The sequence below is a fragment of the Boleophthalmus pectinirostris genome, unplaced genomic scaffold (assembly GCF_026225935.1).
Source record: "Boleophthalmus pectinirostris isolate CB_2022bp ecotype Guang Dong unplaced genomic scaffold, ASM2622593v1 HiC_scaffold_14, whole genome shotgun sequence".
Taxonomy (NCBI): Eukaryota; Metazoa; Chordata; class Actinopteri; order Gobiiformes; family Gobiidae; genus Boleophthalmus; species Boleophthalmus pectinirostris.
Window position 1 is genome coordinate 9,624,636 of NW_026571047.1, and position 72,089 is coordinate 9,696,724.

The following is a 72,089-nucleotide window of genomic DNA, read 5'->3' on the forward strand; positions in this document are numbered from 1 at the left end:
TGCCACAGAGACAGGCTAGTACACAAAAATATCTACTCAAGAATAAGGTGACTAGACGTCCCTATTTACTTGGGACAGTCCCAGTTTTGAGCCTGTGTCCCCTGTCCCAGCAGATTTTTCCAAAACCAGTGATTTGTCCCAATTTTATACAAGAAATGTCCCATGTGTCCCTATTTTTGACAAATTTTATAATTGCCAACAGTAAAAAGAGGCATAAATGATCATTTATTTAAGTAAAATACATAAAACGATACTTAAAACTCCTTAATTATGCACTCGTTTCACAATTGTATTATTACCAACCACCCCAAACCGGGGGTGTCCCAGTTTTTAATTGTGAAAATCTGGTGACGCTACTCCAGAAATACGGCCTTGTATTTACTGATACGTTTGTTTGTTTTTTACTGTTAGACTTTTATTTTCTGTATTCTAAGAATAGTGGCATAGTGATGATCACTTCAGTTAGTTGTAGCTCACCTTTAAAAATCCGTGGATCTCGTGGGCTGTGCGTTTGCGTCACCGCGTGTCATAAAGAGGATCATCCCGTGCGCGCGTACAACTCGCTCACTCACATAGTGGGACAGCCCGCAGACCGTGAAGCGTGCAGAGCGGCTCAGACGAGGATTACCTGGATACTACTGGCAGGCCACTTTATTATTTAAAAGTCGCGTTAAAGTTGCTGAAGCGGAATTTGAATGGAACTATTTGTCTGAACGACAGCCATGGCGCACCGGCTTTTTCACATTGTGCAAATACTGGTGATTTTGGAGTGCGGTTGGAGTAAAGTGGCACCGCTGGAGGAGGTTGGTGAGATAGTGCGTCCAAGTGAAGATGATTCACCGCAAGTAGAAAGCGCCAAACGAGACATGGTTTCAGTGAATATGTTCAAAGTGTACGAGAAGTACAGTAAGGACCCGCAGAGTCACAGCCAGCGGGATGGAAACACTGTGAGGAGTTTCAAAGCGGTCCCAGGTAAGTTTTCATTCATGTGTACGTATCAAGGTTTCGGTTTTCTCTCGTGTAGCCTACTTTTAAGCACATACACACGAATATTAGTTTCGTATAACACAAGATTTATCATTTACTACACTGAAACTGAATTCCAATTCACCATAACCAAATTATGTATGGTGAACGTAATACCAAAATTAAGGAGGGGGGGTCTTTATTCTTATCTACAAGGACTGTAAACTGTTACACTTGTTGTTAAACTGTAACACTTATTGTGTGAGGCAAATCATATCATACTGGTCACTAACACACTTACAGGCTATCACAGTAATAATAAATGTATTTGTAGAAGTAGTTTGTTATAGTAGTGAGGTCCAGTAAAGTGATTTTCTGCTTGTAATTTACTTTTACGTCAACATTTAGCCCACCAGTTTGATACCGGTTTTTAAGCCAAATGTTCATTGCTTATTTTTTCCTGAGGTTGTGGTGAAGTTAGGTATCATCATTTGTTTTAAAAAATAGTTATCAGTATTATAATAAAGAATAATAATAAGGAAACTATAGCTAATAAAATGCCAAGTGATCAATCCACCTAAACAAAACTGTCCTGTCATAAAATGTCATTGAACCAGTGTCCACCCAACAGCTGCTGAGTCCATCTCCAGTCACCCTAACTGGTCCATAGTGAGCATCTTCACCTCTGTGCCTTGTCACTATGAGATTTAGTGAAGTGGGAGACTGACGCCCCAAAGTGTGCTAGTTCACCGGTAGCAGCAGCAGCCTAGGTGTCAGACAAGAGACTATTATCACACCCAGACACCGGCTGTGCAGAGAAAAAGCCTCAGAGGAGCTCTTTCTGCACTAAGCACTTCCATATGCTGTGGACCCACTGGACAGATCCACTGTTTGTCTTTCAGGCTGCGGTGGAAGTGTGGGAGACAAGGTTGAACTTGAAGATTACAGCGATATAGGATGAGGTTTTGGTCATGCGTGAGGCAGCACTTAACCGGGCTGCCTTTAATTCTTTCCATGCTGTTGCTAGTGTCAGTCACAAGTGTGGGGAAAGATTTATTAGACTGTGATTCATGTCAGTCAGTTTGATGGGTGGAAAAAAGAGGGGAGGAAGGGGGCAACCTCTTCATTGTTCATTTCAGAGAGAATCCACCTTGAGGGCTTCAGATCATCTGTTAAACCAAACATCTGTATGGCCAAACCACTAAACGCATCAGTGCAACTCTGTCAAGTCACGAAAAGCTTGGTCCTTTGAATCTCATATTCTTGGTGCAATTATAGGATCATTCTTCAAAACACTGAGGATGTTTTGAAGCTTAGTATACTCCAGTGTGGGTTGCAGCATATTCAAATTTTTCCTCATAAATCTTACTTGGATTTAATGTCTTCTGGAATATATAATTGTTGTAACAGTTTGTATCTTGATTGAACGATAGCTCAATTTGGCATTTTGGTGCTTTTGTATGGTTTTGGTGTAAATTTAAGAAATAAGATCACAAATCACAATTCAAATTCCATGATTGAATAACAAGAAATATAGTTAACATTTGTCTTTTTTCACAGTTATGTCTCAAGGCAAAGAAATCTTCCTGTTCAATCTATCCTCCATCCCGGACTCCGAGCTCATCCTCTTGGCCTCTTTTCACTTCCTCCACAAGCGACCCCGGCAGCAGCAGCAGCAGCGAATGTGGCGCTTCCGAAGGCCTCGACACACATCTGAATCGCATCCTATCCATCAATCTCCGAGACTCCTCTTCCACGGATCGTCCTCAAACTCTGATTTTGCAATGCCACTGGGAAACATAACTCTTGGCTCGTTTAAGAAAGGATCTTGGCAAACTAGAGACATCACAGCAGTGTTGAAACATGCTAGGGATGTCAGGAAGCTTGTGATCTTTGCAGATTTTGACATGGGATATGCTCAAACACAACCTCGGGGTGCTTCTAACCAAGAACGTTTGTCTTCAAATAACGTACCCTACATTATGGTGTATGCAGATGACCAAGCAATTGATGAGCCAAACAGCGTTGCTTTGTCACTTCAGCGATATGGTCCAGCTTCTGTTGGTGATGATTCGGCAACAGCATCCAGGATTAGAAGAGAGCTTAACCTCCAGATCCAAACTAATGACATCCCAGAAGTCCAGTACAACAGTTTTAAAAATCATGAACTGTGGCATAACACATATTTTCCAGCCAAAGCTAAAACTGAGGTCAAACCTAGTAAAAAGCAAGGACAGGAGAATAGCGAGGGTCTAAGCAAGCCCCAGGTGCTGAGCTTTGATGAAAGGACGATGAAGAAGGCCAGGAGAAGACAGTGGAGTGAGCCCAGAGTTTGCTCAAGACGTTACCTAAGGGTGGACTTTGCGGACATTGGCTGGAGTGAGTGGGTTTTGGCTCCAAAGTCATTTGATGCTTATTACTGTGCTGGCACCTGCGGATTTCCCATTCCCAAGGTGAGAAACTTAAGATAGTATTTAAAAAATATATACCTGCTAATGCATTAGTTGCCAACATGTTGGCATTATTATTTTACTTTACTTAACATATTTCTTTCTGTTCATTTTATTTCACAACAATCACAACAGCAGAGGCCTTGCTGGTCTTGACAAAATTGTTGATTCAAGCAAAAAATCTTTAATAAAAATTTGTTTGTGTTGCTTTTGCAGGTGGTGCGTCCATCCAATCACGCCACCATCCAGAGCATTGTGAGAGCTGTAGGAATCATTCCTGGTGTTCCTGAGCCTTGTTGTGTTCCAGAAAAAATGAGCCCTCTAAGCGTACTTTTCCTCGACCCAAACCGGAACATGGTGCTCAAAGTTTACCCCGGCATGTCAGTGGATACTTGCGCTTGTCGGTAGGGCCACATGGGCTACTAGAACTATAGAAATGACTGGAATAAGGGTATACCAGCCGAAACCTCAAAGGATAACATGAACCTTTGGACATGAGTTTATTTCTCGGACATGCCCTATGGTGACTTCTATCCCTGTGCCAACTATTCACAGTTGTGTTTCATTAAGCAATTCTTCAATATCTCTTCAAAAGTGCACTTACAGTACTGTGAGTATGCAATGATCCGGAAGTCTTGGAACAGATTAGGTGGATAAGGCACACTTAAATAAGCTTCTTAGCATACTTTCCTGCCTCTTTTACACTGGGAGAGTTTTTTTCTTCTCTTCATTTGACTTGATTGCTTCTTTTAATCCAGGACTTTGCCTGCGCCATATAATTGGAAACACATTTGAACAACACTTGCCTAATTTAATGTTGCTGTTTGTAGTTTCAAATGGTTAGTACAAAGCCAATGCCAAGTTAATAACCTCTAAAATTATATTATACTGTAAAAATAATGCTTAAATGTCTACTTTGTTTTCTTATGTAGATTTATTGTCACCCCTCACACATAGTAGTCTGTGATTACAGAGGACACTTTGTTAGTAGAGCCTTTTTTTGTACTTGATTGTTTGAATCAGTTGTGTCACAAGCACATTTTAAGACAGTGTAGTGCTGCCCCCTACTGTCTATTTGGGGAATATGCAATGACATTGAAAGCATAATTGTGTTTATATATATCACTTTTCTCCATAGCAAATCTATTTGTGTTTAATTAAGGTTGTATGCATCAGTAGGTTAAATTTCACTAGATTTCACAAAACAGAGATCACTAGCAATGTTTATATGAAGTGTAGGCATATACTGTGAATGTAGGACCATTACTATGTGAGAATTTATTTTCAAACCAAGTTTAAATAACTTTTGTTCATATTTGAAAGTTTCAATCAATGTTTATTACATTTAAGATATGCAGAAACTAATAAGGTGTGTAATTTCAAAGGTTGCAAGTTTGAGTACATGTTTTTGTGGATGCAATTACATTTATTTAATAAAGCCTAACCCAGTAACTTTGGGCATTTTGGCCTTATTTATCAAGGGGAATTAAAGCACATTAGTCACATACACTCACATTTGGAAATCATAGTCATTCAGCGAGGACTTGCAAAGCCTGAAGAATCAAACACACCATCTTATAGCTGAGATGTTAACATTAACTACTCTGCCTTTTCAATTCAACATTTATAGTTTCCATATTGATTGGTTAACTCATTTCCGATACTTGGTACAGAGTGAACATATTCCAAGAAAAAATATTACAGATATCCAATAATAAAAACATCACAGAGTGACTGGAATTCAGGCCAGTGACACTAAACATTCTCTGGACCTCTAGAGTTTTGGCTAAAAATGTACAACTCAATCGATGAAAAGCTATTGCTTATGAATTATTTTTATATTTAGGGTGTATGGCATCTATATGTTTCTATATGTTTTTAATAATAAGAGATAGTTCAGATTTAGTATTAAAAAATATTGGACATGCTTTCATGAATAACAGATTTCCTTAAGGAATCTTGAATCTTGAATAATAAACACATTCAGAGTTGTGTCAGTCATCAAAAATTATGTTTTATTTCTGCTACTCCTGCGCTAACAATATCATTCTGAGCTGGGAAAAGAAGATGTCTGCATCATAATGATCCCACAGTTTGTAGTGCCTCCCTCATTATCACTGTCAGTGTTTACAAAGACTTCATTAGCAACTCACCCTTTATTGATAAACGGCCTAAAGAGGGTGATAAGCCTGGCTGAGCTACTATTTTGGTTGACACAAGTCCCTCTGTTTATACTAGGAGCATGGGAGCGGACATGACTGTGATCCTTGCAGTGATGCATTTTCAAACTGTGCCATTACAAAGTCACTTTTAATGTGTTTGGAAGAAGGTAACAGCTGCTAAAGATCGGAAGGTGAAGAGAGTTTTCGTTGAAAATGCTGAACATCAGGACATTCCTGCTCCAGTTCTGTTTGAGCCTTGTGGTTTCTAGCGGCTCCTGCAAGCCCTTAATCAGTGATGTTCAAACAGAAGACAATGAGGGACTTTACTCTCAGCTGACACAAGAGGAAGACACAAAAAACAGGATGGCAAATCTTTTGGGGACAATGAAAGAGGACTTTTTGCGGAAACTCAACCTGTCAGATGTTCCTCAAGAGGAAAACAAGATCACTCCTCCTCAGTTTATGATGGAGCTCTACAACAAGTATGCCTCGGACAGCTCAGTCATCCCTCAGTCTGATGTGATAAGGAGCTTCACAGTGCAAGGTATTACTTTACAACAACACAATGTATTTGTATGATAAATTCTGTGTATGAAAGAATTTACTTCGACCTTAGCCTTTCAGTATGTGTAAAATAGCCAGTATCCATTTAAAATTCCTTCCACCAATTCTTTGAGCTATGTTTTTTTTTAACATGCCCTTTGTTGTCTGTTCTGTAGATATATCACTGAGAGGGATTAATGGTACCAAGCACAAACAAAGGCTGATGTTCAACATCACCATCCCCAGCTATGAAAAGATCACAGCAGCTGAATTACAGCTCTTTTTTCAGGCACAGACAAGGTCAAAAGACTGTTTCCATGGCACTGTTAAAGTCTATGAACTGGACACTACACAACTTCTGGTGGGTAAAGAGGTGACCTGTTTGCACAGCAAGTGGGAAACATTTGATATCACTACATTTATTAAAAGCTGGATTAGGTCAGGCAATGAGGTCTGTGGGTTTGATGTGGTGGTGGACACAAAAGACTGTAAGACTTCTGACAATCATAAAAATACAGATGGATGTTTCAGTATGTCACTTAGTGACAGCACTTCTGCAGCTTTGATAGTCTTTTCAGATGACCTTGGAAGCAGAAGAAGAGAGGCAAAGAAAGAACTGAAAGAGATGATCATTCATGAGGAGGAAAGCATCCTCCATTCTGACACTGTTGTAGAAGAAAATAAATTATCCAATGAAATTATTGAGGCTCACCATCCAAGAAGGAAAAAACGAAAGGCGGAGAGGGAGTACTGTCGTCGCACCTCACTCAAAGTCAACTTTAAAGAAATTGGATGGGACAGTTGGATTGTTGCTCCTCCAGAATATGATGCATTTGAATGTCGGGGTCTGTGCTACCATCCTCTGACAGATGAGTCATCCCCATCTAAGCACGCACTAATCCAAGCAATAATGAACATCAGGAACCCTAAAAAGGCCAATATGGCATGTTGTGTTCCTATTAAACTGGACCCAATCACAGTTATGTATCAGGAGAATGGACGCCTCACTATAAGGTATTTGTATGAAGAAATGAAGGTGGCAGAGTGTGGCTGCAGATAGTTTCAAAGAGAGTTAACTCTGATGTTGGTCAAATCTATGCAGTAATATTGTATATATTTAAAATGTTATTAATGTATTTAGAAGTTATGTACAGTAAAATGTCAAGTTACATAATTGTATTGTATGGATAGTAAAACTTGTTTCTGCATTGATGCATATCATAATTAAATTAACCATGCCAATATGTAACAAGTCAGCTAAATAAATATTATTTTTGTTAAATGGTATATTATTTTATTCACGCTCCTCAACTAACTTGATTGGAAGCATTTTGGTGTTAATGGTAATAGCTTCAACACACAGCTAGAGGGAGACAGTATACTGTGTACAAGAGTAGCCTAACTCCCTTGACGTAAAGGCGCTCAGTTTCACACACTAACCTCATTTCACCCAATTTAATGTGAAATTATTACTGTACATTATTATAATAATTATTATTTTACATTTTACATTATTGTAGATTCATGTATTATATGACATCAGGTTGTTTGGCTTGTCTTTTTTCAGCCAAAAGTACTTGTTTTCTTGTTTGCTATGAATGTATTTGGTAATATTTAAAGGTGAAATTTCCATGCATGTGGTAAATATTTAATATTTTGAATTATAATGCCCTTATTGATTCAAATGTTGAATGAGAGCACTTACCGGTCAGTGGTTGAATGTTGACTGTTGACAGAATAACATCAGGTGAATACCAGTGTTCATGTCCCATCTAAAGAAAAGAGAATATAACTGATGCTTCATTTAACTACTGTCAATACTGTCAAACAGCTTTGGCTACTGAAGATTTGATATATTTATGTATGTTGACTGTGTGTGTGTGTGTGTGTGTGTGTATATATATATATATATATATATATATATATATATATATATATATATATATATATATATATATATATATATATATATATATATATATATAGTTAGCAATATATTGTGAACATTTTATATATCTGACTACCCATGCATTTGTGATTATATATATATATATCAGTTGAAATTGATTTCTGTTTTTGTCTTTCCTAAAATTTACATTTAGGGCTATTAGGAAATACTATATAATTTAAATAATGAACAATCTAACTATATGATCTAATTAATTTCTGTTTAAAAATAACATAATCACACATTTGTTTGTGCCTCTTGAATGCATTTAAGTGAAAATAATTATAATTAATTAAATCATTAAAGTTAATATAAAGGTAATTTAAAGGTAAATTTATCCTTGGAAAGACCATGATTTTGGTTTCACACTATAGAATACAAAATATACAGTTTGGATACAAAACAAATCTTGATTGACTCAAGTATCCTTGTATGTTCAAAAATACCCAAGTTAAAAAAGGCAGGCATATTTTTGTCCACAAACACCTTTGTTACTACACCTACTTGGCTAGGTTGATTCCTCAAGAAACACTCGGGATAATGCGATTACAGGTTTATGATGGAGCAAATCCTCTTATGTGTATGTTAACAGAAACCAAGCAGCCAAAACAGTGCCATTTGACTAAGAACGTCTTCACAGACGGAGGTTCTGCTTCCACAGCACCTTTTCTCTTTTACACAGGCTGTCAATATGTCAAAGGTTGTCTTTTTTATAGTTTCGTTGGTATTTTTGGGAAATGTTTTCTTTACCCAGGCCACATTTTCTTCCAGCCTCATGGTGGATATGGCAAAAATTGTCATAGACAATTATTGCACCCCAGAGAAGTTGCTTGGAATGAAGGAGGCAATTGGAGCAGCCAGCAGCAACACAGAGATCCTGAACATCCCAGATGCAGAATCCTTGGCTCGGGTACTCAGCGCTGGAGTTCAAGGCACAGTAAGTGACACGCGCCTGGAGGTTACCTATGAGCCAAACTATGTTCCTGCAGTTCCACAAGCGATGCCTCCACTTCCACCAGAGCAGCTTGTGGCAGTCCTCCAGAGCTCCATCAAGCTTGACATCCTAGAAAGTAACATTGGCTACCTGAGGATTGATCACATCCTTGGTGAAGAGGTGGCTGACAAGATTGGCCCACTACTACTTGAGTTGGTCTGGAATAAAATATTGCCTACATCAGCTCTAATCTTTGATCTGCGTTACACTAGCAGCGGAGATGTCTCAGGACTTCCCTACATTGTGTCCTATTTTACCCAAGCTGAGCCCCCAATTCACATTGACAGTGTCTATGACCGGCCGTCAGACACCACCACCAAGCTCATGACCCTGTCCACACTGCTTGGAGAAAGATATGGTACAACCAAACCTCTCATTATCCTCACAAGTAAAAACACTAAGGGCATCGCTGAAGATGTTGCCTATTGTCTCAAGAACCTAAAGAGAGCCACCCTTGTGGGCGAGAAGACTGCTGGGGGTTCAGTGAAGATTGATAAGATCAAAGTTGGAGACACAGACTTTTATGTTACAGTGCCAACAGCTAAATCCATTAATCCCATGACTGGCTCCACTTGGGAAGTTGTTGGTGTTAGTCCTGATGTTGAAGTTAATGCTGAGGATGCTCTGGCAGCTGCCATCAAGATTGTCCAATTTCGGGCCCAAGTGCCAGCTATTATTGAAGGTGCAGCAGTTCTCATTGCTAACAACTATGCCTTTGAAGATATTGGAGCTGCTGTAGCAGCTAAGTTAAACGGGCTACTGGCAAGTGGAGCCTTTAACCTGGTTGTGTCAAAGACAGACTTGGAAACAAAACTGTCTGCTGTTTTGGAGTTTCTTTCAGGAGGAAAGAGTCTAAAAACGTCCAGCAACACTCCTGCACTGCCACCAGTGGTAATTCTTGTTATAATTCAGTGGAAATAAACTGTAAGATTGTCTTCTGTCAAATTAATTAACTGATGTTTTTATTTCTAGAATTACTCACCAGAAATGTACATTGATCTAATTAAAGTCTCCTTCCAAACCAATATCTTTGAAAACAACATTGGCTATCTTCGATTTGACATGTTTGGTGACTTTGAGGAGGTCAAGCCCATCGCCCAAATTATTGTTGAACACGTATGGAACAAAGTTGTCAACACGGATGCTATGATCGTTGATCTTAGGTAGGTAATCCAATTTTACAATAGTTTGTAATGCTGTTTCCATTTTATGAACACAAATCACTAAAGCTGTGAAAGCGACTAAATATAGTCTAGCAGACATGTTGGGTGTGCTACTGCAATATACATTTGTAAGTAATGTTTGTTAAACTCAAACATCAACTCAACTTGAACTCACAAAAATGTCCTTTGCAGGAACAACATTGGTGGCCCTACTACAGCAATTTCTGGGTTTTGCTCCTACTTCTTTGATGGTGACAAGCAGATTGTGTTGGACAAGCTGTATGATAGAACCACTGGCGCCACTACCGAGCTTCTCACCCTTTCTGAACTCACTGGTATTTATGTCATTCTAATCTTTATCTTACAGTCACTGTTGACTTATTTTCCATCTCATGTTTTTCACCTTATCTTCCAAACCTTTCAGGCACGAGGTATGGGCCCCAAAAAAGCTTAATAATTTTGACGAGCCGAGCAACAGCAGGTGCTGCAGAGGAGTTTGTCTATATCATGAAGAAACTTGGTCGTGCCATGATCGTTGGAGAGACCACTTCTGGATCATCCCACCCAGCCAAGACCTTCCCAATCGGAGAGAGTGGCATTTTCCTCAGCATCCCTACAGTGCATTCAGACACTGCTGCTGGACCAGCCTGGGAGGGGGCAGGCATTGCTCCACACATCCCCGTCGCAGCCAGTGGAGCTCTCGACGCAGCCCTGGGGATTCTCAACAAGCAGGTTGCCGGCCAGAAATAAAGCAAACCAACATTCACACAGGCACATTTATACTGGCATCCAAATAGTTTCAGGAATTAGACTTTAGAAATTAACATTACATTAGTTACACTGAGTCTTTCATAATGGCATACAGATAGAAATAGAAAAGACATTTTACTAACTACAGTTTAAACACATCGAACCTAAGTTTAATGTTGCTATTATTACAACTTCAAAAGACACTTACTAGAAAGAAATGTGCAGTTGTGTCTGTTTTTATTGACTTTTCAAAATGCATTAACTTTTGTGTATCAATTGGTGGAAAATAAAAAAATTGATGTTATAACAAATGGTGTCTAATTTCAGAGCAAATACTATATTAGTTTACCAACACCAATGAAATGTTGGAAATGTATTGTCAAGAAGGTGTGTGCTTGCTTTAAGGTGAGACATTTCTATATACATTTAGGGCTGTTTCCTTTTAGTTAGGCTAAGTGTTGAAAAGATACAAATAAAGAAAAGCCAAAAATATATGCTTTAGCATTATTAGAAGCCAATAACAAATGTAACCAGAATGTCCTGATCTTTTTCCCCCATTCCCAATTTTTAAACAAAATAGGCTTTTTAATTCAATATTTAGGCTATAATGAGTTCACATGGCTCACAAACCCTTTAAACATCAGGCAGCTTGAAGGAGGGAGGTGCAAAATGGGATGTTGACCCATTTTTTCGTCCTTCTCTCCTCCTCATGTTGAAATATGACACCTGGTCCATTTCAGGCAAGTCTGTCCCCCAGGCCCTCAGTTCCTCCAGCGCCAAAGCAGCTCTGCTGTACACAGCTTCTTTTTACTTTCCCTGAACAAAACCAGCATCGACATTTTGGATGACACGCAACTTAAGTGATCATTTTAGTTTACCTTTCTGGTAACTGGATTTGTTTCGTCTAGGTCATTTGGAACAACCTTTTTTATTGCATTAACCCATGTTATAGTCACCTCGTATATCGTCAGCACTCACTGATGTGGGTTGTCATGTTTGCGAGTTGAACTCTCCCACAAAGACAAAGTGGAAGCATCGCCTGCATCCTTTGTCTCCATCCGCGTCACATCAGCAGTGAGGTCACTTTTTGGAGACTTTTTCTTTTTGCTGCTTTGCGTACCCTCAGACGGACAAGCATGGCGAGACGCGTGCTGTTGCGTGTACCATTTCTTTTGGCGATTTTGGGATTATTTTTACTCAATTCTTCATCTGCAAGTGCCGAGCCGGAGTTGCCTGAAGAAGAGGAGGAGGAGGAAGTGGAAAGTTCATGTCAGGGAGCGTTTGACCTCTATTTTGTGCTGGATAAGTAAGTTGAATGTTAGCTTATTCACTTAAAGCCGGCTCCATAAATAAGCAACGAAAAGAATTGTAGCTAAATCAAACTAGTCTATTTTACCTTGTCCACACATAACTTAATTTCTGACAGTTTGTCTTACAATTCATCCGTTGTCCTTGTAGTTTTAATCTTATTATTCGAGAAAAAGGACATAATTTGACGTGCTAATGGCGCCTATTTTCACTTCAGAGGTGTTTCAGGTTTGCCGCTGCTGGCCGCGAGCGCATACTTTCGCGGGTGCGTTTGTGCGTCATCACGTTCAAGAGTGCATCCTACAGTTTGCTGAATAAGCGAAAGAGAATTTTATTATTATGCACTGTTTTATTTCAAACTCTGAGCTAATTTGATACACATTTTATTTCATACCGTAAAGGGACATTAACTCTCCTTGGTGACTTGTAGGCTACACTCTTTCATTCACTCTTGCACGCCCACATAGGAAAAATGCTGTGGTTTAAGCATTTTTTTTGCCCTGACCTTCAGACTCTGGATAAAATAAAATCCTAGGGAAACACAGGAATGGAGGTACTGGCTCTCCATGCTGCAAAATTGCTATTCACTTTAAATCTATTCGTTTAAATGGGAATATAATTACTGCCATCTCCACTGAGGTAAATCAGCGGACAATCTGTTTACTGCATAATAAGAGCCTTCACTGTGAGCAAAACACAAGTTAATTACAACCTGGCTTACAAACTGTATTTGCAGCCAGACATTTGCTGAATTGGATCTTTAAGTTAATGGGGAGGAGGTGCAAGCTTGGACAGGAAGTACGGAAAATGTGCTCAAGTGATTTATTGATTTTTTTTTAATACTGGTCCTTACAATGATCAAAGACAAAGAGAGAAATGATTCCAAATGGTGCATGCATATGTCATAGTAAAAGTTCAAATCATGTGAAATTCTTGTCCTATCTTGAACATGTTTCCTGGTGTTCCAACCGGACAAGCCACAGTTGTTCTCCAGATGTTGAGCTGCATTTGGCTTACACCGTGCTGTAAACACTGACACATGCTTCAAATAATGAAACATCCCCTTTTTTAAAAAACGTTAGCTGCCATTGAGCTATTGTTAACTTGTCTGTGCGCTCACTTAGGGGGTGACTAATAAGGACTAGCCAACCGTAGACTTCATACAGGAGGAAGCTCATTACAGATCTCCTATAGCCCACCTACCTGTGTTTTTTATAGAGATGTTATGTGTCCTGGACTCCACATTATGAGAAAAGGAAATTTCAAAACCTTTTAAAAAGATAAAGATGAAGAAAAAAAAAAAAACTAACTAAAGCCTTCTTGATAGTGAATATAACACTCATTGCTCTGCCTGGAATGTTCCACAGTATGACATTAAACAGCTCCAACTTACATTTATTCAATTACAGGTGGTTCTATAGCTCAAACATATGTAGAAAAACATGCATTCTGACTGTGAGCAGGGTTTCCTCTCCACAGATCTGACCTGTAACTTGGTTTGGTTTAGATTCCTTGAAGACAGAAAGGTTTATTACCGTACAATTATTTCAGTTAATCACTACAATCCTACTGGATAGTCTTCTGCATTTGCTGAAAGTAGTAATTTTAGTAAGTGCTATGTAATACAGCAGGCCACTTTGTCTAAAAGAGAGTAATTTATTAGCCAGCGCTGTATTGATTAATGGTGTCACATGCTAATCTGGTTATTGACATTTTACTTGGAAAAATTACCTTAAAGGGACTATCCATCCAAACAGTCAATGGCTAGCTTCTTCCTTTTGGTTCAAAATGATGTAACCATTACCACGGGTAGTGACGTAATCTGGTGCTTATTCTGTCTAGTCAACACTTCACAGCTCTTCCCAACCCTCTTTGTGGCTTTAAGACCATGGAATCTATGATGAAAATGGTGGAATTGTCATCTGTTTTAGCTCAATGTTATGTAAAGTCTATTTGGTTTGCAGATGGGATAGCTGTACCGTGAATAGGGAAAATGTTAAGAGTGGACCAGCAAAGAAGACACTAGTCAGTTTGCTCGTAAAGTCAAGTCCAGAAGGTTTTTATTGAAGTGAAGAGCACATTAGTCCAAACATGTGAGAAAGGATGACTCAGACATCGGAAGGGGTTAATGGCATAGAGCTATGATCATTTTGAAAGGGTACTACAAACTTATCAATGGCTACCTTCTGAATACTGCCTTAAAACATTATACAAAATGTATTTCATTTCTAAAAGATCCATGGTGGTAATTCAAAGACAGAGTAATAGTGACATGTGTGCAGTATGTTTCTTTCTGGAGGTGGAAAGTCAATTGCATGTTTCCACAGAAAGAGAAAATTAAAACAATTAATTGGAACATTCTCCATGGAGATAGTCAGGTTTTTATAGGCCACACTACGGAAGATTATAGCCAAAAGAACAACATTTCCATGGAGACAGGCAGGAGGTGGCCCTCATCCAGGCCAAATAAGTCAGGTGTGGATAGGCAAACCCGCTCACAGTAAGTTTTTTCAATGTAATTAAAACAACAAAATGAAAAACATTCTTCTATTTTAGCCTATTTTAAACAAAAGTTACATGTTATGGCTTTACGTAATTTGAGAAATATATAGAAAAAACATGCATTCTTACTGTTAATCTGGCCTGTAACTTGACCAGGTTGCATCACCTATGTATCTCCATACAGCTTATTGCCATAATGTGGAACATTATAGGCAAAGCAGTATCATCTCTAAAGAAATAACATCTCCATGGAGACAAGCAAGTGGCAGACTCTTCACCAGAAAAGTTACATAGTATATGTTTAAGGAGAATAATTGATAATGCATTTGTCTCTGGTAAACAACACTAATTGGATCTGGAGTTAGGTTGTTTTAACATACATTTTAACAGAATTTTAACAGAATTTTGCTTGCATACATTATCTTGTGGTAGCTTTCCACCGTGCCCTAGATTCATCTGTTCATTTTGGTTTGCAAAGTCTGAATTCTCGTGGCATACACTGTGGTTCCCTGGATGTATGCCTTTAAGCCCCATGCTGCTGCATATGGACATAGAAGGATGTGGATCTGCTGACTCAGGACAGGCGTGTCACTGCATGCTGTTTTATTTGGAAGCAAATGCTAGACCTTAAGTCCCGTTCATATGGACCATATGTAGTGAGGGTGAAGACAAACAGGTGACATGGTAATTTAGACTTTGTAATAACAATGCTGTCAGAATGTAAATGGAAGCTGTGCAGTTCTGTTCTGACAGCCTTCTCAATCTTGAACATGTATTTATACAAGTTAAGTCTCTATAGATTGAGGTTCAAAATGGCTTTCTTATATTCAATTTATGGAAATGTAGTGGGTCAGTTAACATGCTATGTAAACCAATTTGATGGATTTGTTCTGTCTGAAACGCCAGTGGTTGGATTGCATCTTGTTCAATATTTAGCAGTATTTTAGTTTAGTTTAGATTTATCGGTTTATTTTAACTGGGACCATGTGTAAACTCATTCATCTAAAAAAAAAAAAAAGAAATGTTTTACACCAGATTGACCTAGTTTCAATCTGCAGTCCCCAGGCAGGCTAACAAACAAATAGAAGTATCCAAACCATTATCAAACCATGCACTCTCCCATTCTTGCAATTGAAAATAGTCCACATTTCCACATTCAACATTTAAAATTCCTCAAATAGTGTAAAATTATTGTAGTACGAGTTAAACCCATATGTCCAAATATGGATGACCACAGCATGTATTTCTCTTATTGCATCATAATGATGATGATGATGCATGAATAATAATGACGAATCAGTTGTCACTATATTTTGTCCATTGCTTGTTCTTTGGCGTTGTCTTTTGAGGAAATCTGTATTCCTCAAAAGACAAAAACAAGACAGGTCGCCACTAATCCAAACCTCATGGCTCCTTTGGAAAGTGTATTTACGGTAAAAGGGATGGAAAAGTTGGGGTCATTTGTTACAAAGTGCACATTCCAGTCTTCTGCACTAGTTACTAACATTGCGTCAAACAATTCCTCAATTTTCTGAACAAACTTTGCATTAGCTCAGCAATCAGGCAGTAAAGACTTCAGACTTCTGTCATAGCTGTAAAAGTAGGTTAGTGGTTTTAAACAAACAAGGCCTTGTGCCCAGTCAGTTAAATTGGCATGCCACCATTGGCTGCAGGCTCTGGGTGGTGAGGGTAGAACCAGCTAAAGGGGCAGACAGTTTTCCTTTATTTTCCTTTTTAATGTTTTAAACCATGAGAACTGCACTGAGGCGTGCTAATACATACAAGACCGGAGTAGCTTTTTCCCACATAGCGTCATAGCAATGTCCTCGGTTGAAGAAAAGCATGCTGGGTAATTGATGCTATGCTGGTTGATATGTTTAACAGAGGGCTGTATGGTTTTGTTTTCAGTTTTAATGTAGAAATAACATATCTGATGTATGGTATGATCTACTGCTATGTTTAAAGTGTTGACAAAGAAGTAGGGTCCTTTGGGATTCCTGCCAGGCTCTCACAATGTAAAAATTTTAAACTTGATTTCAATCTAAAGAATAGACTCGATACCAATACTCAATACCAATTCCGATACCACAATGAAAATGAAAAACTCTTTATTTAGACAATAGAATGAGACTTTCAACAGTATTTCATAGTACTTTCTTTTATATTGCAATGTGGAATATATATCTGTCATCATTCTAAAGGTATTCAGGAAATCACCAAGGGACCCTTCACCAATTCTTGAGCCATATTTTTAGTTAAGAGTAGCTGGAGTATTTCTATTTATGTGCATACTGTAGGTCTCTAGGTTAAACAGTAGGACAGTGAAGTAGGGCTTTAACACCTTATCAACCTCATTAGTCCATTATTGAGATAATTGTCATGTAATTTCCAAAAATGCCATGATACAGCATAGAATGACAGAAAAACACGTTGACCTACATTTCCGTTTTTTTTAATGGACCTTGGATTTTGTATTACAACATGACATTACAAGATGGAACAGAGTGTTTTCAGTTTGAGAGAAGAACTCAGCATAAAAATGCAGGGTTTGTTTGTTAAATGTGCGTGAATGAAACACAACTCCAGGTAAGTTTGTGATGAGGAAACATCATAACAAATCAGAAAATAGCGTAATATGATCATAATGAAAGCTAGCTAAATGAATAGAAATGAAGAGAATAGACAAAAGGATGAATGGATCTAGGAAACTGCATATATCTCTTGTAGACAGGTGAAGCAAAGACCACCAAAACATTCCCGCACCAATTTCCAAGAATCTGTACGACCAAACTGTCATAACAACTCAGTGTGTCATCGTTACCATCCATTTTCTTCACTCACATTCATCGTGACCTTTTGGTAGATCCATTCATTTCTGCCATATTCAGCAGAAAGACAAATGCATAGAGATGTTTTTGGTTCTTTAGGCCCTCCCAGACCCAGTGGGACTGAAATTCCTGTCTCCTCCTGCAACGGTCTGTTTAGCATCACAGAACTGCGCAATGCTAATGATCCACATCGCTTCCCATTGTTGACAGCTTCTTGGACTGAAGTCTACAGGGTTTGTCTCTTGCTTAAATATGAGCTACTCTGGGCTAATGATAGAACATCTACATTAGTTAGCAAAAGAAATTCAACTCTGTTCTTTTGGAACCTGCCTGGGTGACTGAAGCATTACTCAGATATCTACAGTAGTTTGAAGTAAAATTTGAAATGAATTAAAACAGTGCATATCATCAAGTGTGCCTTATGGTTATAAAGGAGACACAAGCCCCAGGGTCTAAAAATGGCCGCCCATTCAAGTCAATGGGCCGAGCTCAATTGCACATGACTCCAAATTAGCCTAACCCGGCTAGGTACTTTTGGTTGCTCCGAGCCGATTGAGCATACCCAGTAGTGCTCTTTTCTCCCATGGGCACACACGAATGCACATGAGCGCAGTCTTGTGTATCATTGATTGCTTTGACCAATCAGAGTGAGAGGAGCTAGACTGAAGGATTTTGAGCAAGAAAAAAGTTGAGGATCTAAAATAGATAAAAATCGCCACAAAATCCGCCATTTTTGAAAGTTGTAGGGGCCCTGTCATCCGAACACAAGCAGTTCATGTTTACATTGCACGCTATGAGAAAAATCCTTTCTCGGCCGGAGAGATTTTTTCCGCTGTAGTACCAGTGAGTGACCACTACGGCAACTGGAGGCAGCTACAAGCTAGCAATACCCTATCCAATTATTTTAATAGATCCTTGAGTAGACAATAGACAATGCCTGTTCCCAGAAGACATTCTTGCGTAGGAGCAAAGAGATAGGAACACAATTGTATATATGGAAAGGTGAAATGTCCCAATTTTCTAGCTAACTGCTGAAACATTTTTAGAGGAATGAGATGTTTGATTGTATTGTTGATCTTCCATTTCTGTTTGGGCTTGGTTACTAGATGACCAGTCCAATCACAGGGCAGCATTGTGGTTTGCGTGAAATCCACAGGCAAAGCACTCACACCACAAGAAACAATGGTAAAATATGTACTTCAGCCAATTTCAACAGAAATATAGGCTGTATTCTTTTTGAAGGCAATATTACTTTGTGCATTTGTGGAAGGGAAAGATGCCTATGCTTTTCACTCAACTGGACCTGTTCTTCTTTATTTTTACTGTTGCGATTCTTCAGGCAATGAGTTTAAAATATTTGTGTGAACATTTCATCTATTCACGATCTCTTTCTGTAAATCATTTTAGATTAGGGTTGCCAAAAGTATTGAAAACCAGATATTAATTGATACTAAAACTAGCATCGAAACTAGATATGAATTTGAGTTGTACTGATACTAAAAAGTCACATTCACAAGACAGAAATTAACCTTTTTGACTAGCTTTAGAATGCTCTAGAGCTGTATCCGAACAAGCATGAGTTCGTATGCACATGCATCTCTGTGACCAACCTGGATGGCTGAGGGATTACACAGATAAAACTACACAGTAATATAAAAGAAAGTACTGTGCTTTAATCTTGAAAATCACATTATATTGTCTAAAGAAAGAGTGTTTTTAATTAGTACCCTGGTATCGGATTTAGTATTGTGTATCAAGTTTATTTGTTAGTATCGAAATGGAGTTTGAAATTTGACTATCTTGACAACACAACTCCAGATTGAGAATATGCAGAACAGCTAGAATCAGCAGTGCTGCACATATCAGCCTGACTTAGTTACCATGTTTTCCCTCAGAATAAATTATTTATCCAAGCTAGTTTTGTTTAACTTGCAGTAACTCACTCTGAACCACACACACAGACTGAAATGACCCCTGCTCATGTCTGGTGACGTTCAGAATATTGTGGCTTGACAGAATTGACCTCGTTGTTTGATCAAATCTTCAGGTTGTTTCTTCTGGCAGAGGAAATGTATATAAAAGCCAGAGCATTATCTCACTTCCAGCCCTAAGCAATACAGTCTGCATGATAAGCTAACTCCCAGATCTCTTTGTTTGGTTACTTTCATCCTTCCAACGGGAACATCGCCAGCCATGTGTTCTTTGTTCGTGTTCTAAGATAATCTGTCCATTTGAGAAAACACTTACTCAAGTTTGACCATTTTGCGGTGACATAAATATACTCCTCAAGCGACTTCACTTTTGCGTCATCTGGGTCATTCAGTACATTTTAGTAATCCTCTAGTAAAAGTTCGCCATCCTCTCCAGAGCTACTTTGTAAATACCAGGGCTAAGGTGTCCAAAGTTATTAATCAAACATAATCATACATTTTAAAGGTTCTATATTACACAAAATTTCCTCTTGTGAGCCTCTTGTCATGTTGTAATGTTGTTTCAGCCTCAAAAACATACATGGAGGTGTGATTCATTCACATATGCTTGAGAAACCCTTTATTATTAGTCTGTCTACATCTCCAAAGTGGTAGTTTTCAAGTGAATAGCTAACTTTAACCTTTAGATCAGTAGAGATTCCAAGAGATTCTGGGGTCCACCACCTATTCCGACATCCCTTCATTACGACTCTAATTAGACATCCCGGTATTATGACATGCCTCTATTTAGACTTCTCGGTTTTCTGACACTTTTTAGTATGGCTATTCTGACACGTCATATTCTGATTTCCTATATGGACGTAGTAGACGAAGTATTCTCCGATCAAGCGCTTTGCACGGGCCCAAGCATCTTATAATATATGGGACCGCAAAGTATAATAGGCTATCACATTAACATTATTCATGTTGGAAAAGCGGAATGTTTGAAAAATAGTAAAGTGCCACTACTCCGACAATGAAAAAAAAAGTCAAAATATGCTTGGGACACTTGAAAAATAATGTTTATGCCACGACAGTTAGACAGACTATCCAAATGATACTAATGACAGTGTATGGAGTTTAAAAACACAGTGAACAGTGCATTTCCTGTATTACCATGTGACATCTTAAGGTGGAATGGGGAGTTTCCAGTTTGAAAGAAGAACTAAGATCCAACAGCACATCGCCATCCATGTGTTCTTTGTTCGTGCTCTGAAATAATCTGTCCATTTGAGAAAACACTAACTCAAGTTTGACCATTTTGCAATGACATAACACACCAGATTCAAACAGTTCCTTGGCATGTCTTCACCCATCACCTCTCCATTCTTTTGCCCTCAGAATTCCGCTGTATTTCAATTCAAACAACCCAGACTGTTAAAATGAGATCAAAGCACCAACAAAAAACAAAAAAAAACAGAATATGTACCACATAAAAGGTTAGCATGACAAATCGCTGAATAGAATGCCCCACTTCCTTTGGCTAGTGCTGTTTGGACAGGTGAGCAAAAGTGCAAGCTAGGCCTTGGTCCCACGATTGCAGCCGCCACAGACAATCATACCGTTCCAACGTAAACATTAGCCTAAACGAAGGCTAGCTAGCAAGAACCAAAAAGGCAAAGAGTCCTCAAATTCACCCCGGTTTTAAATAAATAGGCCAAAGTTATTCCCGCACCTCAAGTTTGACTTATGTTTACCCGCCCCTCTGTTGCTGTAATGGAACAATTCGCTCAAGAACTTGGCTTCAGTCCTTTGGTCAGGGGTGAGTGCTGTGCATCTGCAATTCTCATGTGGCTAATTTTGTTAGCACTGCACATTCAACTAGACACCTCTCCTCCTTCTTTTCCTCAAGGTTTTTTTTTTTTTTTCAAATTATCTTAAAGATCCTATATTAAGCAGTATTGTCTCTTATGAGCTTTTAGTCATGTTATAATGCTGTTACCATCTCAGAAACATTGTTGTTGTTTGAGTAACCCTGAAGCTATCCAAATGATTTTAGTGGAGATGTATGGAGTTTAAAGGTCCTATATTACGCAAAATTGAGTCTTGTGAGCTTAAGTCATGTTATAATATTTTCACCTGATCAAAAACATCACTGGAATTGTGTTTTGTTTCATTCACATATGTTTGAGTAACCCTTTATTAGTAATCTGTCTGCATCTCCAAAGCTCCAAATGCTCTGAGAAGATGTAGTTTTCAAGCTACTTTTTACCTTTTGTTCTGTAGATTGCATAATTTCAGCCCTGAAATTGCCAAACGATTATAGTGAAGTTGTATGGAGTTTAAAAACACAGTGGAGCACTTCCTGTATGACATGACATCACAAAGTGGAACAGGGTGTTTTCAGTTTGAGAAAAGAACAAAGCCTAAATATGCAGGGTTTGTGTGTTAAACGTGTTAATGAAACAAATGACAACTCCAGGTATGTTTATGGCAAAACAACATTATAACATAGATCATAAAAAAGCTTATATGGACTCTTTAAGCTTGTGAGGTCTTCTCTGTTTTCTTAGCTCAATTTTAAAGTCTTGGTGGCCAGGAACAGGTCAGGACATAAGATTGAGGAAACATTTCTTCTTGCCGGACACATAGCCAACTTTGATAGCATCCTGGCAATGTAAAAGTAGCTATCATCCAAGTCATTAATCTTTCTGAGATGTTGAAAATTGGCTGTATTTGTAACATTTTTGCTTGAATTGTTGGACTGTTTTGTTTATTACCGATTCAGAGACTTGGGGAAGCTCAGCAAAAACATCTGCAAAAGTTATTGTGTTTTTAAAGGCTAGTAAGGTTTGTTGAATCTTTACACGAAACTCAATAAACGTATCAAATGAAATCAGCAGTGTCAGCAGTTCTATGAGTTCATGTTTAAGTTTGTTTTTATGTAAGAGCTCCACGATGGTCTGGCAGAAAATAAAGGATATTGGGAAAGTCCCTGGTATGCCCTGAATGACTGACCACCAGGCTTGGCCAAGAAAATTTCTGCTAAACAATGACACATAACATCAAGTGGGATAACCTCAGTGATACTTGCTCAAGATGAAAAAATATGAAAGTTGTTTTGTTGGAAATACATTGTTTAAAGGCTTTTTTGGTGGTGGGTCTCCATGGAGATGTTATTGCTTTGTCTGGAATGTTTCACAGTATGGTATTTCTACTTCACAAAGACAAAAGCAGATCAAGTGACAGGTCAGATCTGTGGAGAGGCAACCCCACTCACATTCAGAATGCCTCTTTTTGTAGTTATTTTTCAGCTATAAAACCACCTGTAATTGAATACATGTAAGATAGAGCTGTTTAATGTCATACCGTGGAACATTCCAGGCAGAACAATGACGTATCCATAGAAACAAGCAGGTGACGGACCCCCAACCAAAAAGTTACAAGGTGCACTGTGTATTCTGGTGAAGGATCTGCCATCTGCTGGTCTCCATGGAGATATTATGGTCTTGCCTTGATTATTCCACAGTATGGAAATAAAATGGAGACAGGTTAATGGTCAGATTTATGGAGAAGCAAGCCTGTGCATGGTAAAAATGTGTGTTTTTAAGGTATTTTTGAGCCACAAAATACCTACAATTGAACAAACACAAGGCAGATATGTTTAAAGCCCTGTTGTGGAACATTCCAGACAAAGTAGCAAGTAACGGACATTCCACCTTACAAGTTACACGGTGCACCATTAAATCCATACTGCCACCATTACACACTATCTGCCTGATACTTCACCCTTGTATTTTTGACGCAGTAACAAAAAAAAAGGTGCACTATGTAACTTTTCTGGTGAAGGATCTGCTACATTCTTGTCTCAGTGCTGATGCTTTCCCACAATATGGCATTAAAATTATCTGTCTAAACGGAAACAAGCAGGTGAGATCTAGATCAAGTTACAGGTCAGATCTGTGGAGAGGACACCCCGTTCATAGTAAAAATTGATGTTTTCAAGCATCCATGTGAGCAATAAGAATACCTGTAATTGAATAAATGCAAAAATGTTAGGTGTGTGAAACATAAAGCAATGAAGTAAAGTAATGAGTAGAGTAGACCTTTCAACAGAAAAGTGACATACTTCACCTTTATGCAGAACTTATATTACTCATGTGGATGACATATAGTGAACGGGAAGGTAGCAGAAGTAGTCATAATACAGGGATAAAGCACAGCCTAAGAATAAATATTTTCACCCTAAAATGTTTTGATTACCTATTCTACTGTGTTAAAGTTAATGAAGTTTAAGGTTTACTACTGGTTTGTTAAATGCAAACTTTATGTTGCCTAATTTGTCATAGTTATTGTATTTAATTTAATGTATTCTGTTTATTTTAGTTGCTGTGTCTCGCTCTAGATTTACTTCTGTACTATCATTTATAGACATTAAAATGAATGCACTGCCCAAACTGGTGTTGTCATGATACTAAAATTTTAAACTCAATTCTGAGATAGAAGAACTCACTCAGTACTCAGTACCAGTTACAATACCACAATACTAATTTCAATACCATCATACTACAACAGAAAGCCCAAATTTATGCTCTCTTAATGTCATTGTGTCAGTATGAATATTTGGTCAAATGAGTATGTCTTCTTGATATTAGTTTTAGTATCAATAAGTATCAGATTTTTTGATATATTTGACAACTCTAGTTCAAACACAAACTTTGCTGAACCGATTAGTGCCATAGCATATTCAGTTTTAATTTAGTCTTGTACAAATGTATTTATGGAGAAGACCTTCACCAGCTTGTTATTTACAAAACTACGGTGTTTATCATGACTTCAAGACTCAACAATGAAAGAAGATTCAAACCAGACTCCCCTCTGTGTTGTTATGCTTTAATACACGAAAGAATAAGACGATCATCATAAAAGTGACTGACTCATGATATTCTTTTCACAGAGCAAAGGCAACTGGCCAGACCAAGCCATTTGTATTGTTCTCGTGAGCTACTTTTAATACATTTGAAGTAACTCAGCCTATGTTCACACTAGCCAGCTACGGTTCGCTGAATGCTATAACATCAGTTTCTCAGCACCTAGAATAACATTGAGTCATCCTCACTTTATTTTGAGGCCATGTTTCTACTGTAAGGGGCCTCTATAGTCAGTTAGCTCATTCCCCATGTGTCATGTCTCCTGCTCGCCTGCTCGCTTAACTGCTGACCTGCTGACTGGACACATGCCATGAGGCCCTCTACCTTAAAGTTTACCCTTATTAAAGACTCAAACTGGCACATATACAGAGCAACTGGCCAAAGGAGGTCAGGTTTTTTTTTTTGACTATAAATGTCAGTTTTATGGTGGACATCCTGGGGATAGCAGCCAATTTCCTTAGGCTCCAGGGTCAGGTCATAATGCAGGCTGCTAAATAATGACACCACCATTTAACATTAAAGACATTCTCAAGACATCTGTTTGATTAAAGGGACCATTTGAACCTATTTTCTGATCTATTATAATGTTGTCTCCTCATCAAAAAACACCTGAAATTGTGTTTTATTTCATTGACACATATTTAACACACAAATCCTGCATATTTAGGCTGAGTTCTTCGCTTAAATGGAAGATACTCTATACACATACCCCACATACTCCTGACTCCATACTAGAATCATTTGGATGATTTCAGCTCTGGAATTGACATTCTCAATTTAAATAAAAGGTAGCTGTTAACTTGAAAACCCTCAATACATGACATCACAAGGTGGAACAGAGTATTTTGAGCTTAGGAGATGTAGATAGTGTTATAATAAATTGTAACTCAAAAATGTGTGAATGAAGCAAAACGCAACTCCAGTTATGTTTCTAAGGAGGTAATGACATTATAACATGGCTAAAAGCTGACAAGACTCAATTTAGTGTAATTTAAACCTTAAACCTTAAAATATCAAATTGCTTTTACCATTTTAAACATTTGTACCCTTCCAAATGCTAAAAATTGATTTTTTGTATGTTCTGTCTTTTAGGTCTGGCAGTGTGAAGAATCACTGGGATGAAATATTTCACTTTGTGGAGAACCTCGCAGTAAAATTCAAAAGGTATGTACTGGTAACTGCTTCAGTATATTTGAAAAGTACATCTTTTTCCTCATATTGATCAATCACATTATTATTATTTTTTTGTCTTTTTAGCTTTCAAAATGTATGTGGTTGAACTTAAAAAAAAAAGATGTTAATTAGTGCCATTAACACCAAAACAAAAGTGAAGATTTATAAAACGTATTAATGCATAGTTTTTAGTGAATATATCCTTTAACAACAATAAAAGGTAACATGGTGATCTAAATATGTTATGTGTTGGCATAATACACCATAGAAGAACAATACTCCCTAGACTTAAGCTTATCATTGACCATTAGAAATTATTGTATTGGACTAAAGTTGTACTTTATTTTAGGGATGCACCGATCCAGCTTTTTCAGTTCTCATGCTGATTTCGATACTATAGCCTTAAGTATCTGCTGATTACCAATATCTAGAGATACACAAAACAGCATTTATTCTCTGACAAAACTGATCCAAATGTGTTATTTAACTATCAACTAACAAGTAACTACATTATGAGATTTTCTGGTCCAATTACAGCCAGTAAATAGTCTCATTACATGAATTTATATGCCAAACTAAGATATCGACTGAAATGATACTTGGAAGCCGATATCCAATCCTGCAAACTTTTCAGTATCTGCGCCGATATCAAATACTAGCCTCAGATTGGTGCATCCCTGCTATATTTGATTTTCAATAAATGCAAGGTATCAAGGCTGTAAACAGTTCAGTGCTTTGTGAAGAACCCAAATGTTGGTCTCTGAAGAAGAACCATATTTTACGCAGCAGACGCTTCAGTGAAACATAAAACGCGTCCCTACGGCTACACATGGCCATATGCTAAGTCAGTTAGCATGCTGATGTTTAACTCAGCTCAGCTACAGTAGCATAGAGGCACAAGTCTGGAGCAGGTGACGAGAAAAGCAACAACTGGATGCCATTTGTGCGTAATAACTTTCCTTTCCAACACATGTTCAAAACTACAAATCGGCATTAGCGTTGCACATCTTCCAAACTGTTCAAATACATGTGTTGTATGTTTAGCTGGTTCCAATTGGTTTCAAAAGCTATTTCACAAACCCAGTCAAAATGTAACCACAACTGAAGATGCTGTGACATGTTTTGAGTAGAAATATTTAAGTCATTGTCACGAATGGGACTGAAAACAGACCAGCGCCCCATAGGAAATGTTGTTATGCAAGTCAATAGGCCTTCTAGAACAAAACAAAGCAGCTTTACGTGAGAATTATACATTTTTCTCCTCCTAGCACATCTTCCAAAACAAATATCTGTGCTCAAAATGATGAACTTGTTAAAAAAAAGTCATTGGAAATTTTATGAATTCTAGGAAAGAAAGGTTTTGACATTTTCTTTTTTGGCTGAATATTCTGCAGTATTCTTTGATGACGGAATATCTGAGTTTCTTTGTGATTTCATGTTTTCCTCTGTTACAGCCCAATGCTGAGGATGTCCTTCATAACATTCTCCTCAACAGCATCCACCATCATGAAACTGACAGAGAACAGGTAAATACACAATGCAATACCACAATAACATCACAATGTTACACTGTTCAATTTTATTTAAAGGTGCACTATATAACTTTTTGGTTGGGAGTCTGTCACCTGCTTGTTTCTATGGGTATGTCATTGCTCTACCTGGAATGTTCCACAGTATGACATTAAACAGCTCAATTCAATTCAAATATAGATTGTTGTATAGTTAAAAAATATCTAGAAAAACAGGCATTCTGACTGGGGTTGTCTCTCCACAGATCTGACCTGTAACTGTTTTGGTCTCCATGAAGAGAAAAAGGTTTAATACCATACTATGAAACATTCCAAACAAAGCAATAACATCTCCATGAAGAAAATAATGTAACAGACCCTCCACCAGAAAGGTTACGCAATGCACCTTTAATGCAAATGGAGGACAGCTAAAATAAATATTGTTAAAATCTGAGGTAAAACTGGAGGTATTGCTCTGTCTGAAGCTTGGTCATTTCTATTCTCTCTGGAAATGTTGTTTTGTCTGGAATTTTCCACAAAATATCTTCATCTTTGTGGTGTCAAGCAGGTGCTTCCACCAGACCAAGTATTTTTAGAGCCAAAACAGTGTTAAAAAAGTAAACAAAAATATCTTGGAACAACCCAACAAGTGACGTAACCTAAAATGATATTTCTGTGAATGCCCAGAGTGAACATCCAGAAGGGCCTTAACGCTTTGAGACGAGAGATTCCAGGTGGAGACACATGCATGAATCTCGGACTTATCAAAGTAAGTCTGCTTCAAAGCGGAAAACAGTGGATACAGATCATTTATAACCATATAATCCATTCTTTTTTTGACTTAGGCAAATGAGCAGATTGAGAAGGAAAACTTCGGTAAGCATTTAAGAATTCAGGCTTGGTATATTTTAAGATACTTAATGCTAAAGTTACAGTCTGGGTGTGTATTTCTTCTAGGCACAGCTAGTGTGATCATTGCTCTGACAGATGGGGAACTGCAGGAGCATCATCTTATTACAGCACAGCAAGAGGTAAGGACTACACATTCAAACTGCTATCCTAAACCAGGTCCAGGGAAACCAGCAAAGGGCTGCTCTGGGCCTGCCTGTGGATGTGCTCGATTTATGACTTCCCTTTTCTTCCAACAGGCCGCCAGAGCCAGGTCTCTTGGAGCCATTGTGTACTGTGTGGGGGTGAAAGACTTCAATGAAACGCAGGTAAGGTTTCTACATGAACTGGGGAGCTACAACCAGATGGACATGGAAATGTTTTGGTTAGTCTTAAGTAACAGCATCAGGATACAACTAAAAAAAACATAATAATACATTTGATTTAGCTTTTTGTACACTCAACAACAAATATAGACTGATATGGATTTTTTATTTTTTTTTTAACCAATACTTATATCCAATATTTAGCCTGCTGCTCTGGTCGATAACAGATATTTCCTGAGGCCATTATTTATTTAAAGTTTAAAATTATAGTAAGGCCCATAAATTCAAATTAACATTTTGCTTTTGTAAATATAACAATGGAATGCATTTATTGAGGATATAAAATACACGTATATCTCCAAATTGGTACTGATATTAGCCGATACCGCTACTGAAGCCGATATATTGTCCATCCCTACACAAGACCACAGCTGTCTTGGGGTAGACTGATAAGGGTGCCAATCTGCACCACCAAATACTTACACACAACATACTCTTGCTCAAAGACACAATACACAATCCTTTATTTTGTTGTGTTTAATCATCACTGTGGAAAATAAGCCAAGCCAGCAATTAAAAATAACAAAATTGGGGACGAAGTGTTTCACAGTTGGCAGAATCTCACATGGGAGTAAATAAGTTTTTAATATGCATCACAACCAGAATTCAGCAAAACATTAATAGTGTAGTTTGATGAATAACAACTTTGCAGCACTCTCTATAAGTCCGCTCCTATATTTCCTTGGCGTGTCTGTACAATAGAGTGCATTCTCACACTACTGAATGACGTCTATTCACTGGACTTTTAGCTCAAGGCCCAGAAAACCAGCTTTAGTCATTCTCACTCTATAGCTGCCCCTCTCTCTGCCAGGGCAACATCTGCAACTTTCATAATAGTAAATAATTAGCTGATCTGATGATTGGCTTTCCCATGTGTTATGAAATGTGAAAGATGGGACTCCTGAGAACTCATCATCAGTTGAAACCCAATATATCTCCTACACTGTAACTTCTATCCCATTTGATTTCTGATTATAAATGCAGCCATTATGTGATTGGGGCACTGTGAATGGCATGACTCATTTCCTGTTTGAACATTCTTCAGTAGTATCCATATGTTCAGTTTTATTCATTTGACATTCAATATTCGTCCTGCTTTTGTGGGTAATAACTGACATCTGTTGTCAGTATTAAGATTTTGAAACTTGTGCATTTGTCTGCTATATAGTTAATCTTTGACATCAATGGGTCATTATATTATCATTTGGCTAACAACACAACACAATATTCATCAAAAATTACCTAATAAACAAGTTAGTTGACTTCCATGTTAGAAAACTGCAGTGCCCAACAGAAGCTGATGTCGCCATAAACATCATCACAATAAAGAGCTGCATAGCTGTCGTCACCTCTTATGGACAACTGCAGTTCACTCTAGCGAGTAGCAGATTTTTTTTCATTTGTACCAAAATGACTATGGGAAACTGCCGCACATCACAAAGTAAGAAAGAATCACTCCAAATACAACTTTTAGAAGATAAGTGAGAAGGGGAAACAACTATAATATGGTTAAAAGCTCTAAAAGTCAGTATTGCATTATTGGTGTGTTTTAAGATTCATGGTAAGGCCCACAAAAGTAAAATTCACATTTTATATAAAAAAAAAAAAAATAAATGTATATGTATATATCCAGTATATAATTTGTACTTTTTATGCTGATTTTATAAACATAGAGCCATTGCTCTTGCTTTATTAGTCTAGTATTTACATTCTAACTCACTATTTTTTACAAAAAGACACATCTGATGCAGAATAAAACTAAGAAAAACAACTGGCCCAATATAACTAGGATTTTTTCCGATATTGATAACTCAATATTGATATCTGCACCTACATATTGCTAAACCCCAGTAATTTATCAATGACAATAATAGTAAAATTGTTTATAAGTTATGTTTTTGTTTTCCCCATAGTTGGCCACCATCGCAGACACCATCGAGCATGTGTTTCCTGTCTTGGGAGGATTCCACGCTCTCCGAGGAGTCATTGATTCGGTACATATACTTTTTAACACACAAGTCACTCACATCTTCATCTACAGTCAATAATCATTTTCTCTGCAATTTTAGATTTAAAAAACACAAACCTATAATACGGTGGTCAGGTATGTTTTGGAGCTTAAAGTTAAATCACACTGTGTTAGCCTAAGCCGCCAGCACTGTAGGTCTTTGTGTGTATTGGAATTTTAAACACTAACATATTGAGGCACTACAGTTCAGGCAGCCCAGTTAGGTTTCCATCCAACAAAGGTGAAAGAAGGTAAAGTTCTTCCCCCATGTGTGCATCCAAGGACATGCTACCAGACTCACCGCCAAAATAATCAAGCCTAATCAGAATGAATGAGTTTACTTAAGGCTATATAAAAAGTGCTGTTCCTGATTTTTACTTAAACATAAACTTAAACTTACTTAGCTGTAGCATGCAACTTTTTAGCCAAAAATAAACTTTTTTGTTTATTATTATTACTAATAATAAATTATTAACTCAAAATTTTTACTTTTTTTTACCTCGAACTGCTTGTTTTCATAGAAAACCTTTGTTCCTTTGGCTATATATTCCACAGTATGGCATAATAAAACTTTTAACTCTTAACTCAAATTTTAAAAACTGAAAAACAACTAGTTCAACAACTGTAGTGGTCCAAACCTATTCCTCACTTACTAACACATTTGTAGCGTCCCCTTTGACAACTTTCAGAGGCCAGAGCATCACAGTAATGCTAACAACAAGCACATTTTCTAGTCAACAGAAGATGAAAACACTTTATAACTAGATACAGACAACACACAGCAGTCTCATTTTGACCCTAGGAGTTACTTACACAATATATCTGTACTGGAGCAAAACAATATTTCTAATTTATTACGTAAAAAAAAACAGGTACAGTATACAGCCCCTTTAAAGATGCACTGTGTAACTTTTCTGGAGGAGGGTGCGCTACCTCCTTATTTCCAAATGTTATTGCTTTGTCTAGAATGTTCCACAGCTTGTCTCGTTCTGTCACAAGGGAGACAAGAAGGTTACAGCACTACACTACAATACAGTTCAGATCTGTGGAAAGTCGCTCCTATTCACAGAAGGAATTATGTTTTTTATGCAATAGAAACACTCGTAATGAATAACTGCTAGATGAATATGTTTAATGTCACACTATGAAACATTCAAGGGAAAGTGCTAACATCTCCATGGAGACAAGCAGGTAACGGAACCTCCACCAGAAAAGTTACACAGTGCAGCTTTAAGACTGGTTCAAATTGGGCATTTGAATGGTGAATAAAGGTGATGTAAGTGACTCTTGTACGTGGCATGTTGATGGTTGCCAGATGAGCTGAGTAGTTCGGAAACTGCTGATCTACCAGGATTATGTCACATAAGCACCCAAGGGTTCACAAAGAGTGGTCTGAAAAGGCTAAGCAGTAAAACTTTGGCAGGCTGATCCTATTGTTCCTTCTGTACTGTACTATATAAAACCAGACACACTTCTTTTTGTTTGGTAGGTTTATTTTTCAAACCTTTTAAATAAGGTTTGGCACTATGTATAATGAGACTTTGCAAACTTTTTGGCAGCTAGTGGTATTCTGTGTTAAACTGTAACTGTAAACTAGCTGAGGATCAATCCATTCCAACTACTTTTTTACCACTATTTTTAGAGAAACTTATCTTAAATGTTATTCAATTGCAGGTGATTTTATTGTTCAAATTACCTTGTAGAGTTGTGAAAATCCTAAATAATACTAAAACTAGATATAATCTAATTTTTCAAGTATCGATACTAAAAAAGTCACATTCATAGAACAGAAATGAACCTTTCCTGAATAGCTTTAGAATGATCTTGAGCAGTATCAGAGCAAAGGTAAGAACAAATAGACTAGTACACGTCCATGGACAGCATGGAAATATAAAAGAAAGTATTATGATTTAATGTGGAAGATTGCACTCTTCTGTCTAAATAGAGTGTTTTAACTATCATTGTGGTATTGAGTTTTCAATTTTATGTGACAATACTAATACAGTACCGGTCAGAAGTTTTAGAACACTCATATTTTTCCAGTTATTTATTGCAATTCAAGTCGTGCAAGTCCAATGAAGAGCTTGAAATGTTACAGAGGTAAGAACTGAACAGCCAGAGGTAAAAAAAAAAAAGATAAAAGATACAAAACACAAGTCCAAGCTCTGCCAAAAATACCTCAGGAAAAAAAACAAGTTTGTAAGCTTGAAAACATGGAGCTGCCAACACAGTCTGCAGACTTAAACCCCATTGAGCTGGTTTTGGATGAACTGGACAGAAGAGTGAAAACCAAACAGCCTACAGGTGCCACAGATTTATGGGAACTGCAACAGACTTGAGAAGAACTTTCTGAAGAATATTTGCTTTCTAGTGTAAAAAAGAATCAGTTGTTGTATCTGCCAAAGGTGGACACTTTCATAAATCAAAAGTTTAGAATATGTTTTGGTCAACAGTGTGGTGTTCTAAAACGTTTAACCACTAGTGTACCTTGAAAAACACATATTTTTTTACTGTGAGTGGTGGTCACTTCTCCACAGATCTGATTTGTAATGTCCATGTGACATCACCTCCTTGTCTCCATAATACTTACTCCACCAGAAAATTCCATATTATCCACAGTTTGTAGAGTAGTCAAAAATTGTACTTAAGTAAGAGTACCTTCAAAATAATATTACTCAAGTAGCTAGTAGTCAACTTTATGATTTGAAGAGAATGTAATTTGAAGGACAAAATATTAAATAATGCACAAAATCTGGCATTTTCAAAGGACAGACACAAAAATTAAGAAACACTAAATAATATTTGAATGTTCCAATCATTTCATATTGTCAACATAAATCTTTTGTCACATGTAGACTTACCCACAGTGGGATGAGTAACTAAAACATTTATTCAAGAAAGAATTCTGTTAAAAATACTGTTATAAAATAATACCCACAAAGGAGTAAAAGTATGCTGCTAGAAAAGTACTCCGAAAAGTACAATTTCTTAAAAAAAATCTTACTCAAGTCAATTTAACAAACAAATACCCACCTCTGATAGTTCCTCTTGAAGCAGTTTTGCCTTTACTGTCAAACTTTTCCTAATTTTCTGTGTGTGTTTTCAGATCATTAAGAAATCCTGCATAGAGATTTTGGCCGCCGAACCTTCCAGCGTGTGTGCAGGAGGTAAGCAGCTCAAGAGACCACACTTCAACGGGTCCCTTGTGAGTCATCCCGAGCAATGGCAGCCTCCCCTAAACTTTGGACTGTGTTAATTTCATTACTGGACCCCATCTCTCACTCCACACTACAGTAATGGCAATTCCAGCCCGAGAAGACCTCCACATGGGTATACGGGTCACTCATAGGAAATCTACAGGGACAGAAAGCGTGGTGGGAATCATTTTAGAGACAGCTGTTAAATTGACTGACCATAAGAGGAGTTAAAGGTGCTGTACCTGACTTTTAGTGTCTTGAAAACTTGAGTAATAGGTTTTCAGTGGTCCAGAGTTGTTCATCACTTACCTTATGCATTCCGAGCATCCTACTTATACATGCATCATGAATTTCGGACTTCCGGTTATTGCGCAATGCATACTGGGAAGGAGCATCAAACCGCCATGTTTGATTTCCCAGTGGGATGTGTCTATTGAAAAAGCCAGTCTTTTCTAATCTTTTGAAGCATATTGCTTTTGGTTCTGGTTCTGATATTGTCATATTTTAGTTTTGGGATTCGGGACATCGTAATTGTGTGATTATTGGATGTCCTAACAACTGAAAACAGCTTGAGAAATGGGCTTCGGAAGTTTGCAAACTCAGATTTGTGTGACTGCAAACCTCCGTTCAGACAGTTTCCCTTCCCAACAGAACTGAATAATAGTGAAAGGCGAAGGTGATGGGCATTACTTATACACAGGAAGGACGAAAAAGGTAACCTTTGGCTGACTAAGAAATCATCCTGAGTTTGCAGCGAACATTTTGTAGCATAGATCTGATACCCATTTGAATTTATGGAGTTCGCAAACTTCCGAAGCCCATTTCTCAAACCGTTTTCCTCTGTTAGGACATCCAACAACCACCCAATTACGATGTCTGAATCCCAAAACAAACATATGACAATATCAGAACCAGAAACAAAAGTGATATGGTTCAAAAGACTACCCCACCAGGAAACCAAACATGGCGTTTTGATGCTCACTTTCTCGGGAATCCTTCCCAGTATGCACTGCGCAATGACCCGAAGTTCGAAATTCGTGATGCATGTATTCACAGAGATAAGTTTACAAGTGAGACCAGAACAGTTTTGGCGTCACAGTAATGCTCACAACAACTAGCATGCAAACACGCCCTGATAATCACACATTGTTGGACATATTTTGACCACAAGAGCAATATTTCTGTGGGGTGAGGCACATTTTTGGGTGCACATGCCCTTTAAAGACAGTTGTTAAATTGACTGACCATAAGAGGAGAGGAAGGGTGGGATCGGCTGTAGACGCAATCTGATTCGTCTCTGCCAAAATAATGAGTATAATTAGTCAAAGCAACATGACTTCATTAAAGTTGATTCAATAGTTTGGGCAAAACAAGAACCCTTTGAATGAACATCTGCAGGCCTGTTGTTAAAAAGTCATTTGCGTTCAATTGGATTTTTGCAAACCAGTGAAGCGTAATGTTATGTTTTATAAACTTTTGACAGGCTGTAAAAGAGCCACATGTGAACATAATCCACTAACTCCAGCCATCTTTGGGCAAGTTGGGTTTGCATTTTTCTTTATTTAGTTGTAGAATTTGTATCACTTTATTTTTGGAAGTGTTTCAGAAAATATCATTTTTAATTTGTTTTACTTATCCTGTATAATATAGTATTTATTATATTTATATAGTATCATGAATATCTGCAGCAATGTATTCTCAATGTATACTTTTGCCTGACTGTGATCTCCCATGAGCAGCCTTATTTGTTTTGATACAGACAGACCATGCAAGTCTCTGATTGGCCGGTGACCAGACCAGTATTGATGAACTGTGTATTCTGGATCTGAAACATCATTAACAATTAATGTATTTGAACTTCCTGTCTATTCTTTTGAGGAAACTTGTAACTTCATTGGAACGTCCTGTCTATTCTTTTGAGGAAATTTCACAATTGCAAATACAGATTTTTTTTAAAATTATTAACTGCTAGGGCAACTATGCTATTTTTCACGCTCTGAAATCCATTGATGGGAAAATGTATTTATTAGTGTATTAAAAGAATAGGAATCCACCTCTTATCTTTTTTTTTTCTTTGTCTTTTTTTTTTTTTTCAATATTTGCTAAATTTCAATCTGACCATAAAATGTTCCCATATGCTATACTATACTAGTTGAATATTAATTATTGTGTGTGCCTGTTTTGTGTTCAGAGTCGTTCCAGGTGGTGGTGAGGGGGAACGGCTTCCTCCATGCCAGGAACATCGATCAGGTCCTCTGCAGCTTCAAAGTCAACGACACGGTCACAATCAGTGAGTCGTATTAGATATCCATGACTCTCTTATGAAAAAGATTATATTACATCAGTTAAGCCAGTTATTGTCATGTTATGGATGATAAACATGAAAATAGCAACAAGATATGAATATTGTATCACGTGGCTGGGGTCTTTCTGTGAGGAGTTTGCGTGTTCTCCCTGTGTCTGAATGGGTTTCTTTTGAGTTCTCTGTTATCCCCCATCAATCAACCCAAAATCCTGCTGTAGGGTAACCTCATGACCAAAATCCTTGATCAATATTTGGATATAGGTCCCTGGGGCACTGCTCCTGATAGGTTACCCTGTGGCACTGGTTGAAAAAAGGGTCAAATACTGCTGTGAAATTTTCCTATGGGGACAATATAGTCTACAAATAAAACTACAAACCCATGGAAATATCAAAATAGAAGCTTCCAGAGTTCGCCTTCCTTCAAATGCATGTTGACACTAGTATAGATGTACTAGTATGTTTTCTTATCTTATGGTCGGTTTACAACTAAGATGGCAGAAACGCTGATATTTTTTGAAGTACCAAAATCTGTTTAGTTAGGTCTGTTCAAACACGTTGAAATATGACTCTTGTATTAGTTTGTCAGTTCATATTTTGGCCTTTTTGTCAATTCATCTGGAATGTGTGTTGGTGGTGTGTTGGTATTGATACTTTGCAGTGACATCACGCTGGGGGTGTTCTACATGTACTTTTATAATGCTAATGCTGGCTAGTTTGTGACTGTAATCTTATTTGAGAGAGATTTGTTTAACAGCACAAATCAGCTCACTTGTAGTTCCAACTAAGTCAGTTCTTTGTGGTCAGATTGTGTTAAAACAAAACTCAGACTAAACTCTAACACAGTCTCAGACAGAGCAGAGCCTACAGTTAGCTTCACACCCCCCAGGGAATGTTAATGACATCAGCTGCAAAGTATCAATCAGATATTACTTCAAACTGAGCTTCCTAAGAATCACTCTCTTCACTATTTGCGTTATAGATGAGAAACCAGCCAGCGTAGAGGACACTTTCTTACTCTGCCCGGCTCCTGTCATCGATGAAGTTGGAAAGTATGTATTTTTTCCATCTTGTTGATCCTCTTTCCACTCCGACCTGACACATAACCGCTTATAATTCAGCATTAGTGTCCACATGTATTCTTGCTCACGTTTTTGCCCTCAGAAGCACATGTACTGTTCCCTCCCATGTGTGGTTGAGCCCTTATAAGAAGCCTGCCATACATTAGCAGCTTTTATGAGCCCTATCGGAGGCCACATTCCTCTGGTCCTTATCCCACTGAAGCTTAGCGGAATATAGAGGGCTGTATAGCAGTGCCAATACACGCACGGGTAAAGCTTGCAACAGTGAAAACAATTATAGGTTGTTATGAGGGTTTACATGTCATATTATGCATTATGTCGCCGTCTGAGTAACAATGCGACGAAATACATGGCCTGTGTGTGACTTTTATTTCTTCTACTTCAGGATTTTACTCTTTTACGTCATGAAGTATGATATAAAAACTGATATTTGTGATGTAAAAAATGTAGAAAGGAATTTTGTTGAGTGAGATAAATATGAAAGCAACAGCCTGTGACCTGCCTTTAAGGGTTCAACATCACTTTGAGAGTAGGAAGTAAGTGGACATAGTTCCTCACTCATGGTTGAAAGTTTGGTATGTACTGCCACACTAACTAATTGCAAATATTTTCTGTTATTGTGAAGTCAAAAGCAACAAATGTATAGTTCTACATCTGTGTTAATTTCTTAGACTTAGACACAATTTGAAAAAAGTTATTCAAAAATGTAGTTAAAGGTACAATGTGTAAATTTCTGGAAGTAGCACATTAGCATGCATGATTCAAAGAAATTACATTGTTAAAGCTATACTTCGGAACATTATACATGGAGAAAGATAAGTGTTACATACTATGAAATAATAAGAGTCAGGTTTGTGGAGATGAAAGTTTGCTCAATAAAAACAACCAAACTGAACAAACATACATTTCTTTTAGTCTATTTTTTGGGGTAAAAGTTATATACTGGGGCTTTAACCACCGTATTAATAAGTAAAATAAACCAAAAAAAAATCGGAATGTTTTCTCGGTCAGTACGTAATGAAATCAAAATGGACCAAACCCAAAATTCACATTTGTACAAGCGTGGAATCAGTTTTAAATAAACATTGTCTGTAATGCAGTTAAATTACTTACAAATGAATGTAACATGAACCAGAATTTGTATACTTGTGCTAGCCTAATAACCTGATGTAACCCTAGCTTTAGCAAAAACAAAAATAAGCCATTAGAGACCAGATTTTGTCTGATAAGAAAAAAAAATAAGTGTCTGTGTACAAATGCCCTGACAGCACACATCCCTCATCTTTAACACTGTTTGCTTTGGTGACAGTGTCTATGATCAAAATTCCTTCAGTTCAATCAGCCATCAGACTCATAAACCCAGATAATATTTTCACTGGCTGTCATCTCTCAGTTCAATCTTTCACAGGAAATATTTTCTCACAGATTAATGATTCAAACTGTAAATTTCATTTTGATTACCTGAGAGATTGGTCATCAAATATAGGGTACATTTTGTCTTGTTATTTAACTCCCATATTCACATTATTCTATAGCTTAGTTACTACTACTAGTATTCATTGCGGTGAATAATTAGGATGCTCGTAATATACTAGTATAAGCTAGGCTAAGTTTGGATCACTGCAGTGCAAACTAATGATGTAATAATAACTGAAATATTGTGATATCGTATCGTCAAAAGTCTCACAATAATGTTGTGGGTTGTCATAATATATTGAATCACAAGTTCCTTTGCTTAAATGCCTTGTTTCATAGTAGCAACAGTTTCTAAACATAGAGAACTACATATCCTTTGATTCATTTCAGCGCAGACAACATGAAGAAATATGTTTTTTACTTGAATTCTTGGGATTATGAAAGTAATAACTCACACCAAAATCTTTTCAAGGTATTTTACAAGCAAAAAAGTGTCCCATCTTTAATTATTAGCCAAATATCGCAATAAATATCGTACCGTGAGATGCATATTGTGATAATATTGTACTGTGAGATTTGGATATTGTTACATCCCTAGAATATGACAATAAATGTTGTACCAAATGACTGATCAGAGCATTTTATAATGTCAGTCTTGTTATTATGTATAATATTATAATATCGTGAGCCTCCCAACCATATTGTGATCTTTCCCAAAATATTGCAATAAATATCATACCGTGAGTTTCATACCATGACAATATCGTATCATGAGACTTGGATATCGTTACACTACTGCAAGCTGTTTACTTTAAATTATGTTCAAATGTTGTAACCTCTTCAAAAACATACCTGGAGTTGTGTTTTGTTTCATTAACACGTTTGAGTAATCCTTTATTATTAGTCTGTCTATCGCAAACTAACAGAAACTGTAAACAAGTAGGTGTGTTAGTTTCAGAGTAGTTTCACTATAGTTAGCTCCTCCCTTCAGGCAGATATAAGGAAGTATCCACCAGCATTTTGACCAGAACTGAGGAGCTTGGATGAGCTGCGAAAAGTATTCTAAATAAACTTTTGTCCAGTCGGCAAATTGAATTTCTCCTTTTGCCATATATCGCAAAAACTCAAAATGTTCCACCTTGTGATGTCATGATGTACAGTAGTGGTAGTTTTCAAGTTAACAGCTACCTTTTTACTTCTTCTGGAGTAGAGATAAGCAATTTCAGGGCTGAAATCATCCAAATGATTCTAGTGAAGGTGTCTGGAGTTTAAAAACACAATGGAGCACTTCCTGTATTACCACATGACATCACAAGGTGGAACAGAGTGCTTTCTCTTTGAGAGATGAACGCAGCCCAAATATGCAGGGATTGTGTGTTAAACATGAAACAAAACACAACTCCAGATATATTTTTGACAAGGAAACAAGATTATAACATAGGTCTGAAAATAGCATAATATCATAATATGGGCCCTTTAAAATTTGTTCTTCTTTTTAGTATAGTGCCTTTATTGTACTACAAATAAATAATGATACATTCTGAACCGCTGCAAAGAAAAGGTACTCAGATCTATAATTTATCAAACCTAAGTTCATACAGTAGCCTACTTATTGTGACTAGCCTAACTACTATTTTGCGCCAACATTAAAGGCTTTCTTATCTTATCATCACCACCCCACCTTTGCCTTATTTGTGGTGCCACGGTGGCTGTATTGAACCTCTGCTTGTTTTCCAGACTCCCCCTCGCCCCTCCCTCCTCCTCCTCTTTCTTCCTGGTCGCCTTTTATTTGCCTGTGTGGCTTTCAGCTCGTCCACTCACAGTGATCAAAGACTTGTGTTAGTGCGTCTGGGCTTTCAACTGCGCAGACGGCCACATGTGCTCCGCGGGGTAGAGAGAAAATAGTGAAATAGTTAGCTTACTTATTCAAAGGGAGGCTAATAAAGACGCGATGTGACTCACTATAGGATGTTGAATCAGCTTTGGTAAAGTTTTGTTAGAAAAGGAAGACAAAGCTGTGACTGCTGTAGAGCTGCAAGAGTAATCGCAATTGAAATTTGATGAGACGCAATTACCTAATCGCAAACACTGTTGAGCAAGTTACTTTAAAACTGTAACGCATTATTTATTACTTCAAAGTAATTTGTTGCATTACAGCATTACTGCATTTAAAATGTAAGGCATTACATTACTATTGCATTACTTTGAAGTTACTCTCACCAAAATAACTGCAAAAATGCTGAACTTTTGCGCCATATATGGACTGAACCAGGACTAAACCAGGACTGATCCAAGACTAAACCACAGCTAAACCAGGTCTAAACCAGGACTAAACCAGAGCTGAACCAGGACTAAACTAGGTCTAAACCAGGACTAAACCAGGACTAAACTAGGTCTAAACCAGATCTAAACCAGGACTAAACCATCTCTGGCATTTATTTATTTTTTTTTAATGCATTTATTTTGGGCAAGTAAAGATTTACATTTATATACAATGGAACATATGGCATAAGTGAAATCATAATAGAAATGAAAATAATAACAAAAACTACTAATAACTATTATTATTACTATTTTGCCCAAAAAGGAGTGGGAAGAAGAAAACTTATTTAATCCCACCCCTACTCTTCATAATGTAACACAATGATCTTATTTTGCGTTTTTCAGACATTTTGAATTAAACTATATGAACTATTTACAAGTGCAGACAAGAGTCACTGTTATAGCTTGGTAGTTTATCATAAGTGCACCAACAATGGTAAAGTTAAGGAAACAGACAATGGTAAGAAACAACAAATACAAGTAATACAATGGACAGCACATACCAGCAATGGTAAGAAATGTAATGTAATGGACAGCACATACCAGCAATGCTAAGAAAACAACAAACATAAACCAGCGCTACAGAGGCTGTATTTTTCTAATATTATGACCCACTCTCCATATACTGTGACCAAACCATATGTGTATATAACAGCTTGAATTTATGGATATTTTGGCATTGCTTGAGATGTGTATCCAGTCTGTTCCAGAGTTTTACACCACATACAGACACACAGAAACTTTTACAAGTAGTTCGTACATTAGGCAATTTGAAATTTCCATACCCTCTAAAATTATAAGTTCTCTCTCTCATTTTGAATAAGCTTTGAATATTACGTGGTAGTAAATTATTGCATGCTCTGAATAAAATCACCAGTGTATAATATTTCACCAAATTTGTATGAAGAAAAACCCACTTCAGTCCATGTTAAAAAGCATTGTAACGTGCGTTACCGAGTAAAATATAAAAAAGATTTCCCTGTAATACCTTACATTACTGTGTATTACAGTAATTCGTTACGTTTATAGCACGTTACTACCAACGCTGATCGCAAAGGCTGATATTTTTTGAAGTAGCATCAAAATATCTTCTTAAATGTCTTATTTTGGATAAAAAACTGTTAACCCTGTTGTTTACATTTGTACAAACATGTTCTGAAATATGATTCTTGTATTAGTTTGTCAGTTCATAGGTCTTTTTCAGTATTTTTTTTATTCTCCTGTCACTTGACTGATTGAAAACTATGATACATATTTGCCACAAGTAAATTACAAAAACATTAAAATCTGTAATATGCAAGGTTTAAAGTTTAAAGGTTCTATATTTCTCAAAATTGACTCTTGTGAGCTTTAGGTCATGTTACCGCATCAAAAACAGTTGTTTTTTGTTTCATTCACACTTGTTTGAGTAATCTTATACTATTAGTCTGTCTACATCTCCAAACTTCAAAATGTTTAGTTCCACCTTCTGGTGTCATGATGTAGTGGTAGTTTTTAACAGCTACCTTCTAACTTTTGTTGAGATTGTAAAGATTGGCAATCCCATGTCTGAAACCATCCAAATGATTATAGGGAAGGTGTATGGAGTTTAAAAGCACAGTGGAGCACTTGCTGCATTAACACATGGCATAACAAGTTGGAAAAAAATGAACTCAGCCTAAATATGCAGGATTTATGTGTTACACATGTGTGACTGAAACAAAACACAACTCCAGCTATGTTTTGATGTGGAAACAACATTATAGCATAGAAAATAAATAGAAAATTGTGTAAAATTAACCCTTTAAGCTTCAATTCATGCCACATTTACCAGTCTCACTATTTAACTCTTATTTTAACTCCTCCTTTTGTACCTCAACCTCCAGCTGTTTATTTCCAGACATGCACTTCACCCACTAACCCAGCTTTGTTCTTCCTCCCCTCTTCCGCTCCTCCTCCTCCTCCTCTCCTGTCAGTCAGAGCAGACACGCACACGGGCCAGGCGCCTGTTTTCCATCTGTCCAAGCTCATTCGCTCACTCACCTGGACTTTTACCCAATAAGTCCTGCTTTACCCCAAATAGCTTTAACTGGGCTCAGACAGGTCCTAGAAGGTCAAAGGAATTCTTCACATTTTTTGAGCTGATGTTTTCCAAGAACATAAAGACAATGTTCTGCAAGTTTAATCTCTTAAGTAGGAGATTGTATTTTATGGCTAATATTTCACATAACACAAAGATAGAAGATATATCAAAACCAAATTAATGAATGGACATAAACTCACATTGACCTTCCATATATTTTATTTGATTTGAGTTTTGTCTTGTGGAATGAGTCGAGGGTTGAGCTTTCTTCACTCATATTGTCTGGCCGCAATACTTTGGAAGGGCATCAGGTGTAAAAATTTGTCACTTCAGAAACCATGACTGAAGAAAGACCTTTTTTTTATTACAACTACAAATAAGGCTGGGTATTGTTAAGAAGTTGCCAATATGATACATACCTCGATACATAGGCCATGATACAATAAATATCTCGATACAGTGCACTTTCGATTCAATGCAATATATTTCAAATTGATTCGATACAGTTCAATAAAAAATAAAGTCTAAATCATGGTTGTGATACTAAAAGTCTTAGTTAAACCACATCTTGTACAAAGTGAATATGAAACACACCCATTTTAATCATTGAAACAGTGTAAATGCCAAATGTGACGGATAAACGAGTTTCTTTCCTCTGAACAAACAACAAAACTGTAGCTCTGTAAGAAAATAATTTAGTAAAATAAACCAAAAAATACTCTTGGCAATATATTGATACAGCAGCCCACAATATCGATACTGTATCTTCACATTAAACAATATGATATATAGATATTTTGATATTTTTGCACACAAATCTAAATTTTTTCATTGCTTTTTTATCAAATTAAAGACTTTCTCCTGGGCAATATTAACATTTTGCATTGGATATTACACATTGAATTATCTCTATTGGTGGAGATAAACAGATTGTGGCACCAGGTCCAATTACAAATCACATCTGTGGAGAAGTGACCTTTCATGTTTTTGAAAGGATTTTTTTTATAACATACCTATAAAAACATTACGTGAAGATAGGTAAGTTGAATGCCATGTTGTGGAACATTCCTGGCACTTGTAATGAACATAGCAGTGTCAGTTCTGCTTTCATTTTAAATTATAATCAAATATCCAGCACTTCCGATCATCCAAATCAAAACAGTTACATGTTTTAGAGTAATAATTTGCAGTTACTTAAGTTCTCCCTAACATCTGTGTATCTTCTTACAAGACCAAATCCCTGGAGATCTCTGTTGGTTTTCTGTTGGTTCACGTTACATTTGACTGCTAATGAACCCCGCCATGGCTCTGAGGTTCTTTGGTTCTGCAGAATTATTTAGCATTAGCAGTGACTTCATCCAGGTTTACTAAGTGTCTACCGGGAAGTTCTTCACACTAATTAGCACATAATAGCATGATGTCACTGGATATTGGACAGATTTAAGTTTGTTTTTTGTGTGTGTGTTGGCAGGGTGATCTATCTGCAGGTGAGCATGAACGACGGCCTGTCCTTCATCAGTAGCAACGTGCACATCAACACAACGGAATGTGTAAGTACTTTTTGGATTATTAGACTAAAGAGCAAGTTTTTTTAGATCAAAACACATGTAGGATGAGGAGAACTGTTTGCATTTTACTATGGACAGATACATTCTGTTTTTAGTCTGTGGGTAAGTTAATAATGGTACTGTAACTTTCTATAGGTGGCAAGTCACCTGCATGAAAAAAAGAAATAGAAAGTTAAAATCATATTTCAGAATATTCTCCATGAGGATAGATACATTTTATACTATACTGTGGAAGATTATAAGTCAGGCTGCTCCCATCTAGTGCTTCTGCTCAATTTCATTTTTCTCCAGCAACTAGGTCAGGAATCGGAATACACTAGACAGTTTGCAAGAACCCCAGAAGTTGTAGGTCACACAGCAACCTATCAGCAAATTGGTTAAATAAATACCTACCGTCGAGCAAACGAATCCTAACGCTGCAAGGTCAGACGGTTTCCACAAAGTGAAACCGGCTGATAAATCAGGCTAGAAGATTATAACCAAAGGAACAGTATTGCCATGCAAATAAGCAAGAAAGGACCCCTCCAGGCCAAATAAGAGTCAGGTTTATGGAGAAGTAAGCCCACTCTAAGAAGGAACCGTATTTTTGTAAATTTCCCAGTGTAATAAAAACAACCAAAATTAATAACAAACTTGCATACCTTTAAGGGGGAGTGCTTGAGTTAAATTTGTCAGTAATAATAGCAAATGTATTGTCATTTTTATCACAAAAGTGAATAATGGATACAAGTGATACATTGTTCAGTTACTTAAAAAGCATATTTTTAGAAATGTGTGATAGGACTTTTTTCCTAAATTGATGCTTGCCACTTCTAGATGTATAGTAACTCCTTGCAATCAATACCATTGTTTTTTTCTTTCTGGCCTGCAAGTTCTAGAAAGTAGCTAAGCATTTAGGTTATCATTACCTCTTTTGTGCAAGCTGTCCAATCCAAAATGGCCTCCCAACCCCCTCATGTGGGACAAAGAGTCAAAGCAACAAGTTCATGACCAAGCATAGACCACTGAGTTAGCTTTAGGACTAACATGTAAAACTATACTGTAAATCTATATGCCCACCTCTGTATTGGGCCAAGCTTAGCTCCCTCAAACCGAGATTAAACAGATTGCAATTTAAGAGTATTTAAAGTGATTGGGTAAAATAAAGCAGGCGTGTTGGAGCATATGGAACAGAGCCATGGCACATTTCCACTCTCCCCGACAGAAATGAGCACTTTGAAGCTGCTTTTCCTCAGCGCGAGTGACATCATCGGCGTGACAAAACTGTAAATCCAAACAGCTGTGGTGTGGTCACAGATATAAGCTTAATTAGACACACTGCAGACAATTAGCTGCTTCAAGTCACTAAATTCACTAAGCTAAACCGTAAAGTATAGACACTTAGGAATGGATCCACCAGCAGTGTTACTGGCATTAATGAGTGAAGTTCTCATATTATTATATTATATATATTATATTATAGTTTACACAAGGCTACTAAAAGTTACATTTCTAAACTAATACTGTTGATGCTTCTGTTACAAATAAATAAATGTGTCTGTGGTCTTCTATAATTAAAAAATACTACTTACTTTACAATACTAAACAAAAATCCTAAAATATCATTGGGTGTTACCACAACTTATAATATTGATGCATATAATGGTTTTACTAATACTACTTACCGAAAAAAAAAAAATCTACTTTACTTTGTCATATTTAAACTAATTTAGCTATTTCAAATACTTAACTAAAGCTATGAAAATGGTAGTGTACTTCCAAAGTAAACATCACAATTAGGTCATTTTTAAAAGAGACATATGAACTTTTAAGCAACCTGTTTTCTTTTTAAGTTAGAGTGATTCATACATGTTTAAGTAATCTTTATTCTTTTACATTTAAGATGCCATTACTCCAGAAAAGCTGCTTTCCCTTACCCCCCATACATGCCCATTGCTCAATTGTTACAGTACTTAAATCTCTGTTTTGGGCAGCGTCGCATTAGCCTGATTCATCATTCGGTTTTACTTTATTTCGCTTCGTACAAACCATCTGACCTCGCAGTGTTACAATTTGTTCCCTCGATGGTAGGCATGTACTTTTTATCATTTAACCAATCATTGCTTTTTGGTAGTCACGTATGTAATGCACTGCTAACTGGTATATTAAGCTTTTCCCAAATCCCATGGGAAGAAGGGCAATAATGTCTTTCCCCTTGATAAAATTCAAATAAAATAACATTCTCTTTATTCCAGCTTTAAGTCCTCGATCTCGTGATTCGTTGACAACACTGGATATATGACTTTTCGCTGATTGGCTGGTGCCCGGACTTGCAACTTCTGGGGTTTTTGCGAACTGTCTATTGTATTTTGATTCCTGACCTAGTCGCTGGAGAGAAATGAAATTGAGCGGAGGCAGTAGGTGGCACCAGCCTGGCTAGCGTTGCATAGCCATTTTAACTCAAATTAAAAATGAAAACAGCACCACAGTATTGAACCAGAACCTGGCTGATTTGTTTCTTTATTAAGTCATTTTAGATCAATATTGTAATTTAAAAGAGTCTAATGTGTCATAGAGTGCTCCTGTATAGCAGACAAAAGCACAATATGTCTTCTTTAACACCAACCCCACTTTTGCGTTGAAATAACTCCACTACAATCTAGATAGAAACCACATGTGATTCTCCTCTGCAGTCTGTAATAGGAGCCATGTTTGACTTATTGAGATCAGAGAACTTATATCAACCAGTGTCACCAGGAAAAAAAAGCTGTTTGTCAAATCAGCGCAGAATCGCATATGTTTTGGTGTCTCCATTCTAACGCGTATGCCATGTGTTTGTGTGTTTGTGTGTGTTTGTGTAGTTTGACGGGACCATCCTTCTGATCACGCTGCTGGTGCTGTTCTTGTTACTGGCTCTTCTCTTCATGTGGTGGTTCTGGCCCCTGTGCTGTACTGTGGTAAGGAGCTCTTTACGCAGCCACTCGTGTTACCATTACTCAAACTGCGTCCGCGGGGCCAATGAGTACTCAAAGATGAAAAATGAAGCCCGAGCTGCTTTTGAATATTCTTCTGAAGTTCGGTAAAAGTTGTTAGGCTTTCTATGTATGTGCAATGTCATGAAGTTATTCGATTGAAGTGGCATTTTATGTTTGTGTAGCACGGAATTATGAAATATTATGCAGCCTTTTTTCAACTTTTTTGTTTGGGGTTAAATTAAAACTATATGTTATCTAGGGATAGTGTTTTGACTTCAAGACGCCATAGCTGATGGTTTTTGCTGTCTGAAAAATGTGAAAAACAGAAGTTCAAACTAATTTCCTTGCATCTTAGTTTGTTATAGTTTAAAATCGCTTTACAAGACTCTCCGGGCCAGAAAGGAGTTTTGTCGTCACACTTTTGCTTATAACACAAACAGCGCACTTCCTGGTTCTCTATTATTAGATTGCAGACAGCAGACAGCATTTAATGTTTTCATTTTAAGCCTAAGAGCTGCTTTTAAAGTGTACCGGGGCAAAACAAATTTAAGTTAATTTGATGAAAAATATCAGGGACCACCCATTTAAATAGCATTCACCTTTGTACTAGTTTGCTCCGGGTTTGAGTCCAGTTTAGTCCTGATGTAGACTTGGTTTGATCCAATTCTAGTCCTAGTTTATTTCTAGATTGTGAACACACGCTATGTATGAAATCATATTATTCATTGTATCAAAGAGAAACATATTTAATGGTGTAACCAAACTTGTAATTCAGTAAATATAACTACAATTCATAGTTATGTAGTACATAGACATAACTACTCTTTTTTGAGTATTATTTTCGCTCTAGCTTGAATGTTATATGAGTGTTTTGCACCTATCCTAATTGTATTTCCATTTTTTGTGATTCTGTACAGGTGATCAAAGAGCCACCTCCTCCACCCCCTCCTGAGCCTGTAAGTTAACACTACTGAATTACTTCACTTTTTATATTTAAATTTACACTGTAATTCTACATGTACAGTACGTACCACAAAATACTACCTACCTAAATCTTACGAGCCATTAAAGCTTCTTATGTCTGTACATGTATCACTTTTATTATAGGAATCCGATGACGATGACGACGGCCTCCCCAAGAAAAAATGGCCGACCGTGGACGCCTCATATTACGGCGGCAGAGGCATCGGAGGGATCAAGAGAATGGAGGTGAAGTATAACCTGTCTGTCCATACCACATCCATGGATCATTATTCTACTCAAGCCTATAATCTTGTGGTTTTGGCTGTCTGTAGGTGCGCTGGGGAGGGAAGGGCTCCACAGAGGAAGGGGCCAAGTTGGAGAAACCCAAGAACGCTGTGGTGAAGATGCCCGAGCAGGAGTATGAACCCTACGAGCCCAAACCCAAGAAACCTCACAGCAAGAAGCCACCGCAGAGCCGGAAGTGGTACACGCCTATCCGGGTGAGCACTATAAGCACCATGACGTGCTGCCATTTGCAAGAGGGTCTGGGTCATGGGTTTCAGTTAGCATGCATTTGTAAATATTTAAATACTTCTACATGCAGGAATGTGAATGATGGCCATAGTTTGATTTATGAGAGATACTGTGGAATTGAGGGGAGAAGACCACATTGAAATATTACCTTTTTTTGTTGTATTCTTGAATGAATAGGGAATTGCTTAATATGACTCAACAAAAGTGATAATCATAACGTTTTGTTGGCTAGAATAAAAGAAAGCAAAGGATCTTGGTCAAAGTTTTGTCAGTAATTTGTTATAAAATTTCACTTTTATTTATTTAGAAACTACTAAATATCATGTCATACAAGGATTTAAAGCAGACCTTTTATGCAAAATCGGCATTTCAGAACTTTTAACCATGTTATAGTTGTTTCCCCTTCTCTTTTATCCTCTCAGTGTTGTATTTGGAGTGATTAAGCAATCCTTAATCGCCATTTTGCCGATCAACTCCTGTTCACTGCAACTGATATATACCCACTGTTCTATACTAACTCAATTCTCCAATTTTATTTTCTTATTTGGTAATATATGTAGAATCCGGCAGCATTGCTTAGTCATTCTGGTACAAAAGGGAAAAAAAAGATTACATTAGTGTGGTGGCACAGGACTACTACTGACTATTTGACTTTGCCTTTTTTGCCTAATATTAGAGGAGTGCATAGTGACTTAGTAGTAGTAATTTAGTTTGTAGTCATTTCAAAGCATTTGGAAAATAATCAAAACTCCTAAATATCAGGCCCAAAATACTCAACAGTCATCGGCTACTGGTTGCTCAGGCTCTCAAACAATCGGTATCAACATTGACCATGCAAAACTCCGTATAAATGAAGTGATCCTAGAAGTAAGCAGTGGTTTTGTAACTACTTTGTTACACAATCCTCTTTATAGTAGACGTTTACTGCTGTACATTCTTGCATTGCTGCTCTGATAGTCTTAAATTTTTGAGGTGTTAACCCACAAAGGAGTCTGGAAAACCCAGTTGGAAGTTCAGTAAAGACGGCGCAACAATTTCACTACTCAGCAGGGAAGACTAAAGGCTGTTGTGGACATATTTATGCAGCCTAATTAGTTGCATAAACCCCAAATCCAACAGAGCCCCATAATATATTCTGGAACATAATTAAAGGTATTAGATCTGGCGTCAGTCCTGTTTGTTGTTTTATGACACAATGAAGCCCTTTGTGACAACATAGGCAGTATTCAGGAGTGTACAGTAGGGCTACTCACTGCTATGGAAACAGTATGTGCAGTATGAAGGAGAAGGACAGTGTAGTACAGTTAGCAGGGCAGCCAGTAAGTATACATGAGAGGAAGAGGGTCATGCATGTGTCACTGTGTATACGATGAATACATTATGTGTCATGATACTGGTGTAATACTGAACGGACTGTTGGTTTGCCTAGAATGTTCCACAATATGGCATTTTTATAGCATATTTTTTCTTGAGGGTGTTTAAAGATGCACTATTTAACATTTCTGATGGAGAGTCTACCTCTTGTTTGTCTCCATGGATGTTATTGCTTTGCTTGGAATGACCTGGGGCAATCTTATTAAATTTAAAAATATCTGTCTAATGTACAAGATTAAACATGGCTCGGCTCCCCCTTCGCTGAATTACTTTGTTAATTTCAGATCTAGTGAGGGTAGAGTGACCAGAGGAGCAGTGAGGGAAGATTGCATTATTCCTTATAGAAAAACTGTATTTGGTCAGTGTGTTTTCTCCATCAGAGCGTCCCATCAGTGGAACTCTGTGCCTGAAGCCATCAGAACATCTCCCTCATTCTCTGCTTTTAAAAAGAATGCTAAAAAGTGGCTTTTAGAAATGCAAATGTGTGAACACTAAAACTTTTATTGTATTTTTGCAATCTTATTGTACATTTGTGTAATTTTTGATGTGTAACTTTTAAGTGTATTTTCTTTTAGGATGCCTTTTTGGCATCTGGCAAAGGGACTAGCGATGCAAATTAGCTCTTATCAGCTAACTCGGGCACATTTACATTGTTTTGATGTTGATTAATGTGCATTGTCCCTTTTCAAATAAATAAATAAATAAATAAAAATAAATGTTCCGAAGGATAGCATTAAACGTGTCTATTTCCATGGAGACAAGAAGGTGACAGCACTCATAGTCACACAGGCCAGATCTGTGGAGAGGTGATGATTTTTTAAAGGTATTTTTAAAGCTGATGGAAGAACTGCAAGATATATAAGTTCAAAGTCATATTATGGAACATTCAAGGCAAAACAAGCAGGTCGTGTACCATCCATCAGAAATGTTACACAGTTCACCTTTAACTTGAGGGTTACATATTTCTTTTTCTTTTTTTTTTTCATAAATCGTCACAAAAAAATAACATTATGATTTCATAATAATGCACACAAAAGATTGATAAATACAAAAAGGCCTACTCTTGGAGGGACATTGTTTGCAGTATCAACTATACTACACTATTGTACATTTTAGGAATTTAAGGTTTAATGCCATTGACCATATTATTGTAAAATCTGCATAATACACCCACATCCATGTAAGTTTGACTAAAAGTACAAGTCATCAGACAGTTCCACTTTTCTCTCTTTATTTTAAGAAAGACCCACTGACTTTCAGAATATTTGTTTATCCCAAATTGGTCAATAGCAAAACACAAGATTGGTCACTTGAATAGAATAAGGAGAATATTTAGAAAGAGGAAATAAATTGAGATGAGATGTTCACATTCTAATTCTGTGTTATTGTGTAATGATTATTTGTTTCCTCTTGTTCAGGGTAAACTGGACGCCATCTGGGCTCTGTTCCGTCGCGGTTATGACCAAGTGTCTTTGATGAGGCCTCAACCTGGAGATCATGTGAGTAATGCTATGTCATATGCTGTTATGGAAATCCAATGATACATTTTATTTACTGGGAGAGTACTGCATAAAAATGTCCACAATCTAGAATTGAAATGGCCCATATTTGGCTGTTTAATCTGTGTTCTAGGGTAGTTTCCTCATTCACACATGTTTAACACACAAATCCTGCATATTTAGGCAATTTTTTAAAATTTTGTTGGATCAGTGAAACAAATATTTCAACAATTTTTTACCAAATATGCGCTGAAATATGGTCTAAATAAATATATTTTGATGGATCAGAAAATAGCTTAATGGGCCCTTTAATAATGCCATTGTTATAAAAAGTCTTTTGTCTGTTGCGTCTGTTGTACAGTCTGTTCTCCGATTACAGTGATCATAATCCGATTATGAAAAGAACATTTCAACAGTTAATTTGACACAAATATTCTGATTAGTCACTTGCAGACCTAATCTTGAGTTTTAGAATGATTTCATAACATATACCAATAAACAAAAACATGTGTCAAATTCTTCTTTCAAAACTACTTTTTCTGCAAATGCTGTATCTTTTCTTGCCCTTTCGTCATAGTGCTTGGGTAGACAGAAAATAAATCGTAGGTTTATTGCAAAGGAAATGTGGCTATGATGTATTAGGTTTTGGGTGTGAGTGAGAAAATATGCCTCAAGGGAAGAAACGCTCTCATAAACCCATTATTGTGTCCAGATTTGTGTTTCTAGTCACAGATCACACTTGCCCTTGTCTCCTCTGCATGCTTCTCTGGGTCGTGATGTTATGAGCTAGCTAGCATTTCTTTTGGCTAATGTTCATCACATCAAGCCAAAGTGGACACATGCTCTACATTAGATGCCATAAAGTGAAAAGAAAGCAGGGAGACACATCCTCACAGCTTGATATGTCAGTTTTTATGTGTTCTGTTGCTAGCTCTGACCCATACTGCACACACGTGTTTTAGGTTTAAAGACCACACCCATTTTTATTAGAGATAGATAGAAATTCATACAACGTGTATGTTGCTAAATCAAGAACTACAGTTACTAACAAGCTCTCATTCAGTGTGAATGTTGTATTTTCTAACAGTTCAAAGTTAATTTTTTCACATCAGGCTATCAATGCGAGATGGCCCCCAATCTGAGATGGCTGGTGCTAGACATTTGGCCCCGAAAGAATGCTTAGCTGTGATTAGTCAGTTTAGGAAAAATATTAAGGGCGTGGTTAAAGGATAAAAGTGCACTATGTAACTTTTCTGGAGGAAGATCACAACTTGCTTGTCTCCATTATCATGGTATTGCTTTGCCTGGAATGATTCACAGTATGGCATTAAATTTGTCTGTCTCCGTGGAGATAAGTTGATGGTCCTATGTCAGAACCCACACACAGTAAGAGTGCATGTTTTTCAACGTATATGAGCAATAAAAACACCTGCAATTGAATATATACAAGATGGGTTTGTTTAGTGTCATACTGTGGAACATTTCAGTGAAAACACTGATGTCTGCATTGAGAAGCACCAAGGTTATGCCACCAGGAAAGTGACATTGTGCACCTTTAAGTTTAGGTCTATGGTTTGGCTTTCACAGTGTCTTGTAGTGAGTGGATTACCTTCTCTGTTAAATGTATTTCACAGCTTTCAGTTCTGGCAGCAAACTTTGTCATGACTAAGAGCATGCTCATTGGACTTCTTTTCCCACTGCAGCAATGTCGCCCATCATCATTTGTGGTTTAGTTACCCGGCAGCAGAAACATCTCATGGTCCCATGAGGGAGGGGGGTTTGAAGTTTTGTTTCAAAGAGGCTAAATAAACATTATTCAACCTGCATTTTACCTGAAAAGTTACATTTCCTGTCTAAAGTCTCCAGGGCTTCAGTCTCCACCTGAATACGAGCCAAAACATGAATCTAAACACACAGTATATCTCCATCACAGTTGGCCTAGTTTCAATGCTGAATTTGTAACCATTCTTGCTTGTGTTTGGATCATTATTCTTAATCATTACAAACGCCAATGTGTAATTTCACTATATACACAAAACGATACAAAATTAACTTAAATCAACAACAGCTTAGCGCCTTAGAAAGTGATGCATTTTACATACAGACACCACCACAAACATTAGCTTCCATTCTGTCTGCGGTGTCTGCTGTGCTCTTAAACTCTATAGGCACACATACAGTTCCTTATAGCTCTGGTTAAGAAGGAATGCTATAAAGATACTACATAAAAAGGGGGATTTGTTCACCAAGTCTGAACACATGTATTCCCACACTCATCTCCAAGGCCAGTGAGTTTTAGACTTTAGATAAAACTTTAGTAGCATTGTCAAAAATATTGAAAATCTGATACTAATTGATACTTAAACTAGTATTGAAAATAAAAAACTAATTTGAGCAGGTATCAATGCTAGAAAAGTTAAATTCACAGGACAGAAATTAACCTTTCCTGAATAGCTTTAGAATGACCTGGAGCTGTATCAGAACAAGTATAAGCGCACATACACACCCATGGACCATTATGGAACCTATAGATATAAGACCACATGGTAATATAAAAGAAAAGTATTACCAATTTTTAAAAAGTTTTAAAAGTACTAGGATTTAATGTTGAAAATCACATTCTATTGTCTAAATAAAGAGTGTTTTATATTATCATTTTGGTTTCAGAATTGGTATTGAGTATCAAGTCTTTCCCTTAGTATTGAATTCAAGTTTAAAATGTTTGTATCGTGACAAAACTAAACTGTAGTTCAAATAATGATTACTGTGTACTACTAACAATTTACTGAGAAAAAGTGTAAAATGTATTTTCATTAGTTTCTTTCTCCTACAACATATAACTATTCCTAATATAAAAACAAATAATGCATTTTATTTAAAAGTGACACCACGCTGAACAATTAATAAACAAACATTTATTTATTCACTACTGATACTGGTATTGAATATTTGCACTGATGCTGAAAAATGTGTGGTTATGCATTCCATGATATCGGTTGAGCTGATATCCTGATTGGACCTTTAACTGGATGTAGTCAGACTGTGTGCAGGCTGATTTTGGCCTGGAACATTTCATAATATCTGAACTTTTATTCAAACAAAGCTGTTTAGTTGTGATTTGTAGAATAAATAACAGTTGAATTACACAATTGCGTCTGTTGTGTAATAAATTAACTGTGTTTAAAAGAAATACACAGCACTGGTATGGGTTAATATCAGATATGAGCAGACACTTAAAGTGAAAGTATCAATATCGGTATCGGAACTGAAAAAGCAGGATTCATGTTTAAAACATCTGTAAATTTGTAATTTAGCAAATAACAAATAATCTGCCATCAAGATCATATCATATTTTTACATTCAGAGAATGGAGCTATTTTCCACTTCTCACTGAAACCATTTTGTTTACACAGAAAAATATTTGTACTACATTCTGGCTATGTCAACATGACTAAACTGCTAAAATTATACTACATTTGATACAGTAAATTGTAGTTTCCTAACCACATCCATTATGCTGACATCATACGAATGTCAAAGTCATTCTACAAGGGCTCTAATCCGTCCTGTTCACAAGAAGTTGATTCTCTCCCGGGAGGTAGGTCCAGGGTACCTCACACACGCACACATGCGCGCGCGTGCAGACACACACACCCCTACACATACACATACACATACACATACACATACACATGGACTCTCATGACCCAGTGGAGCTGTAGACCTGGGGGAGTGAAGAATGACAAGCCAAGCAAATGTTTAATATAAAAATACATCTTGGAGTTAGCTGTCACGTAGGCTGCTGCTCAGTGTTGTAAGAAAGAAAACACCTTTATATACATCAATCAGGCTTTATACAGTGAATTATGGAAGGGAAGTGCCTTGCTCAGTGCTCAAGGTTTGAGCTGATAATTCTCTGATTGCTGGGTGGACACTAGCCTGAAAATCTGTGTATATGGAGTATGTTTCTGGAGCATCAGTAATGAATTTATCTAGTCATGTGTTGGTGTTAAAATGGATATGTTATTTGTTAATACAGTTAATGTGAAGCTGACACCCATGTCCAATTTTAATCATGTTTTAGAATTGATCTTAGCCCCGCCCACTTAGACCCTTCTCTCACTCATGTTGAACCCATAGACCTTATAAAATTGGACTAAGGTTATGTTTACACTGAAACGAATTACTATATCACCATATCACTGTATCACTTTATCACTGTATCACTGTATCACCGCATCGGAAAAGATTTGTGTCCAGACACATCGTTTCTGTATCCGCAAGCCTTCCCCATCCACACAGCTCACTCCATGTGTGCTGATGCGGTTCAGCTTCTGTTGGACTAAAGGACACGAATATGTGTTCTTTCTGTGACAGAAGGGTGTTCTGCTAACCGTGTCTGAAGTTGCAACAGCTGCTTTCGAGCCAAGAAAGATGGCAAGCTTGAAAACAGTCTTTTCATGGACTTTCATGTACTAGCAAGTAGTTCTAGTTATGCTGTTTCCCGTTTGTCAATAGTGTCACATGACTGATGTCACGAACCCAGCGAATCGGGAAGGCGCAAGTCTTCATGGTCCAATAAGGACGGCAACTACAGCTCTTACATCAGCAGCGTCCGCACAGTGCCAGATCAGATCTGTACTCAGATGAATTCGTGGGAGCTGGCGGCACCAGATCATTCCGTCTCTGGAGCTGTTTTCCATTGGATTAGTGTGGACAAACACTGCATCCACAACAAAAATGACTCAGATATGTACTAGTGTGGATGGGGCCTAACTGAGTGTGACGTCACGCATGGCATTCAGCACCACTCAAATGAAGCTCATGATGCCAGCGAATTTGGAGCCAGGCTCTGAATTATGAATAGGACTTTTTTAACAGACAAAACAGTGAAATAAAAACATCTTAGTGCAGGCTAATACGAACATTTTAAGACCAAAATGATGAGGCCTATATATATATATATATATATATATAGTGTCTATGGTTGTTTGTGATTTCACAGGTCCAGTTGTTTCCACATAGTTCTCATCCAACAACATCTCTGATTGAATAAAATCTGTCTTTGGGAGTTGTCCTCTTATGGTTCTCATCTGGCTGCTTTTACATTATAGAGTTACTATATGGAAAAAGCAATAATGAACTTGAAATATAGGTACCTTTCAAGTCAAATGAGGAGAAATAGGCCAAAAGCCCTAATGAATACTTGAAACATTTTTTTCCAAACTTCTAGCTCAGTCACATAGTAAAAAGACTCTGGCTAGTCCTCACTCAGCTAATACTTAACACTTAACATAGAAAAGCAAACATTTCCATTACATACTAGCTTACTTCGACATTGCTAAGACTTACAAATCTGATCTTTTTTGGTACTTCCAGATGCAAATTTACAAGCTACACTGAAGATTAGCATCCTCTGTTTATTTATCTTTCCATCGTTGCCCTTTCTATTACATATAATCTATCCTCTGTAATGCTTTGCTCAGCACAGTTTCTATAGGCTTCATGCAATTTCATGTTTGGACTTGATCTCCGTGTCTCTGCTGTACGCTCATATTTCACTGTCCACATGTATTTTCATTTACATTGGAGAACAGTTTGTGGTTTGCTCATACGGGGGTTCAAAGTTTAGTAGGACAATGCTTTCACAACATGTTGCGTATCGTGTTTTTCGAAAGATTTGTTCTTCCTTACAAATAAAACATCAATTTACATTCTATTAACTCAACAAACACATGAACTAGGAAGGTCATTTGCAAATAGCTTCCTATTAATTTAACTTTTATATTACGCAAAATTGTAAGATTTCAGCCATGTTAGAAATTTGCTACCACCTCAAAAACATACATGTTTTGTTTCATTCACCCATGGCTGTGTAATCCTTTATTTTTAATCTGTCTACATCTCCAAAGCTCCCACTGCTCTGTTTAACCTTTTGATGTCATGAAGATGTAGTTTTCAAGTTAAGAGCTACCCTTTGTTTAGTAGAGATTGGAAATTTCAGGACTGAAATTATCCAAATGATTAAAATGAAGGTGTATGGAGTTTAAAAACACAGTGGAGTGTTTCCTGTATTACCACATAACACTACAAGGTGGAACAGAGTATTTTACATTTGAGAAATGAACTCATCTTAAATATGCAAGGTTTTTGTGTTAAACATGAGTGAGTGAGTGAGTGAGTGAATGAAACAAAACAAAATTCCAGGTATGTTTTTGATGATGAAGCATCATTATAACATGGATCAAAAAATTGCATTATATTTGCGGTTTTAAGTTATACAGGGTACATTCTGACTTTCACTTCAGAAATGGTGGTGTCTGAGGTAGCTTCAGCCCCCTGTGAACCTAGCTCAGGTTGTGGTTAGAATGTTCTGCAAGTAACCGTGGAATGAAATGTGATTCTTCCTGAACAAATTCATAGCAGCTCTGCAGTCTTCCTGTGCTGTACATGTATTGTAGGCTCATGTAGCGGGACATTATCAGTCACAATCATGCAAACAATACAGTATAGGCAGTATATATGTTGATGTATTATTGATAATAAATAATAACTTAAAGTGTAACTTTTCTTTTCTTGGTTATGGATCCACAACTTGCTTTGTCAATAATCTTCATATATATAATGAGCGTATATATATTTTGCATTCATTCAATTACAGGTGTTTTGTTTTGTTTTTTTTTTCATTTAAGTGGCAAATGAATCATGAAAAACATGCCTCATACTGTGTGCAGGGTTGCCTCTTCACAGATCTGACTAGTAACTTTGTACTATAATAAAAAGAAAATCAAAACACTGGTATCATTGATAGAGGGTACTGAGAGTGTGAGTAAAATCTTGTTTTCTGAGACAAAAAAGGTTGGGAACCATTGTCATAGAGACTCCACCAGACTAATCTCCACCAGAAAAGTTACATTGTGTGCTTGTATAGTCAAAATGAAATAAAAGCAATAATGGTAGCTGCTGAGTTTGATCTGATATCAATTCTATATTTTGTGATACTTATGTTTGTGTTTGTTTCACCAGGGTCGGTGCATAAACTTCACCAGAGTAAAGGATGAGTCCACAGCCAAAGTCCCACCCCGCACCCCGAACAGCGCCCCCTGTCCTCCTCCTCCGGACTACACCTCTGTGCCGCGCAGTGCCAGCCCTCCCTCTAGAGCGCCTCCGTGTGGTCAGCTGCCTCCAGGACCTCCTCCGTCCCGCACCCCTCCCGGTCCGCCCTGTGGCCCGCCCTCCCGGCCCCCGCCCACCCTGCGGCCCTGAGCCTCTGCCTGCACAAGCACAGGCTTCTCTCACAGACTATGGAGGTAACTGTGGTCCCGCTGCCAAAGACTCTGCTACAGGCCAAACATCAGAACTATTACATTTAAAAGTGTCAAGTCACAGGCATAGAAATTTCATAATCATTTTACAGATGAAACGCTCATCATGGGGTTAAATTACAGTTCAATTCTATCATTAGGACCACTATGTAGGATCAAATGTGCTCATGTGTGACTTGGCATGGCTGCACAAGTTGAATTGAGGGAATCTCTTGCAGAGTTTGCTTTTGTAAGATCACAATTGTTGCTGGACAGCAAAGTTTGTACAGACACTAGTCCTCAGAGAAATGTAATGGAGGATTCCATTGTTATTGGTATCAACTACTGATGTGCAATTGAGCTAAGTTTAAATAATCAGATGTAAACAAAGTGGGTTGTTTTGCATTTGGCCATGCTATGATATTAATGGTTAGTTTTGATTTGCTATCACAAAATTTACAGTCATCCAGCAACTTACAAACCAGTGACCCCTCGGTAAAGAGCACATTGATGGTGACAGATGACTGATCTACCAATCAAAGACAGGGAAGTGTACAGAAGTTTTTGTATGGAACGGTGTTGCAATATATGATTTGTAAGAAATCCCTTTGTGAATGAAATGTTGGATGTTTTTGAGGCTTTGGGTTTTTGTCTTGTATTGTGCATATTTCTTGTAGTTCAGTGTTAGAACAGTGTTAGTGTCCTGATGTCCTGATGGGAGGTGTCTCTGCACATACTGCAGCGGTAGCAGACGAACAGTGGACTCAGGTTAGACTTCAGGTAATGGCTCTCCTCACATACACAACCCTGCCTTATGTCTTATTCATATCTTCCCAATATCACCAGTCACAATGCAACTGCAGGGCAGTTCAACCAACTTTAATTTATTCTACTCCCACTACACAGAGGAGAGTACTTGAATATTGACAAGGTGTCCAACCAGCACCGGACACTGTGCACAGAATCAGAAACTCAATAAGCCAGTAGTGCCTTCTACAATCTTCATGTTAGTTAGTTTATGTACGTCATTCACATGTCATGTAGTCCTGTGATACATGCCTTTGTATGGTCCCAAATGTTGAAGCACTGCTAGCTTTAGGTACAAACATTTGGCATACACTTTATTGGAAATATATGTTGTTTTCAACATTTATTGTGATTGGCAAATAGTATTGATTGTCAATTAAAGATTGACCGGTAATATGTATCTTCATTCTAAGATGTGTATGTTGACATTGGTAAATGCGGTGTTATCTGTAAAATGAAGAGCCTCACTAGACTTCAGGTGTCTTATGTTAACCCAAGTTTCTACATGTATAAACAGCAAATGGAAGCAAAAGAAAGACGTATATGTTTACTTCTTCTAATTGATTATGATTTGTTACTTTATTAATAAACTTTGGCTTACAAGCTTCTTTGACTGTCTTTGCTTTCTCCTTTAATAGAACACAACATGAGGTTAAGTAGACCATGAACCTGAGAAAATGAGTAGCATATTTTCAGGCCTGTGATCAATACGGGTGTTTATGGTCCCATTTAGGTGAGAATGACTAACTGAAAAACTGTTGGCTAATGATAGCTAGGTTATGACTGCAATGTTATTTGAGAGGGACCTGTTAAACAGCACAAATCAGCTCACTTGTCCAGCTAAGTCAGTTCGTGAACATCAAGTTGGGTTAAAACAAAGCTCATATTAAAGGAGCATTGTGTAACTTCTCTGGTAGATGGCCTGCCAGTTACTTGTTTCCATGGAGATGTTACTGGTTTGCCTGCAGTGTTCCAATGCATGGAAAAGCTGACTCCAACCTGAAAAGTTATGCAGTGCACCTTTAAAGTCTAATTTGAGAGACAGAGCAGTTCCTCCAGTTAGCTGCACTCGCCCAGGGTGTTGATAACATCAGTTGAAAGGTATCAATAACACGTTTTGTTGTAGTCAACCACAGACCAGAGAATAGATCATAGAAGAAGCTTATCCTCGAGGTATCCCAAATTAGCACAGATATTCCTGGTTTTAACAATTGAAAACATTTACATGTTTTCAAGCCTAAATACTCCTCTGCTTGTAATTTATTCCACTGACTAACTCCAAATAAAGTGTGTTTTGGAACATTAGCCTCAAAAGCCCACCGCCACGCCTTGTTCTCTTTGCTGATGAGGAATAAAATACCCTCCGCAAATGCCCTTCTTTCCAGGTTCAGATGAGTTCAGCCAATCCCATCCCCTCAAAACATTGAACCTCCCAAATCGCGAACCCAGTCACTTTGGGCAACCCCGGCATCTTAATTCAAGCATATCGACAAGCGCGTGGAGCCTTGTACCGAAGTATACGGGTGAATACAACCCCAGGGCATCTCAAATCAGCTTTACCGTTCGTGAAGTGAATAAATTGTGAACAGATCCAGATGGGTAATTACTGCAGAGTCAATGTTTTTTTCCCCTGTGCATGCGAAGGAGAGGAGGATGTGGGATGGTTAAAAGGGTGGGCAGAATTGAAAATATGGAGCAAAGAATGGACCAAATGAGACAGAAAATCAGCAGCTGCCTCGGGCTTTTTCCTGCAGGGCCATCACCTCCATGGAAGATTCTGATGGTCTGTGTGTTTGGTGGTGGGCTGGTTGGGTAAAGGTCTTGCATGCAATGATTCAAATGAGGACAAAGGTGTAAAACGAGACAATAGAAATTAATTTTTGACCAGATCATCATGTCTTTTACCAAGTTTGGGCTATTAAATACTCAATGGAGCTCAATTGTGGGTGGGTCTATTTGAGGGAGTGAAATTGTCATTATTATTAATCTCATTCTCTGTTCCTCATTTAAAATAAAAAAGCGGACCTATATGAGTTAAAAGGAACAACATGCAGAGGGTTAACCAACTTGAAAATGTGGTAAAGTTTTGCCTATTCAAAATATGGTATTTTTTACTTTCTACATCAGAAATGTTAACATATAAGGTAATGTAACTTTTGGTTAGCCTTTACACAGGTCAGACTTACAACATGGCCTGATGGCACTATCGGGGTCAGTGTTTTGTGTGTGTTGGGCTTTTTTGACTTTTTTAGGCAGGCAGATAATATTTGGGCTACTTTCAACAAGTTTGGGCGTTTTTTTTTTTCACACCAATCAACACAATAAGCAATAATGCAATAACGCGATGAACTGTATGAGACTTTCACTCCTGTTCAGTCGTATGGAGGAGCGTGCCGGCTTGTGCACAAATGAATGGACGTCCACTATGTTCAGACCTCTCCGGCAGATGATTCAGTTCTTTGATGTTTGAGTCTCAGGCTATGTGTTCGCCAGCTGTTCTTTCAGTAGCCTAGGCTATAGCCGACCATTGATGATATTAATTTTTATGCATGATGAACACGCTGTCCTTGCCCTCTCCAGGTGGGTGGAGAGGCCCTGCCTTAAGTGCCTTAAGGAGTTCAAGTATCTCGGGGTCTTATTCATGAGTGAGGGGAAGATGGAGCGTGAGATTGACAGGCAGATCGGTACAGTGTTTACAGTAATGTGGTCAAACTATTGTGGCAAAGCTAACTACTAAACTTTTGAACTAAAGGCAAAGCTCTCGATTTAAGGGTCAATCTGTGTTCCTACCCTCACCTATGGTCATTAGCTTTGGGTAATGACTGAAAGAACGAGATCGCGGATACAAAATGAGTTTCCTCTGCAGGGTGGCTGGGTGCTCCCTTAGAGACAGAGTGAGGAGCTCAGTCACACGGGAGGAGCATGGAGTAGAGCTGCTGCTCCTCCACGTCAAGAGGAGCCAGCTGAGGTGGCTCGGGCATCTGTTCTGGATGTTTCCTGGACCCAGGACACGGTGGAGGGACTATGTCTCTCGGCTGGCCTGGGAACGCCTCGGGGTCCCCCGGAGGAGCGGGAGGACGTGTCTGGGGTGAAGGAAGTCTGGGAGTCCCTGCTTAGACTGCTGCCCCGTGACCCTTCCCTGGATAAGCGGAAGAAAATGGATGGATGTTTATTGAAAATAAATTGTTTTCTGTGACAAAATGTTGTTGTTGTGTTGGTTTTTTTGCTGAAGAGGGCGAGTTTTCAAATGTGCTTGAGCGGAAAGCACTAAACCCAGTCTGGCAACAGTGATTGGGGTAAATAATGGTGCCCACCTTTTACGTTTCATACAACCATTTGTAGGATGGCTTATATTCTACCAACTTTGCATTTGGACAACTGACCATAATGAAAAGTCACTCCATTAGCCTAAACCTTTCCACTTGCAATATTCTGTACACTTTTTTCACCCCACAACAAACAAGTGTTTTCTTTAAGCTAACAAAGACTTCATAGTGATGATTGTGGCTTTTAGCTGCTTTTATGCTAATTTATGCTAACAACACCAGTCTGAGCCTAGTGAAGATTATACAGGCTTATTAAACTGGTGCTGAGCCACATCACAACCAAACTGTTCTGTTCTGTCCAGAAGTCTGGGTCACGGCTGCACAGACAATACTTGTGGGGAGTGAATTCTTCTGTCAACCGCTGTAGCATTTAGCATAACCGCCATCCAAACATATCATTATAAAGGCACATGTTTTAAAGGTGGCTTCTTTTACTCCTATTTGAGTAATACATCTTACAGTTTTTCAAAGTTTTGGCTAGCTACTGTAAGAAAGGGGGTCAGCCCGATGTGCGCCCGTATTGTTGTTCCCCCAGGAAATATTGGTACCTCCAATTTAGAAAGGGACCACAAAGAAAGTCTACAAGTGACGCTTTATGTTGATGATATTGAATGATTGGAGCATTTCTGTTTCCTGCATTACACTTGCACTCAACATAATACATCACTGGTAGAGGTCAAAGACGACCCACAGGTTGTCTATGTACACTGGTGTGTGAATGTGTAAGTGGTTTCTTAAAGTGCTTTGAGTGTGCTGAAGGCAGAAAAGCGCTGTAAAAAATGTGACCATTTACCATGATTTAATGTTTTATCTTTGTCCAGATTACATTGACTTCAAATAGTAAACTACATTTCATCCAAGTAGTTACTCTATGGGATACTTTATCCACCTTTGGCTGCACATAACCTGTAGCTGACGATAATATCAATATATTTGTTTTCATGGTAATAAGTCAGAAAATTATTATTTTATTTGTTCAAATATTAAGATGTGTCAGAACACCAGTGTTATTAATTTTATATTTTATTTATAAAATAATTTACCTTTGAGTTATGTGACATTTTACCTTGCCCCAGAAGTAAACAGAGTGAGAAACAGTAGCCGCAAAAGAGAGAAAAAGATGATAGAGATAAACACAGCAAAGGCTTAATGAAAAGACATCAAACTTAATGAAATGCTACTTAACTACCGTTGGACCATTGGTGATGTATAGGCGAACACGGTGAATATATTGTTTTGAATTCTGTATTTATTTAAAGGTATTTATGTAAAGCTGAGACATTTTCTCTGTCCTTATTTTAGTTTTCTCTGTCCTTATTTTAGTTTTCATGGTGTTCAATGTGTTGATGGAGCGGAAGATTAATGAGAATAAATATTGGCACACGTGATCATCAGTACGGAGAGTGATGTCCTTTTTTCCTTTTTTGTGAAGAAAACAAGGGTAGCAACATAATCTATGGTCTAGTCATGCATCATACAGCCTCCTCAAAAAAAATAAAAAATAAATAAATAATGAAAAATGAAATGTTGAAAAATGTTGATTGCAGTTTTTCTTTTCAGTAGCTAGTATGTTTATTGCAGAGTTACATATTTTGACACTGTAGCACCCAGCCTGAGGCCCATAGGAATGTGCTGATGTCTGACTCCTTGGTCTTGGTCTCATGTTACCACAAAGTCTGAACCTCACTGACCCACCGTGCACACTTACATGCACACACATATACAGTACTCAGCATTTGTCATTGTGCCTCTATTTGGATGCCCTGGTTGCCATAGTGACTGGCACATTACAAATAGCACTGTGGAAAGATGGAAAGCTGTCCAGTAGGCACAGTTGTGGTTTCTTCTGCGAAAGAGAAGTTGACTATATTTGACCGTACATGAAAGAAATAAAGTTACATTTTATGCCATTATTCTCTATAAAAACAGTACAGTAATTAATATACACACTGTTCCACCCAATTGGTTTGCTTCAGTCACCATATATGTGGACAGTTGTGACTGAAAGGACATCTGGCATTTGACAAACCTATAGTGGCCCACAAAAATACATTTTGGGGTGACTTAAAGGTTGCCCTGGTTCACATGAAACTTAATCACTTATAGCTGAAAAAATGAACAAAACATTTTTCTTTCCAGAAATACTCAGCTGTTGTGTTAAACTGACATTTTTTTCACTTGGAAAGCCCAAATCTCTATAGAAAAGAACTGCCGACTCACAGTGTTACCAGCCAGGGTCAAGGAGTTCACTGATATTGTTAGACTTTTTCACTGTATCCCTAGACACAACATTGATTCATTCACAATATGTGTTTTTCTCTAATTACATCACACATGTGTTTGCATGTGAAGATTCAGCTGCGAAGAATCATTATGCCAACCACAAACAGATCCAGAAATGCTCCGTTCCTGTTGATAATAACAGTCGTGACAATGGCAGACATGTTGTTTGGTGTCTCTGCATGGGTCCAATTAGTCGCGTGTTATTTCCTGGTTTCATACGCACTGGAAAGCATTCACAGTGTTATTATGGGGCACAGGCAGGCGCTGGTGTTGGGGGAGGTGCCAGCCAACAGCCATGCCACTGCTTGGATAGGCGAACTTAACAGGGTCTTTGTTTATTACAACTGATAACTCTAATGTACCAGCATAATACACATTCATATAGCATACACAAACAATGAAAGAATATCTTGCTCAATGGCACAAGAGATGTACTGACCACACCATATACACTTTCAAAAATCCAATCCAATCCTGGGAGCAGTATCTAGGAGCAGTATCTTTGCTGTTCCGAGTACCTTTTTTCCTGGGATCTGCTGTTTGAATATTGTTCCCTAATGAAAAACATACTGGGAATTGTATTTAGTTTTATTCACACTGGTTTCTGTAATCTGTAAAAAGTCCTCACCGCATATGTAAATTTTGCCAGGATTGTGACGTCATTAATGTTTAGACATGATTATGGTATTTTTTTATCTATGTTATAATCTTGTTTCCTCATCACAAACATAGCTGGAGTTTGTTTAACACACAAACCATGCATATTTAGGTGTTAGAGTTCTTCTCTCAACAGAAAACACTTTATTCCACCTATTGACTTCATGTTGTAAGTACTCCGTAACTCCATACACGTTCACTGGAATCATTTGGATAATTTCAGTTATGGAAATCCCAATCTCTACAGAACTAAAGGTAAAAGTCAGTAAGAGTCAATTTTGTGTAATATTTCACCTTTAAGTTCTAAATAAACTTAATTTAAAAAAAAAAGAAAAAAAGTTTGCTTGTGTGTAGTTGTTGTTTGTATTGTAAATGAAAAATGGAAAGAAAGATACAACTCCACCTTCTGAAGATACAAAAATAAACTTCTGTAACAATACGGGTAATAGTCTCAGCAATACCTGCATGATCCTTTCCATATCTATGAGAACATGTCCATACTAATCCTATACTTGTGAGGACTTCCTATTGTAAACATGTCGACGCGTGGAAAACTGTGCCGCTCCGATGCCAGCTCTGCTCCTGGGCCCTGAATGGAATTACAGTTCTGTGATGCAAACGTGGCACCGCAAAACCAACCGCCCCTTACCCCCACCCACCCCCTTTCCTCCTACGCATCCCTCTTCCCTCCCCCCATCCCTCCCTCTCGTCTCTGCCAAAGCTAACACGACCAGCCAGACCCCAGGGGCAACTTGTGTGGCACTAAAGAACAGTCAGAGTGCAGGTAACGTGGAGGGGTTTTACAGCGCCTCCAACCAGGAAACGGGAAGAGCACTGAGGGTAAACACAAATCACAGCATGTCGCTCACACATATGGAGTTAGTTGTGCGGGAACTAGAGCAACAAGCATGATGGTAAAGGGGATTTTTCAACTTACTGGCAGTTATCAGTTGTAGCATATAGATTTTACTCAAGATGATTCAAGATGTGCTTCTCAAGATGTGCTTCTTTTTGGAAGAAGTAAGAAGCAATGATATTCAAGTAAAGAGGATAGAGTACAACATTTGAGATGGTAGAGTCTTATAATAACAAATAACAGGGTTGGGCCTAGTTAGTACTTGGATGGGAGACCACCAGGAATACAGTACCACCATAGGGTAGCAGTGCTAATTGTTAAGCAGGATACTTTACCCACATTGCTTAGTATGACTGTATTGTTTGAGTTAGTGATTTGTGGTTGGAGGGTCTGGTAGCGGTCTTGGCAGCCTCACTTCTGTTAGTGTGCCTCAGGGCAGCTGTGGCTACAGTAGTAGCATACCACCATTGAGTCTGGAATAAATGAACTATGAACTTAATTGTAAAGCAACTTCGAGCCCCTGGAAAACTGCTATAAAACTAATGCATTCTTCATTTTGCAGTACTTGATTTTCAGTCACTAGAACACTTAGGTTAATGCTTAACCTAATTGTGCAGGCTTTCTTAAACTTCCATATTCTATTGAAATGGCAAACATTTTTTGCATGATTCATCAGGCGGCTTCACTTTGTAGAAACCATCTGACCTCGCAGCATTAGAATTTGTTCACTCGACGGTAGGCGGGTACTTTTTTCATTTAACCAGTCATTACTATTTGGTAGGTAATGCACTGCTAACAGGGCTAACTGGTATATTAAGCTTTTCCTAGATCCCGTAGGAAGAAGGGCAATAATGTCTTTCCCCTTGTTAAAATTCACCAAACATTCTCTTTGTTCCGGCTTTAAATCCTTGATCTCATGAATAGTTGTCAACACAGAATATATGGCTCTTCTCTGATTGGCTGGTGCCCTAACTTGCACTTCCGGGGTTTTTGCAATCTGTCTAGTGTATTCAGATTCCTGGCCTAGTCACTGGAGAGAAATGAAATTGAGCGGAGGCACTAGGCGGTGCCAGCCTGGCTAAAACAATATCCCATTAGCATCAAAATTATTAATAAATGTTCCATAAAAAGTATTGAAATTATCCAGTGAAAGAGTGTCAACAAACAAGTGTCTGGAGGTACAGGGAAGTGGTTGTCTCATGTAGTGGAATAGGCTGACTGACACTTTCTTAAGAAAGACAGCCGCAGAATGCAGGATTACACAAACATGCCTGAAAGCAGTAAAACCCAACTCCATGTAAAACCCAACTCCACATTACGACACTTTCAAAAGTCAGTTTTTCTTATTATATTCCCTTTAAGGATTTCATGTATACTTGATTTTCCATATGTAACAGCCAGGTCAGCCACCGTTTGTTTAATCGTTTCACTCTGATCATGCAGGATTTAAGTATAGCTGTACTTAAATCCTATCTTTGTACCACACTGTTTTATTCGTTCACAAACGTAATGTAGGGGAATGCTGTGCCCCATGTAATTTCATCTGACATTTAACAACAATACAAAGTGATGGTTATATAACTCCTGGGGCCGCATCCAAACAATGGGGTTTGGACTGAGAGCTCCCACTGGGTAATTATAGAGGCTGTAAGATCATGTATGTGGCGTGAATGTGTTAAACAAATAAAAAATGACCACACATCAGGAGGCTTTATCAAACTTTTCATCGCCGGGGCAACATAGCACTTGCAAAGCAAAACATTGAGGTTTTTCCAAATTGGAGCAAATTTACAAGGTAGAGGTCAGTGCACATATGACTCAACAGAATGATCGTTTTGGAAAATTGCAAGTTTTTTTTCTTATTTTGTAGTAACTTTGGTGGACACATTTGAGCTTCTAACCATGCTATTAAGTTGTTTCTGCAATAAAATCAATAGTATTACTTCTTTATTTGGTTGCATTTTGTAACTGATGAAGGGCATGCCACCTGCTTGTCTCCATGGAGATGTTATTGCTTTGCTAGGAATGTTCCGCAGTATGGTTCTAAAGGGCCCATATTATACTATTTTCTGATCTACAGTATGTTATAATGTTGTTTCCTCATTACAAACAGACCTGGAATTTTGTTTCATCCTCACATATTTAATGCTCAAAAACTGCATATTCTTTTCTCACCTTGTGATGTCATATGGTAATACAGGAAGTACTCCACTGTGTTTTTAAGGCCCCATCCACACTAGTACGTATTTGAGTTGTTTTTGTTGCGGATGCAGTGTTCGTCCACACTAATCCAATGGAAAATGGCTTCAGAGACAAAATTATGTCATGCTGCCAGCTCTCACAAATTCATCTGATTACAGATCTGATCCAGCACCATGTGGACTCCTGAAAACGCTGACATCACTGTGACTTGCACCTTTCTGATTTGCTGGGTTCGTGACATTAGTCATGTGATGCTATTGCGGAAAACAAACCATAGACAAACGGGAAACAGTGTAGCTAGAACTACTTGCTAGTACACGGTCCACAAAAAGAATGTTTGTTTGATTGCCATCTTCCTCAGCTCAAAATCAGCTGCTGCAACTTACTAGGGTTTAAAGCAGTTTCATATTAAAGGGCAAAGTATAGTTCTATGGTCTATGCATATGATCTGCAGACATATAATCTCTGAAAGGTTTAACATGAACCATCTCCAACGCGATAGAAACACTGAACAGACTCACCATTAGCAGAACACCCCTCTGTCAGAGAAAAAACACATATAATCCAAAGAGTCGAGTCCTTTTCAATCCAACAGAAGTTGAACCATGCCAGGGCACAAGGAGCAAGCTGTTTTTTGAGTACTTAGTTTATGCAAATTAGCCATGCGGGTTTAAGTTTCGTTTCTGTAAAACGTAAACAAATGTGCAAGCTGTGTGTATAGGGAAGGCTTGCGGACACAGAAACAACGTGTCTGGACGCAAATCGCTTCCGATACAGTGATACAGTGATTAGTTTCAGTGTAAATGTAGCCTAACTCCATACATCTTCACTAGAATCATTTGGATAATTTCAGCCCTGGACTTGCCGATCTCTTCAGAATAAAAAGTAAAAGGTATACGTTAATCTGAAAACTACCACTTCATGACATCACAAGTTGGAACAAAGCATTTTCAGATGTAGACGCAGACAGACTAAAAATGCAGAATTACTCAAACATGTGTGAATAAAACAAAACACAACACCAGGTCTGTTTTTAAGGAGGACAACATTATAAAATGGCTTAAAACTCACAAGAGTCCATTTGCGTAAAACTGGACCTTTAAATGGAACCTTTATTTAGACCTTGAGTCAGTAACATAGTTGGCAGTACCTAGCTGGAAGATTAGCCTATTGTGCATGAGAACAATTTCAACCTCTAAATCCCTTTAAATCCACTACCAGATTAACGGGAATCACATTCAGTTCAGTGGAGAATTCAAGAAAAGTTCTGCAGCTAAGATCTTATATATTGATTTGTATAAAATGTGTAAAAAAAAAACATTCTTGGTAGTTAGTATAAAACTAATTTGCTGTTAAGATCAGCAGCCACATGTAAAATAATACAACCTGAAAAACGATGGTGGTGCCCTGGATGTGTATCTATTGATATTCTGAAAACTTATAAAAGAAAAAGAGAGAAAAAAAGTGGAAGTGACTAACTCAAAAAATGGTTGGCAAATGCTGACTAGCTTGTGACTGTAATGTTATGTGTGAAAGACTTGTTTAACAGCACAGTCCATATACCATTCCTTCTTCTGAATTTCAATCAAGAACAAAAACAATTAAATGGGAAAACAGTTTCCGTTTAAGTGTCAAACCAAAAAATAAATAAATAAAAAATTCTACTTCTATTTCCAATATTTAATTTAAAGTGTATTTCAAATAACACCAATCAAAAAAAGTCTCACTGCCTATTTTAATTTTGATATTTTATTATCTTTATTTGGAAGTTCTTCTGTGCCGTGTGTGAATTCAGAGTCAACTGAACAAAGCAGACATGTTTGTCTACAAAATTGCAATGATTTTTCAGGTAAATTCTAGCAGCAAAACTTCCAGGGCAAATAAACCAAAGAAAATAAAATAGGCACCAAGACTGTTTTTTGATTGGTATTATTTGAAATTAACTTTAAATTAAATATTGGAAATAGAGGTCGAAATCTGCTTCCCCAGGGACAGAATTTAAAGGAATGGAATTTTGGATTTTTGGCTTCATTTCCTAGTGATCCAGAGTGTTGGAGACGTGTGAAGACACTTTTGAAATATTCCATCCAGTCCTTGTATTTGCAGAGGTCGCTGGTGCTAGGCTAGTGCATGTCAATGGCCATAGTTAGCCTGCCACTAAAAACAGTCTTACCCACTCCACAAAACACCCGAAGCAAAACTATTATTACACCAGACTGTCAATGTGAATGTCTATCTAACCTTACATTGTATGAATCGTTGCATGTTGAGGGACTATTTTCTCATATATCAGTCCGCCTCTGCCAAACTTTCTATCAGGAAGTACAACTTGCTGCTGCTGCTCAGACATAAATCCTTCAAATGCAAGGTTGGTTTTACTTCTAAAATGATTCTATCAACACAGACATTCACATCGACAGTCTGAGGTAATAATAGATTTGCTTCAGGTGTTTTGTGGAGTGTGTAAGACTGGCCATTGACATGCACTAGCCTAGCACCAGCGACCTCTGCAAATACAAGGACTGGATGGAATATTTAAAAAAGTGTCTCCACACGTCTCCAACACTCTGGCTCACTAGAAAATGAGGCCCTATGTCCAAAATTCCAAACTATCCCTTTAACTGAAATTCAAAAGAACAAATGGTACACAGACCCAGCACAAATCAGCTCCCCTGTTGTAATTCCAGCTAAATCGGTTCTTTCCGGTCAGATTGCGTTAAATTAAAGCTCAAATGAAAGTATTCAGACAGAGCAGTGCCTACAGTTAGCATCACACCCCCAGGGAATGTTGAGATCAGCTGCAAACTATCAATAGCAGATTTTGTTTGCTGATTATGTTTATATCAATATTTCTAGACATCTGGTTCTTAAACTAAAATACTATATGACTTGGAATGCCCATAAGAATGTGCAAAACACTCTTCCAATCTGATATGAAAACCATACTGACATACATTTTAGTC

The 72,089-nt window shown here is 37.7% G+C and overlaps 4 protein-coding genes across 4 annotated transcripts; all 4 read left to right on the plus strand.

Moving 5' to 3' along the window:
* The first annotated feature begins 594 nt into the window (after window positions 1-594).
* gdf10b (growth differentiation factor 10b) lies at window positions 595-4,915 on the plus strand. Its single transcript, XM_020924268.2, has 3 exons — window positions 595-972; window positions 2,527-3,419; window positions 3,633-4,915. Exons 1-3 carry the CDS (start codon window positions 723-725, stop codon window positions 3,822-3,824), a joined length of 1,335 nt encoding a protein of 444 aa, XP_020779927.2. The 5' UTR covers window positions 595-722; the 3' UTR covers window positions 3,825-4,915.
* An 815-nt stretch (window positions 4,916-5,730) lies between these two features.
* On the plus strand, window positions 5,731-7,198 carry gdf2 (growth differentiation factor 2). Its single transcript, XM_020924411.2, has 2 exons — window positions 5,731-6,122; window positions 6,298-7,198. Exons 1-2 carry the CDS (start codon window positions 5,792-5,794, stop codon window positions 7,179-7,181), a joined length of 1,215 nt encoding a protein of 404 aa, XP_020780070.2. The 5' UTR covers window positions 5,731-5,791; the 3' UTR covers window positions 7,182-7,198.
* A 1,511-nt stretch (window positions 7,199-8,709) lies between these two features.
* Window positions 8,710-11,006, plus strand: rbp3 (retinol binding protein 3). The gene is made up of 4 exons (XM_020924089.2): window positions 8,710-9,954; window positions 10,036-10,226; window positions 10,419-10,561; window positions 10,651-11,006. Exons 1-4 carry the CDS (start codon window positions 8,761-8,763, stop codon window positions 10,974-10,976), a joined length of 1,854 nt encoding a protein of 617 aa, XP_020779748.1. The 5' UTR covers window positions 8,710-8,760; the 3' UTR covers window positions 10,977-11,006.
* A 709-nt stretch (window positions 11,007-11,715) lies between these two features.
* On the plus strand, window positions 11,716-60,410 carry antxr1c (ANTXR cell adhesion molecule 1c). The gene is made up of 18 exons (XM_055150353.1): window positions 11,716-12,282; window positions 25,548-25,619; window positions 27,083-27,154; window positions 27,824-27,905; window positions 27,982-28,012; window positions 28,094-28,167; window positions 28,285-28,353; window positions 30,324-30,404; window positions 33,525-33,585; window positions 35,807-35,905; window positions 36,900-36,969; window positions 44,271-44,349; window positions 47,208-47,303; window positions 48,239-48,277; window positions 48,429-48,530; window positions 48,617-48,784; window positions 51,611-51,691; window positions 58,718-60,410. Exons 1-18 carry the CDS (start codon window positions 12,113-12,115, stop codon window positions 58,955-58,957), a joined length of 1,686 nt encoding a protein of 561 aa, XP_055006328.1. The 5' UTR covers window positions 11,716-12,112; the 3' UTR covers window positions 58,958-60,410.
* Window positions 60,411-72,089: the final 11,679 nt, after the last annotated feature.

Excerpts from the sequence above, each read along its gene's own strand:
- antxr1c (XM_055150353.1), top strand. The coding sequence starts at position 12,113 with ATGGCGAGACGCGTGCTGTTGCGTGTACCATTTCTTTTGGCGATTTTG. Across the intron at positions 12,283-25,547 it reads CTCTATTTTGTGCTGGATAA|GTCTGGCAGTGTGAAGAATC; the intron begins GTAAGTTGAATG and ends TCTGTCTTTTAG. Across the intron at positions 51,692-58,717 it reads GGCCTCAACCTGGAGATCAT|GGTCGGTGCATAAACTTCAC; the intron begins GTGAGTAATGCT and ends TTGTTTCACCAG.
- gdf10b (XM_020924268.2), top strand. The coding sequence starts at position 723 with ATGGCGCACCGGCTTTTTCACATTGTGCAAATACTGGTGATTTTGGAG. Across the intron at positions 973-2,526 it reads GAGTTTCAAAGCGGTCCCAG|TTATGTCTCAAGGCAAAGAA; the intron begins GTAAGTTTTCAT and ends CTTTTTTCACAG. Across the intron at positions 3,420-3,632 it reads GCGGATTTCCCATTCCCAAG|GTGGTGCGTCCATCCAATCA; the intron begins GTGAGAAACTTA and ends TTGCTTTTGCAG.
- gdf2 (XM_020924411.2), top strand. The coding sequence starts at position 5,792 with ATGCTGAACATCAGGACATTCCTGCTCCAGTTCTGTTTGAGCCTTGTG. Across the intron at positions 6,123-6,297 it reads AAGGAGCTTCACAGTGCAAG|ATATATCACTGAGAGGGATT; the intron begins GTATTACTTTAC and ends TCTGTTCTGTAG.
- rbp3 (XM_020924089.2), top strand. The coding sequence starts at position 8,761 with ATGTCAAAGGTTGTCTTTTTTATAGTTTCGTTGGTATTTTTGGGAAAT. Across the intron at positions 9,955-10,035 it reads CTCCTGCACTGCCACCAGTG|AATTACTCACCAGAAATGTA; the intron begins GTAATTCTTGTT and ends TTTTATTTCTAG. Across the intron at positions 10,562-10,650 it reads CACCCTTTCTGAACTCACTG|GCACGAGGTATGGGCCCCAA; the intron begins GTATTTATGTCA and ends CAAACCTTTCAG.